The sequence below is a fragment of the Trichosurus vulpecula genome, chromosome 1 (genome assembly GCF_011100635.1).
Source record: "Trichosurus vulpecula isolate mTriVul1 chromosome 1, mTriVul1.pri, whole genome shotgun sequence".
NCBI lineage: Eukaryota > Metazoa > Chordata > Mammalia > Diprotodontia > Phalangeridae > Trichosurus > Trichosurus vulpecula.
Genome location: NC_050573.1, coordinates 274,574,499 through 274,646,587, shown reverse-complemented (window position 1 = coordinate 274,646,587; position 72,089 = coordinate 274,574,499).

The following is a 72,089-nucleotide window of genomic DNA, read 5'->3' as shown; positions in this document are numbered from 1 at the left end:
TGACCATAAACTTGACAACCTTAGGAAATGGATGAATATTTACAAAAAATATAAATTGCCCAGGTTAACAGAAGAGGAAGTAAAATACCTAAATAATCCCATCTCAGAAAAAGAAATTTGGCAAGCCATCAATGAACTCCCTAGGAAAAAATCTCCAGGGCCAGATGGTTTTACATGTGAATTCTATCAAAAATTTAAAGAACAATTAATTCCCATACTGTATAGACTATTTGGGAAAATAGGTGAAGTATGAGTCCTACCAAATTCTTTTATCGCACAAATATGGCACTAATACCTAAACCAGGAAGAGTCAAAACAGAGAAATAAAATTATAGATCAATTTCCCTAATGAATATCGATGCAAATATTTTATATAAAATATTAGCAGAAAGATTGCAGCAACTTTTCATGAGAATAATACACTTTGATCGGGAAGGATTTATTCCAGGAATGCAAGGCTGGTTCAATGTTAGGAAAACTATCAGCTTAATTGACCACATCAACAACAAAACTAGCAGAAAAAATATGGTTATCCCAATAGATGCAGAGAAAGCTTTTGACAAAATACAATTCCCATTCCTATCAAAAACACTAGGAAGCACAGGAATAAATGGAACCTTCCTTAAAATTATAAATAGTATCTACCTAAAACCATGGGGATAAGCGAGATGCATTTCCAATAAGATTGGAGGGTGAAACAAGGATGTCCATTATCACTCCTATTATTCATTTGGTACTAGAAATGTTAGCTTTAGCAATAAGAGAAGAAAAATAAATTGGAGGAATTAGGGTAGACAAAGAAGAAACTAAGTTATCACTCTTTGCAGATGATATGATGATTTACTTAGTCCTAAAGAATCAAGTAAAAAACTGCTTGAAATAATTAGCAACTTTAGCAGAGTTGCAGGATATAAAATAAACCCACAAAATCATCAGCATTCTCATATATTACTAACAAAACCCAACAGCAAGAGATAGAAAGAGAAATTCCATTTGAAGTCATTATAGACACTATAAAATATTTGGGAGTCTACCTGCCAAGACAAACCCAGGGCCTTTATGAACACAATTACAAAACACTTTTCATACAAATAAAGTCAGATTTAAATAAATGGAAAAACATCAGTTGCTCATGGTTAGGCTGAGCTAATATAATACAAATGACAATTTTACTTAAATCAATTTACTTTTTCAATGCCAAAGCAGTAAAACTATAAAATATGATTTTACAGAGTTGGATAAAATAATAACAAAATTCATCTGGGAGAACAAAAGGTCTAGAATATCAAGGGAATTAATGAAAAAAAAAATGGAAGGGAAGGTGACCTAGCCATAAGTCATCAAAACTACTTGGTACTGGCTAAGAAACAGAATGGTGGATCAGTGGAATAGGTTAGGTACAAAGGACACAATAGTCAACAACTATAGCAATCTACTCTGACAAACCCAAAGAATCCAGCTTCTGGGTTAAGAATTCAATATTTCACAAAAATTCTGGGAAACCTGCAAAATAGTATGGCAGAAACTGGGCATAGACCAATATCTTATACCATATACCAAAATAAAGTCAAAATGGGTACATGATTTAGGAATAAAGCCTGATGCTATAGGTAATTTGGGAGAACAAGGAATAGTTTACCTGTCAGATTCATGGGAAAGGGAAGAATTCATGTCCAAACAAGAGATAGAGTATTACAAAATGCAAAATGAATAATTTTGATTATGTTAAATTGAAAAATTTTTGTACAAACAAAGCCAATGCAACAAAGATTAGGAAATCATCAGAAAATTGGGAAAAAAATCTTTACAACTGGTGTCTTTGATAAAGGCTTCATATCTAAAATATACAAGGAACAGAAACCAATTTATAGGAATCCAAGTCATTCCCCATTTGAGGAATGGTCAAAGGATATTAACAGGCAGTTTTCAGAGGAATAAATTAAAGATATCTACAGTCATATGAAAAAATGTTCTAAATCACTACTGATTAGAGAAATGCAAATGAAAACAACTCTTAGGTACCACATCTCTCCTGTCAGATTGGCTAACATGACAAAAGAGGAAAATCATAGGTGCTGGAGAGGATGTGGGAAAATTGGAACATTGCTACATTGTTGGCAGAGTTGTGAACTGATCCAGCCATTCTGGACAGCAATTTGGAACTATGCCCAAAGGGCTATAAAAATGTGCATATCCTTTAACTCAACAATACCATTTCTAGGGCTATATCCCAAAGAGATCATACAAGAGGGACATGGACCAGTGTGTACAAAAATATTTATAGCAGCTCTTTTTGTGGTATCAAAGAATTGGAAATCAAGGGGATGCCCATCAACTGGGTAATGGTTAAACAAATTGTGATATATGAATGTAATGGAATACTATTGTGCAATAAGAAATGAGGAACATATGGACTTCATTACAACCTGGAAAGACTCATATGAACTGATGCTCAGTGAGGGGAGCAGAAGCAGGAGAACATTATACAAAATTACATATATATGGTATCTGCAAGGACTAACTTTGATAGACTTGACTTCTCTCTTCAATACAATGTTCAAAGACAGCTCCAAAAATTCATGATGGAAAATGCTATGCACACCCAGAGTAAAAATCATGGAGTCTGAATGCAGATTGAGGCAAACTATTTGCTCCCTTTTTTTCCTTCTTTTTTAGTTTCATTTCTCCCTTCTCATGATTCATTACTTTGGTTATAACCCTTCTTTACAACTGGAATATTATGTAAATAAGTTCAATGTGAAGGTAAATGTAGAACCTACATTGGATTACATGCCATCTTGCAGGGGGAGGGGAGAGGACAGGGAAGGAGAGAAAATTTAGAACCCAAAAACTTGTAGAACTGAGTGTGGTAAACCAAAAAAAAAATTTTATTTAAAAAAGAAAAAAAAGAAAAAGAAATTGCATAGATGCCAATGGGAAATACAAGCTGTACATGACTTGCCATTTGATTATGTAACATGAATGGATCACCTATTATTTAAATCTCTGTTGATATCTTTTAGGTCACTTTTCTTATAGAATTCTTTGTTCATAAGATAGTGTAGTCTCATACTTACCATAAGGCTCCCTATTTCCCAGGGGGTCTACAACTTTAATTATTTGAAGACAGTGCTATCCCTTGACCCACAGTCAAATGACATCATTAGAAGAATATTGATGTTTAAAAAAAAAGATGGCTTTTTGTTTCAAAGAAAAGCCCAAGGCCATTAAAATCATTGTATCATTTCCCAAATGCAATCTAGCCAGATCTCTTCCTCCTTTTCAATTACAAGCCAAGTTCATTGTTTATCTGTTTTGTCTATGCAAGATAAATTAGATATGTAATGCACTGATGGTCCAGCTCTTTGGGTTGTCTATCATAGTCAATAGTCATCCTTCATAGAAGTGTGTGTGTGTGTGTGTGTGTGTGTGTGTGTGTGTGTGTGTGTGTGTGTGTATGGATCAGGATTTCTGGAATTGTTATGGATCCCATTTAGGAAATTCTGAAGTTGAGTGGCATTTGCTACTCTTATCAGTAAAATGCATTTCTACAATGAAATCTTCAATTTCTGCTCTGCATTAAACTTAATGTTAATGTTATTAATCAGAAGGTCATTGAACATGGTGGTTTCTGTTGTTAAATTTTTAAAAGAATTCTGTAGAATCGTATGCATGTGAGGCAAGTTGTAGGAAAAGCTCCTTTGAGGCAGAATTCTGCTCTACTTTTTCAAATGGACTTTCCTCCTTTTTGTCCATTACTCTCCTTGTATGTTTATGCCCAGGAGCATAATCACTTCAATTCAATTCAATTTGCATTTACTGAGTTCCTACTATGCGTCAAGTACTTTATTAGATTCTGATGATATAAAGACAACAATAAAAGCCAAGTTTTACATTTGAGGGGGGATGGCATAAGGAGAATGGGGTGAACATTTACACAAACAGTTTTCAGTACCAGATAGTTCTCATAACTACTCACTGTGGAGTCATATGCTCATCTTGGTGGTTGCAGATGCCCCACTAAAGTGGAAGTGCTTAGAGTGCATCAGGGATGGTGCCATTGGATTTGAAAATTAAAGGGTTCACTCTCATTTATGAAGAAAAGAGTTGGTTATCTGAAATCTTGATAGTTTTTTAAATTTATTTTTCTGTTTGGTATCTTTTGATTCCTTCCTTAAGTTCTATTGGAATACTTGGCTTAAGTTTCTAAACTTATTCAGACTTGTTTTTTATGCTGCTTCTACTTCTTCTTTTATGAAGTGGTTTTAACCTTCCATGATTCTTCTCCATATGCTTTTGCAAATGAGTTTATATTCTAAATCAGCTTTTCCCTTGACTGTCATATCTTTCCAAATGACAGGAAGAGTATCTGCTGGCTAGAACAATTTCTCCTCATTGTGGCAATTTAGTTTAATTAGGTAATCTTCTTTAGGAATTGCATACTGTCCATTATTTTATCCACTGCCTGGTTTTCATGGTCAACAAGTTATTCAAAAAGGTTAGATAAAAGTGGCCACAATTGTCCACAATATCTTCTCATTTTTACTTCTACTAAATTGGTATTGATTTTGATCTTTGTTCTAACAAATCTAGATATGTTTGTATAGTTTGATAATTAGTAATGACTACTTTAATTAATTATTTTTTTTCCTCTTAGAAGACACTCAATTTCTTTCTTTGTCATTCTTGGTACTCAACATGTCCAGTGTCCCTCAACAAAATTCTTAAAGAAAGCATTCATTATACAAGGTGAATCTTTCATATTGAGGTATTTTACTTTTTATTCATTTATTTTTAGTTTTCAACATTCACTTCCATGAGATTATAAGTTCCGAATTTTCCTAACCCATGTTGTCCAATGTAATTTTTTTTGCCACATCCTTTACCTCCACCTTTGCATTGAAAATATTAAAGTATTAATTTTATCTGGGGGAAGTGTCTTATTCAGTTCTTTGAATAATTTCTCTATTTTCTCACTCTCTGCAATGGATTTTAGTGCATAAAGTTTCAATTATTTTTATTGTGCTTTATTTTCAAGTGTTTATGCTGAGCACTGAAATACAAGATGGCCAACTATCCCCATGAAATGATGTTTCATGTTGCCTTTGGACACATGAGAAAACAAATTTAACAACTACTTTATTTGCCTCTCCAAAGGGAGGCAACAACTTTATTTTGACTTCTGGTTTCATTTATAATCAGAATGTCAACTGATGTAATTCATTCTCTCCAGTATATGTCCACCCATTGGTTACTGGACAAGAATCTTACTTTAAAAGTTTGTTATTGTTTTTCAGTCGTTTTCAGTCATGTATGACTTTGTGACCCCACTTGGGGTTTTCTTGGCAATGACAGTAGAATGGTTTATCATTTCCTGCCCCAGGTCATTTTACAGATGAGGAAACTGAGGCAAAGAGAGTTAAGTGACTTGCACAGGGTCGCACAGTAAGTAATTGTCTAAGGCCAAATTTGAGCTCAGAAAGATGAATCTTCCTGACTCCAGTCCCAGCATTTTTTTTCATAGGCACCTAGCTGCCCCCCCCTTTAAAAGTAGCAAGAGTTAAATTAATGTTTCTACTTAATCTACAAACTATGACTCCCTTCACCTTCTGCCCCCTTTTCTAGCACTCTATTACATCCCTGTAGTAGCATAAGAGTATGCATAGGACTGAAAGCCATCTAACATTTTTTTGTTATTGGTTTATGAGCTGCTATAGCCAAAGAATTCACCACAAAGTGGCCAGCCTACTGAGGATAAGCCTCTTTATACTTAACTAAGGTAGGCTTTGAAAAGAAGAAACGGTGTTTTGACAGGATGGTACTCATAACCTTTTCAGCATGGCAGAACTCACTAGAGCTTTTGTTACACTGACATAACCTTCAAGAACCCAGAGTTAACACAATACCATGATGAGTAAATGCAGTGAAATTTGTAGAGCATTCTAAGTCTTTAAGATATCAAGGGAAAAAGAAAATACCCAACTTTTATTCAATATTTTATTTGTCTTTAATCATTTTTTTATATAATAAAAGAGAGAAAAAATGGTAAAGTGGAGGGTGTGTGGTTATACTCTTCAGATGTGGTGAGGCCAGGAAGGTCAGTGTAATTGATGGTTGTCTGACAGAGAGTTGGTTAAAGATAAGACCCTTGGCGGGTAACCATGATATACATGTTCCTAAGTTCATTTCAAGATTAAAATGGGGACAAGGATACAGAGAGAATCATTGAGAGACAGAGAGACAACAACAAAAATAGAAGGACAGAGACAAGGAAGAGCAGGGAAAGAGAAGCTAGGAAAGAGTAGTACAAATATAGGAAGGGGGAAAAATGGGCAGAATTATCAGTTTGGCAAGACAACATGATCATGGTGGTCTTGAGCTGTAGGCACATTTTTCTTCATGTGCATATTTTTGTTACACTGTGAGACATCTCCTTTTGGTAAGGAAGACCAAGAAGCTGTTCCCCTTTGTACAAATTTAATCACATTGGTGAGTTTTCCTAGAGCAGAAAATACCAATAGAAATCTTATCTTTGATGTTCAGCTTCTTCCATGCCTGATATTTCTGAGACTCTTGCTGCCCTTCAGGGAACATGTGCTACTGCTCAGGAAATCATGAGGGAACAGCCTCCCACTCTGGTCAGAACCAAGCTAGTTCCTCAGTTTCTTTGTGAAATTTCTTTTAGAGTCTTACTCTTACATCCTATTACCATTCCCCCTAGAAGGTCAATTAGATTTCTCACTTTTGGTACAAATATCATTAATAATAATAACTTTAATTTCTGAATATTACCATTGTTGTCATTATAAATCTCTTAAAATGAAAGTGTAATAAAAAGTTTGAATTTTACTTATAAAATGACATTAACATGAAATCACTCACCAAATCAATCACCAATTTTTTAATACTTTGGTAGATGTACTATCTGTCATATGAGCTGGACTAATTTTTCCCTAAGGGGTACTAAAACCATCTTCAACATTTAATTGGCTGTAGATTCCTGGAGGGCTAACTTTAAAACTCAACCTATGAGGAAGTAGGATTTGGTTTCCTGACCAAATGTTTCTGACAAGACTACTAATATGGCCATTTCAGAGGGAAGGAAGTTGAATTAATGCTGTATTCTTACTGATCATCCTTTTACCTGCTCTGTCCAAGTAAACCTTATTTTTCTGTTAGATCTCTCCAAGTGTCTCATTTCATTCCAATTCAAAACCACAATGGGTGTATTAAGCCATCCCATAATTACCTACTATGTATTGGCAGTGGGGATACATAAGGGCATACATAGAAGTAAAAAGTACACAGAGTAGAGGTGGAAAGGGGATACACAGGAGTAAAAAAAGACTACTAATTTCTAGGAGTTTATACTATAATTGGAGAGACAAGATATTTCTTTATTTTTTTTTAAAATGTAGCTAGTGAAACAAGACAGACTGTGATGAATGATGGATGAATGGTACAGAAAATAAATACATTTAAGCTTAGAGGTGAGAGAGATCACTAAGGCCTGGGGTTGGAAGAGAAAACTAAAGGAAGAAAAAAATACAAAAAAATTTATTCCAAATATATTGCATTATCACCTCAGTCATGACAATAAGACATTCAGCATAAGTTATTCCACAGGTGAAGGAAGCCCCTACCCAATAAAATCTAAAACACCTTCTTGCTCTTTGCTTCTTTTCCCATTATATTCTCTTTTCTACCATTCTTGTATTTACTGGCACATTCTAGAATGTTTCTGAGATGTGTCTAATAATATGATAGGGAGAAAAAGCCTCTAAGAACAACTGTGCTTACTTTTTTATTTTAAAGATGAATCTGGAAAGCTTCCCAGATGAAACATTTATTACAATAAATGTATTCTGCTGAGGAGGAAATTGACCAGAGAAGCATTGGGCAACTACATTTATTTACAGTACGTTGACCTCTCTACTCTCCATTTCTGTGAAACATCTGTGAGTGATCTTGCCAAAATTTTTGGCCTATGACTGTTTAGTTGAGATTATATATTTGCATTTCAGATATGTGCATTTGTATTTATATAGCTGATAGGTTTTCCTTAGAAGAAATGTTGATGCTTTAAAATATTAGTTACCTTGTTTGGGGTAGAATGTAGGAAAGGTTCATATTATAGGGGTTTTTTGTCTATGTATTTTGAATGTTTTTTTTTCTTTTATATACTAAGCCTCAAAAGCCATAACCAGCTGCACGTAATGTAATAATAACTGACATTTTTGTAGCTTTCAAGTTTGTGAAGTGTTTTATATACTTCTCTCATTTGAGCCTCTCAACTACCCCATGAGGGAGACATCACAAACATTATTACCCTGGTTTTACAGATGAAGAAATGGAGGTTAGGAAAAGTAAGGGGAATTGTTCATTGTCATACTATTAAGTGTCAGAATCAGGGTCTTCCAGGGTAGTACATAAGTTTCTTGAGGAAGGATAATATCTCATTCGTGTCTTTGAATCCCCAAAACCTAGAAGAATGATTTGAACATAGTTGGGAGTTGTTAAATGTTGAATTAAATTGAATTGAATAATGTCTCCAGGTCTAACATTTTAGCCATTATCCAATACCCTCTCCACTTTGACAACTTTTGACAAATGAAGAAAACTCCTTTGCCTGTTCTCCTGCCTTTGTCCTGAGTCCCAACATCTAGTGATACTTGTTTTGGGATTGTCAGCTGAGGGAGTTGGAGGGATCAAGAAAGGGGATCTATTTTCTGTCAGAGTCAGCACTATACACTGAAAATTCCAAAGGGCAAATAATAAAAGAGGGATCAGTATTCAGGAGGATGACAATAAGGGGATAAAAATGATAAAAGATAATAAACTGTGGGAGAGTCAGGGTTGTTCACATAGTCGAGAAAATAAAAGAGCAGTAGTAATGGTGACTCAAATCTAGACCTTAACAGTAAAGGGAAAACTAAACAGATGTACATCTGAATTTTCAGCAAACATTTCCAAAAACTGTTCACATTTTCTTAATCTGGATTCATATTCACTACTGTCAGGTGCTCATCTTGGTTTCAATTCCACAAACATCATGCTTCCTCCAGAACAAGTTCATTATGATAAATCACATCATCATGGAGATTATTTCAGCTTTATTTCTTCCATAGTACCCTCAGTCACCTATGCCTGCTGAGTAGAGAGCTAAAAGGCAGAACACAAAACAAAAACAAATAAACAAAAACTCCTCCAAGAGCTCCCCTTTATAAAAGGCTCAGAATTTCTAGCCAGCTCTTCATTTCCAATCAGCTGCTTAATTTCAAACTCAAATCATGCCCTTAAGCAGGCCCTCTGGTGAGTCCCACCCTCCCCTCGCACTTCAGCTTTGTGTGTGTGTGTGTGTGTTGTCTTTCTCTATTACATTGTAAACTCCTTGAGGATAACAACTACGCTTTTATTTTTCATCTGTGTCCCTGACCCTTAGTGCCTGGCCCATAGTAGGTACTTGTCTTTATCCATGATTGTTAACTCTGGACAAGGAATCAATGATGGAGGCCTGAAGGACACCTAGATTCAGCTAGCCTAAAACCCTTATTTTATAGTTGAAGAAAAATGAAGTCGAAGCTGAGTGACTCATCTAAAGTCATATACGTAATGGAACAGGGATTCAAATTCAGGTCCTCTGGCTCCAAATCTTACATGGTTTCCATGGAACTATGCTTCCACCATACCATTAGTCTGATTTTTCCTCTTTGAGCAAAGAATGCACTAATAATGTGCCCTCTTATATTTTCCCTTTGATAGATTTGTTATTGACTGAAGGGAGGGGGAGAAGTATTCCCACAGGGAGTAGCCAAATATACTATATTTATCATATTTATCATGCAGTAATATTGATAATAATGCCAGTCCCTGTTTTTTCACATTATCTTTTGTTTGAAGCCCATCTTTCTATGCATTTAATTGGGCAATATAGTCATTTGTGGTTAAGAGCTCATTGCTCTACAGTCATTTGGAGCAGCAACCCATTTAGGCGACTCCTACCAGAATGAGCTCTAATAAAAGGGGGTTCTGTGATCCATATGTCTGGATCAAAAGCACAGCTATCTATCAATGGCAGTATAGACTCCTTTTGTTCAGAATGATTAACAAGCAATACATCTTCCCATATTAAACCCTAAAGCATAGACTTTCTCAATGCCACAGGTTTGAATACAGTACCTCTTGAAATAACTTTACAACTCTACTATTCTATAACTATGTTTTTCAGTTTTTGTGTTAAGGATATTCATATTATATGACTGATGTGATTGTTTTGAAGGAAAAGTCTTTTAAACCTTAACTTACTCCATAGTTTAATATTACACGTTAAGCTTGTTAGTATTTGGATCTTAACATGCCTAATATGTTTTAACCTTAACATATAAAACATGAATCATTGTTATTATGCATACAGATTATAGGAGTATATGTTATTGTACTATCAAAGGGGTCCAAGATAGGAGGTGAAGAAGAAAAAGTCTTATTTGATTGTTTCTTTTATGATGTCCATTTCATGGTTTGTTGCATACAGTTTCGTAAAAATATCAAAACAGCAGTTTACTTATGATACACGTGCTACTCAAAGATTAAATGGGAAGATCTAATTACATTTCAAGTCAATTTCAATGTGCCTTCAAATACATGATTGCCATATGAAGAAGAGATTGGGATTGTTCTGCTTGGCTCCATGGGATATTAATAGAAACAGCAGCCAAAAGATATAAGGAGGCAGAGTTGGTGATTATTTATGGAAGAACTTGATAACAATATAAGCTATTCCAAAATGGAATGTGCTACCTCACTACATAGTCAATTAACTGTCAATGTAGTTCTTCAAGCAAAGATTGCTGAATGGTCTTATCTGGGATGTTGTAGGCATCTGAAATGCTTCTGAATAGTGAGCAGATTTAGCATATGGAAATCACTTCTTTAAAAATTTGTTGGGGGTGAGGTGGAGCCAAGATGATGAAGTGAAAGCAGAGACTTACTTTAGCTCTTCCCCAAATTCCTCCAAACACCTGTAAAAAATTACTCTAAACAAAATCTAGAGGTACAGAACCCATAGAATGACAGGCTGGGAACAGAGCAGAGCCCAGCTTGGGCCATACCAGCACAGACCAGGCCTGAGCAGATCAGCAGAGCAGGCCTCAGGGCACTGAATCACTGAGCTGTGGCAGTTTCCAGACTTCTCAACCCACAAATGCCAAAGAAAACTTAGCAGGTCAGTGGGAAAACTCTGTTGGCCCTAGCAGAAGAGAAGGTTACAGAATGACTTGGCTCTTTGCTCTAATACTGTATTTTAATCTCCTTGCTGTTACACTGAGGTGCACTTACTGATTTTGGGATACAATCACTGCTATGTCAGATTGGGGTTATTGGTTTTGGGATTTGATCCTCTGATGTCTGAATAAATGTTTTACTTCTTCTGCCTTCTATAAAGAGTCTCTTATACTTTGCAATTCTGAACTATACAGGCATATTCATGGTCACCATCGATAACATGAATCTTGCCTTACTGATACAAGGCTCCAGCCCTGGGGTGGCGGAGATGGCTGCAGCAGCAGCAGCCAGCTGCTTCCAGAGCTCCAGGCCCACAGACGATGGAGGGAATCAAATGGCTAATCAGAGCAGGAGTACAGGGATCTCTTTGCTGGTGCTGAGGCAGGATTCTCTTGCTCTGCCCTGCTTGGGCAGTCCTGGTTGGTGGTCCTGGGGTGAGGAGGAACACTGGTGTGGCAGAGCTTGTGGCTGGGCTTGAGGTCACTCACAGACCAGAGCACAGGCCAGGAGAGGAGTAAACACCTCTCACTGGATCATACCACCTCAAAAAGAATTGAAAATTTACCAGTGCCTAGAAGTAGATCTGAAAATAGCAGTGCAAACCCCCTAAAGTTTGGGATAGAGCACTCTACACTCTGGAAGCGGTCAGACTTTGACAAAGAGCTCAAAAGTCAAATGATTGGCTGAGAAAATGAACAGACAGTGTAAAAAAAATCTCAGACTATAGAATCTTGCTTTGGTGACAAAGAAAATCCAAACATAAAGCGAGAAGAAAACAACAAAGTCAAAGAGCCTACATCCAAAGCCTCCAAGAAAAATATGAATTGATCTCAGGCCAAGGAAGAGCTCAAAAATGATTTCAACAAGTAAGAGAGGTAGAGGAAAAAATGGGAATAGAAATGAGAGTGATGCAAAAAAATCATGAAAAATGAGTCAACAGCTTGCTAAAGAAGACCCCCCCCCAAAATACTGAAAAAATAACATTTAAAAAATAGATTAACCCAAATGGCAAATGAGGTCCAAAAAGCCAATGAGGAGAAGAATGCCTTAAAAAGCAGAACTGGCCAAATGGAAAAGGTGATCCAAAAGCTCACTGAAGAAAATAATTCCTTATAAATTAGAATGGAACAAATGGAAGCTAATGACTTTATGAGAAATCAAGAAATTAGAAAACAAAACCAAAAGAGTGAACAAATACAAGATAATGTGAAATATCTCATTGGAAAAACCACTGACCTGGAAAATAGATCCATGAGAGATCATTTAAAAATTATTGGACTACCTGAAAGCCATGATCAAAAAAAGAGCCTAGACATCATCTTTCAAGAAATTATCATGGAAAACTGCCCTGATATTCTAGAATCAGAAAGTAAAATATAAATTGAAGGAATACACCAATTGCCTCTTGGAAAAGATCCCAAAAAGAAAACTCCTAGGAATATTACAGTCAAATTTCAGAGTTCCCAGGTCAAGGGGAAAATATTGCAAGCAGCCAGAAAGAAACAATTTGAGTATTGTGGAAACACAATCAGGTGAACACAACATCTAGCAGCTTCTACATTAAGTGATTGACAGGCTTGTAATATGATATTCCAGAGGTCAAAGGAGCTAGGATTAAAACCAAGAATCAGCTACCCAGCAAAACTGAGTATAATACTTCAAGGCAAAATATGAATTTTCAATAAAATAGAGGACTTTCAAGCTTTCTTGATGAAAAGACCAGAACTTTCAAGCATTCTTGATGAAAAGACCAGAGCTAAATAGAGAATTTGACTTTCAAATACAAGACTCAAGAGAACCATGAAAAGGTAAACAGGAAAGAGAAATCATAAGGGATTCATTAAAGTTGAACTGTGTACATTCCTACATATAAAGATGATATTTGTAACTCATGAGACCTTTCTTAGTATTAGGGTAGTTGAAGGGAATATACATACATACATACATTCATTAGATAGATAGATAGATAGATAGATAGATAGATAGATAGATGGCACAGATTGAGTTGAATATGAAGGGATGATATCTAAAAAATAAAATTAATGGGCAGGAGAGGAATATATTGAGTGAAGGGGAGAGATAGAATAGGGTAAATTATCCCACATGAAAGGGGCAAGAAAAAACTGATATAATGGAAGGGAAGAGGGAGGAGGTGAAAGGGAATGACTGAACCTTACTCTTATCATATATCGCTTAAGGAGGGAATAACATACACACTCAATTGGGTATCTTACCCTACAGGAAAGTAGGGGGGAAGGGGAGAAGAGAAGGGGATGATAGAAGAAAGGGCAGACTTGAGGAGGCAGTAGTTAAAAGCAAACACTTTTTAAAAGGGACGGGGTCAAAGGAGAAAATTGATTAAATGAGTGATGGGATAGCATGGAGTGAAATACACAATATGACTATTATGGAAGTGTTTTGCATAACCGTACATGTATAACCTATACTGAATTCCTTGCCTTCTCAAGGAAGGTGGGTGGGGAGGGAAGAAGGGAGAGAATTTAGAACTCAAAGTTCTAAAAACAAATGTTAAAAACTGGTTTTACATGCAACTGGGAAATAAGATATACAGGTAATGGGGTATAGAAATCGATCTGGCCCTACAAGAAAGTAAGGGGGAAGTGGATAAGGGGTTGGGGAGTGGGGTGATAGAAGGTTGGGCAGACTGGGGAAAGGGGCAATCAGAATACATGCCATATTGGGGCGGGGGTGGGTAGAAATATGGAGAAAATTTGTAACTCAAAATCTTGTAGAAATGAATGTCGAAAACTAAAAATAAATACATTAATCTTTTAAAAAAAAAGAAAAAAATTGTTGAGTTGCATTAAGGTGGATTGGACAATCTCTGATGTCTCTTCCCACTATAGGATTCAGTTTAAGAATTCATGTTTAACAAAAGCCCTCTATATTCTGGAAACACATGACTGACAGAAGTAGCCTGAAATAATGTTTCTTTACAGACTTGTCAGGGTTAAAAAGGAAATGCAAGCCATCCAAGTGGCACAGTAGATAGAATATAAAGCCTGAAGTAAAAAAAGACTCATCTTCCTGACTTCAAATCTGGACTCAGATCCTCACTAACTATATGGTCCTGAGCAAGTCACTTAATCCTTTTTGTCCCAGTTGTTCCTCTGTAAAATGAACTGGAGAAGGAAATCATAAACCATCCCAGTGTCTTTGCCAAGAAATCCCCAATCAGGGTCATGAAGACTTGGACATGACTGAAATAACTACCACAACAACAAAAAAGGAAATAGACAAAAATCCTGATCTTTAATTTTGGTAGTGCTGCTTATTAGCTCTCTCCACTTCTGTATGAGATTTTTTTCTGGCAATGCTCTGCTGGGGTAGTTGTAACTGCATAAGTTGTCTTCCATAAACTCCCACATCTCTCTGCAGTGATTGAAGTAAAACAACGCATTTAAGTACTACAGTGTATCTCACATGAAATGTAATGAGCTGAACTTACAGTATGGTAAAAATCCTTTGTCACTGCTGAAAATGAACAGTAGGCAAGGTATGCTATAGGATACAGGACATTAAAATTATCATTCAACCAAAAGAACATCATAAAATGACTCTTCCATAAATCTTATGCACCCCTGGTGACAATTAAAAATCCACCCCAATTCCCAGTCTAACAATGTGATTCCAATCAACCCAATTTATCAACCTTATGGGCTGATTAAACTGTACTATACCGTTAAGATTAACTCCTTGCTGCTGGGAATTAGAATTTTGTGACATGTGATGACAGATGAAGAATTTGAGATATGCTCACAGTAGATGATTATGACTTAAATCAGATGGTTCACCGAGAAGTTTGTTATTGTATGTATTTATTTGAAATATTAGGGCACATTCTTTCCACAGTTCAAAAAAATGCATCTTTCCTAGAAACTTAAGATATTTTACATCATCCATTTTCAGAAAGTTGTAGTTAGAAACATCCCATCTATTTCTTGCCTTCTCCATCCCCCCCACCTTCTTTAGACTTTTGCCTCCCTTAGGTCTATAACAGAGAGGTGTCTACTTACATGTAGGGGAAAAGAGGTACATTAATCACAGAAAAACATTCTTTCTGTAGAAAAAAAGCATGCTCCACACTTTTTCCACATAAAGACGTGATATTCAAGTGGAAATGGACTGAATTAGTTTTTATGAATAGGGCCCTTGGTGACTAATTCTTTTCTGGGGAGGGTAACAGGCAAATGTTATCCAGATGCATTCCTCTGGAAATATTCCCAGTTCAGAGAAGGGAAAACTCCTGTACCTGAAGTACAATACAGGGCAGTCAGTGAAATATGATATCTACATAAATAGTGTAACACTGTTCCCCTCTGCTTCTCTCTGGTACTATAAATTCAGAACTAGTGCAAAGATCTTCTGAATAATGCCAATAATGCTACATCTTTGGAACATAACTTACCCCTCTTTTAACTCATCTTCCCACAACAATAACATGGGATCAGTACTTTAAAATCTAGTCGAGGACTAAAAGCCAAAACAACAGGTAATTTGCCAATTTCTAATTTTGCATTTGCCCAATTAAGTTGTTTCCAGAGGAGACTAGAGAGGAAATAAGCTTTATGATAATTTGAGATATCATTCTTCAGGTATATATATATATATATATATGTGGATGTATATGTGTGTGTATGAGTGTGTGTGTGTAGCCAACCTAATTGTACAGAACTTCTATTCCAATACTGACGACTTCTTAAAGGAGAGACTAATTGTATTAGGAGGAAACTGCTCAAGTGGCATGATTTTAGGGAGCAATAGGAATTCATGGCTGTCCCACACAAGCCTCTCCCTCCGAGGGGCTGAAATTTTAATTCCATACTTAGAGTTTCATAATTTCAACTTAAAAACTCCATTGCCATTAAAATGCAAACACTCATCTTCTTAGTAGTATAAAACATGAATTACCAGTCAATGTATTACATTGTGTTACATGATAAGTATTTTATAGTTATGAAGCAATGTGCTAGAGAGCTGATGGGTATTTCATGGTGATCCAGGGTATCAGGGAAGGCTTCATGGAAAAGAAAGTATTTTGTTTAAAGGATGGATAAAAATTCAACAATAAAGAATGGCTTGGAAAGTATTATAAGAGATAAGTATGAAAAAAGCAAGCAAATATGTGTTCAGGGGATATAAATTAGTCCAGTTAGACTGCAATATAGCAGTCATGGCAAGGAGTAATATGGGATGTCTGGAAAGATAGAGTAGCATATTTTGGAGGTACTTGAATGTTGCCAAAGGTGTTTGAATTTTAATCACTAAGCAGTCGGGAACCAATGAAGATTTGTAAACAGAAAGATAATAGGATTAGATTTATCAAATGAGAAAGGCATATGCAGGATGGATTGGAAAATGGAGAGAAGAGAGATTCTATGACCTGTAAAAAAAAAGTTTTTGTAACAATCCAGATGGGTGGTAATTAAGGCCTGCAAAAAAGCAATATTCTTATGGGAGATCCAAGTTTCTTTTTAATTCAGGAGGTGCTTCATATTAATGACAAGGTGTTGGGATAGACATATTCTTCAGTCTCTACTAGTTTTCTTCTCCTTTCCTTTCCTTTTTTCATTTTCAACATTCACTTTTATAAAATTTTGAGTTCCAAATTTTTCTCCCTTCTTCTCTCCCTCCTAACATTTCTCACCAAGACAGTAAATCATATGACACAGGTTATACATGTACAATCATATTAAATATATTTCCATGTTAGTCATGTTGTGAAAGAAGAATCAGAAGAAAAAGGAAAAAAATATTAGAAATAAAAAACAAAATAAGGTAAAAATAATATGCTTGGATTTGCATTCAGATTCATAGGTCTTTCTCTGGATGTGAGTAGCATTTTTCATTATGAGTCTTTTGGATTTGTCTTGTATTGTTGTATTGCTGAGAAGAGCTAAGTCTATCATAGTTGATCATTGCACAATGTTGCCGTTACTATGTACAACACTCTCCTGGTTCTTCTCACTTTGCTCAACATCAGTTCATGTAAGTTTTTCCAAGTTTTTCTGAAGTCTGCTTGCTCATCATTTCTTATAGCACAACAAGTATTCCATTACATTCAAAAACCAAAGCTTCTTCAGCCATTCCCCAACTGATTGGCATACCCTCAATTTCTAATTCTTGGATACCACAAAAAAGAGCTGTTATCAATATTTTATATATGTGGGCACATTTCCCTTTTTTATGATCTCTTTGGGAAACATAACTAGTTGTGTTATTTCTGGATCTATGGGTATGGGCAGTTTGATAGCCCTTTGGACATAGTTCCAAATTTCTCTCCTGAATGGTTGGATTAGTTCACAACTACTCCAACAATGCATTAATGTTCAAATTTTTCCACATTTCCAACATTTGTCATTTTCCTTTTCTCTCATACTAGCCAATCTGATAGTTGTGAGGTAGTACCTAAGAGTTGTTTTAATTTGCATTTCTCTAATCAACAGTGACTTAGAGCATTTTTTCATATGACTACAGATAGCTTTAATTTCTTCTCTGATAATGGCCTGTTCATATCCTTTGACTATCAATTGGAGAATGATTTGAATACTTATAAATTTGATTCAGTTCGCTCTATATATATTTGAGAAATGAGGCCTTTATCAGAAACACTGTCTACAAAAATTCTCTCCCAGCTTTTTGCTTTCCTTCTAATCTTGGTTGTATTGGCTTTGTTCGAGCAAAACATTTTAAATTTAATTTAATCAAAATTATCCATTTTGCATTTCATAATGTTCTCTATTTCTTGTTTTGTCATACATTCTTCCCTTCTCCACAGATCTGACAGGTAAACTGTTCCTTGCTCTTGTAATTTGCTTATGGTATAACCCTTTATGCCTAAATCATGTATCAATATTGACTTTATCTTGGTATAGAGTATGAGGTTTGGCATATGCGTAGCTTCTGACATATATTTACCCATTTTCCCAGCAGTTTTTGTCAAATAGTGAGTTCTTATTCCAGAAGCTGGAAACTTTGGTTTTATCAGACAGCAGATTACTATAGCCATTTACTATTGTGTCTTATGTACATAACCTATTCCACTGATCCACCCCTCTATTTCTTACCAGTATGAAGCAGTTTTGAAGACTGTCACTTTATAATATAGTTTTAGATCTCGTATAACTAGGACACCTTCCTTTGCATGTTTTTATTAATTCCTTTGATAGTCTTGATATTTTGTTCTTCTAGATGAATTTTACTATTATTTTTTTCTAGCTCTATAAAATAATTTTTGGTAGTTTGATTGGTAAGGCACTGAATAAGTAAATTGATTTAGGTAGAATTGTCATTTTATTACTTTAGCTTGGCCTATTCATGGGTAATTGAGATTTTTCCAATTGTTCAAATCTAACTTTATTTGTGTGAACACTATTTTTTATTGTGTTCTTATAGTTCCTGGGTTTGTCTTGGCAGGTAGACTCCCAAATATTTTTAATTCTCTACAGTTATTTTAAGTGGAATTTCTCTTTCTACCTCTTGCTGTTGGGGTTTGTTGGTAACGTATACAAATGTTGATGATTTGTGTGGGTTTATTTTATATCCTGCAACTCTGCTAAAGTTGCTAATCATTTCAAGCAGTTTTTTTATATGATTCTCTAGGATTCTCTAGTGTACCATTAGAAGATCTGCAAAGCATCATAGTTTTGTCTCCTCATTGTCTATCCTAAGTCGTTCAATTTCTTTTTCTTCTCTTATTGCTAAAAGTAACATTTCTAGTATAATATTAAGTAATAGTGATGAAAATGGACATCTTTGTTTCACTCCTGATCTTATGGAGAAAGTGTCTAGCTTGTCCCCATTACATATAATGTTTGCTGATGGTTTTAGATAGATGCTACTTATGCTTTTAAGGAAGACTCCATTTATTTCTATGTTTTCTAGTGTTTTTAATAGGAATGAGTGCAGTATTTTGTCAAAAGCTTTTTCTCCATCTATTGAAATGATCATATGATTTCTGTTAGTTTTTTATTGATATGGTTAATTATACTGACAGTTTTCCTAATACTGAACAAGACCTGTATTCCTAGTATAAATGCCACCTAGTCATAGTGTATTATCTTCATGATAAATTGCTATAATCTCTTTGCGAATATTTTATTTAAAATTATTGTATCAATATTCATTAGGGAAATTGGTCTATAAATTTCTTTCTCTGTTTTGGCGCTTCCTGCTTTAGGTATCAGCACCGTATCTTTGTGACAAAAAGCATTTGGTAGGACACCTTCTTTGCCTATTTTTTCCAAATAGTTTATACAGTATTAGAATTAATTTTTCTTTAAATATTTGGAAGAATTCACTTGTAAATCCATCTGGCCCTGGGGATTTTTTGTTAGGGAGTTCATTGATGGCTTGTTCAATTTCTTTTTCTGAAACAGGGTTATTTAAGTATTTTATTTCTTGTTCTGTTTATCTGGGCAATTTATAATTTGGTAAATATTCACCCATTTTACTTAGATTGTGAGCTTTATTGGCATACAGTTGGACAAAATATTTCCTAATTATTGCTTTGATTTCCTCTTCATTGGTGATAAATCACCCCTTTCATTTTTGATACTAGTAATTTGGTTTTCTTCTTTCATTTTTAAAATCAAATTCACCAACGTGTAATCAATTTTATTGTTTTTCCCCTAAAACTAGTTCTCAATTTTCTTGACTCATTGATTTTTATTTTATTTAGTTCAACCATCTTCTTACTTTCAATTTTATTAATCTCTCCTTTAATTTTCAGAATATCTAATTTGGTATTTAATAGGGGGGGGTCCCAATTTCTTTTTTTTTATTCTAGGTTTTTTTTTAGTTTCATGCCCATTTAATTGATCTGTTACTTCTCTATTTTATTCATGTAAGCATTTAGAAATGTAAAATTTCCCTGAAGTACTGCTTTGGCTATATCCTTTAAATTTTGTTACATTTTCTCATGGTTGTCATTCTCTTTGAAGAAATTATAGTTTCCAATTAATTTTTAGTCTATCTTTCCATGACCTTTTATTCATGTAATTTTTATTGCATCATGTTCTGAAAAGGATGCATTTAATATTTCTGCCTTTCTGCAATTGTGAGGTTCTTATGACCTGATTTATATTCCATTTTTGTGTAGATCCCATGTTCCAGTAAGAAAAAGGTATATTTCTTTCTATCCCCATTGAATTTTCTCCAGAGGTCTAGCAGATCTGTCTTTCCTAAAATTCTATTCACGTCATTAACTTCTTTCTTGTTTATTTTATAGTTTGATTTATCTAGTTCTGAGAAGGAGAGGTTGAGCTCCCCCACTAGTATAGTTTAGCTGTATATTTCTTCCTATAACTCACTATATCAGCAAGGCAATAATAACAAGATAGATTATAATTTTCAAAATGCCTATTTGCTTCTGTATCACAAAATATATGAGACTCTCTACATAGAAGGTATAAGAAGTAAGCCATTTATTCAGACACCAGACAACCATATCCCATAAGCTGTCCATCCAATCCATCACAGCAGCAAAGAATTTGATACACAATATCACAGTATGGAGCCTTGACATCCCAAAGCCTCTCCATGCCCCCTGCTGTGGCTTTCCCAAAAACTCACAGTACAGCTATCACAGATCAACTCTCTTTCCCTCAGCTCTAACTGTCTTAACTGCTGAAACTGCTCTCTCAGCATTTCCTGTGATACAATTTCCTTTTCCTCTCAGCAAGCTCCTTCCACCACACGTGACTTAGGTTTCCTGTGATGTAAGCAGGCCACATGGCCTACTAATGGGTGGGAAAGATCTTCAAACTAAATTGCTATTTCACTCACTTAACTTCACCTCTAAGATTTTAGATGTTATATCACTTGGTGCATATATGTTTAGTATTGATGTTACTTCATTGTCTATGGTACCTTTCAGCAAGACATAGCTTCCTTCCTCATCTCTTTTAATTAGATCTATTTTTGCTTTTGCTTTGTCTGAGATCAGGATTGCTCCCCCTACTTTGGTTTTTACTTCAACTGAAGCATAATATATTCTGATCTAGTCTTTTATCTTTACTCTGTGTGTATCTATCTACTTCAAATGTGTTTCTTATAAACAACATATTGTAGGATTCTGGTTTTTAATCCACTCTGCTATCTGCTTCATTTTATGGGATAGTTCATCTCATTCTCATTCATAGTTAAGACTATTAACTGTGTGCTTCCCTCTATCCTATTTTCTCCACTTATACTTCTCTCTCTTTTCACTCTGTTCCTCCTCACGAGTGTTTTGCTTCTGACCACCACTACCCTCAATCTGCCCTTCCTTTTTTCCGCACCCCATTCCTTTCCTTTCCCCTTTCCCTTCCTACTTCTGTCCTCTCCTCTTCCTTCCCTTCCCTCAGCATCCCCTCCCTTTTCTTCAGTGTATATGTTATTCCTTCTTTGAGCCAAATCTGTTGAGAGTAAGGTTCAAACAATGCTCACTCCACTCTCTTCTTTCCCTCTACTGTAATTTCTTCTACAACTCTTCATGTGATGTAACTTACCCTAATCTTCCTCCCTCTTTCCTCTTCTTTTAGGACAATCCCTTTTTCCACCTCTTAATTTTTTTACATCATCACATCAAAATCAACTTACAGTTCTCAAGAAAGTTATAAGTATCATCTTCCCACGTAGCAATGTAAACAATTTAACTTTATTGAATGTTTTTTTTCTTTCCTGTTTATCTTTTTGTGCTTCTCTTGAGTCTTTTATTTGAAGATCTTTTCATGTAGAAGCTGCTAAGTCCCGTGTAATCCTGACTGTGGCTCCTTGATATTTATATTATTTCTTTCCAGCTACATGCAGTATTTTTTACTTGACCTGATAATTCTGGCCATTTGGCCAAATTCTGTAATTTAACTACAATGTTCCCTGGAGTTTTCATTTTGGGTTTTTTGTTTTTTAGGTGGTGGTGAGTAGATTCCTTCAATGACTATTTTACCCTCTGATTCTAGGTTATTAGGGCAATTTTCCTTGATAATTTCTTGAAAAATGCTTTCCAAGCTCTTTTTTTTGATCATGGCTTTCAGGTAGTCCAGTAATTCTTAAATTATCTCTGCTGAACTTATTTTCCAGATCAGTTGTTTTTCCAATGAGATATTTTACATTTCTTTTCTATTTTTTCATTCTTTTGATTTTGTTGGACTGATTCTTGATCTCTCAATCATTAACTTCCACTTGCCCAATTCTAATTTTTAAGGAATTATTTTTTAGTTAACTTTTGTGCTTACTTTTGCATTTGACAAATTCTACTTTTAAAAAAAATTGTTTTCTTCAGTCAATTTTCATCCTTCCTTTTGCAAGTTGTTGACTCTCTATTGCATACCTCTCATTTCTTTTCCCACATTTCTTCTAAATCTCTTATTTGATTTTTAAGGTCCTTTTTGAGTTCTTCTAAGAAGGTTTTTTGTCTTGAAATCGATTCATTTTACCCTTTGAGATTTTACATTTTGACCTTGTTGTCCTCTTCTGAGTTTGGGTTTTGATCTTCCATGTAGCCATAGTAAATTTCTATGATCAGGGCTCTTTTCTGCTTCTTGCTCATTTTAAGCCTATTTTGTGGCTTTCAAAGTTGAGCTCTGCTCCTTGGTACAGGGGGCACTGTCCTAAGCTTCTTGCATTGTGGTCCACCAGCCTGGTTACTGGCCTTCTTTGGTGGGGCCTCAGGTGCTGGCAGCTTGCCCACTGCACTTAGGTGGCCTGGCCTAGTCATGCATGCTGTGTCCTGGGTTCTGGGGCTGGCAATTTGCCCTCTGTGCTCAGGCTAGAGGCCTCATAGCTGGTCCACTGTGCCACTGGCCTGCTTAACCAGAACCATAGTACCCAGTTTGCTGCTCTGTGCTTCAGTTAAGAGAGTCCCAATAGCTTGGTGGGACACCATCTGTGATGGGCTGCATTGGGATGCACTGAGCTGCACTCCCCTTCTGTCCAAGTGAGACAGACCTTTCTTGAAATCACTCCAAGTTTTCTTAATCTGGAAAGTTGTTTCACTTCTTCTTTTGTAGGTTCTATTGCTCCAGAATCTATTTAGAAGCTTGATTAACATTGTTTCTGAGGAAAACTGGGGAGAGCTCAGGCAGCTTACAGGCTTTCTCCACCATCTTGGCTTTGTTCCCTCTACCAGTTTTCACAGCAAAAAAAAAAACAATTTTAAACAAGGAGGAAATATGCAGCAGAGGTCAAAATATTACAGCTTAATCTAAAGAAGACAAGAATCCCAAGAAGGTAAACAGCTCTGTGAATTAACAGTAGATAATGTTATCCTTGTGAATTAACAGTGGATACTGCTTTTCCAAAAATACCTTCACTCAGAACCACTTTCCCACTTGCCTGCACCTTCCAGGAAAGAACAAAAACCAACCATGGACTGGTGCTTTGGTATCTCCATAGAGATTTAATTGCTGTTGAAGAGAGTCCAGTACACACAACCTCTAAATTGTCCCCAGGATTCTCTTGTGGTGCTTATCACATATCACAGTCAACAGAGAAGGAGGGGCTATTAGGTATGGTTGGTACAGCAGCATGATAAAGTCTAAAGCTTGGGACAGTTCCCACCCACCACAAGTGAGAAATCCCAACTTTAACATAAAATTCAAAGTCAAGACATTGGGTGGAAAAATGAGCAAAGGACAAAAAAGAACTTTCATGTTAAAAGCTATTATGGTAGCAGTGAAGACCAAGACAGAAATTTAGAATAAAACAACAGCATGAAAACAGCTAAAAGCAGAGCCTCAAAGAAAAATGCTAATTGGACCCAAGCCCAGAAAGGTTAAAGAAAAAGATGAGTGGTAGAGGCAAAATTGGGAGGGAAATTAGAGTAATACAAGAAAATCGTGAAAGGAAAATTAACAGCTTGTTAAAAAAGGCACAAAATACTAAAGAAAATAACACTTTGAAAAGCAAAACTGACCTAATGGTAAAAGAGGCACAAAATATCACTAAAGAATTGAACTCCTTAAAAGTAGATTAGTAGCCAAATGGAAAAGGAGGTACAAAATTTCAGCAAGGAAAATAACTCCTTACAAAGAACAAATGGAAAAGAACTCCTTGAAATTGAACAAATGGAAAAAGAGATTCCTAATTCTTTGAAGAAAACAATTCCTTAAAAATTAGTATTTGGCAAGTAAAAGCTAATAATTCCATGATACATCAAGAAATAATAAAACTAAAGTCTAAAGAATGCAAAAATAGAAGAAAATGTGAAATATCTCACTGGAAAATAGATTGAGAAAAGATAATTTAAGAATTATTATATTACCTGAAATCCATGATCAAAAATGAACCAAAACATCATATTTCAAAAAATTATAAAGCAAAACTGCCTCAATATCTTAGATCCAGAGGGTAAAATAGAAATCGAAAGAATTCACTAACCAAAATTCCAAAGGACCTATGATGAAAAAAATGTTATCCACCTCCAGAGAGTGGACTAATGAACCCTGAGTACAAATTGGAATATAATTTTCTTATTTTTCTATCTTTTTTTTTGCTTTTTTCCATAATTTATTCAATATGGAAATGTTTTGCATGATTTCACATGTATGCATTTTTTTTTTTTGCTTACCTTAAGTTTGCTTACCTTCTCAGTAGGTGGGGGCTGGAAGGGAAAGAATTTGCAACTCAATTTAAAAAGAAAATAATTTTCAAGATAAATAAATAATTTTTAAAATCCCTAAAGTACAAGCAGAGCAGCAGAGGAAGTACAGAATTAGAAGAGATGATGAACACAACAATTCCAAAAGATTATAAACCTCTCTAAACAAATATTGCAAAAAAGTAAATTAAATCAACACTTTATGAAACTCAGAAAGCTATGATTCCAAAGAGAACATGCAACTGCAGTAGGATGTTGCTAAAAGGTTCAAGAGAGAAATCAGAATTTTGGGAGCAATTAAAAGAAAGAAATAGAAATTATGGGATGCAGAACAGAAATAATTAGAATAGAAAAACTTGAATCTATGGTGGCAAGTCTCTCCAAAGAAGCATAAAGAAGAACACTATAATGGGAATACAAATATACTGATATGAGGGCATTCTAGAAGAGAAGCAAAAGTAGTAATGCTGAAAGAACACATACACCTAGCAGAGGGCCTGGCACATAGCAGACACTTAATAAATACTTATCAACTACTTATTATGTTGTATCAATAAGAAAAATAAAACCACTGATCATGAAGACAAAATTTGTAGGGACAACTTAGAGATGATAGACATCTCCACAAACATGACAGGTAGATTTTTTGGGGGGGAGCTAATTTTTTTAATTATATTTTTTATTTTTAGTTTACAACCCTTAGTTCTACATGTTCTTGAGTTTCAGATTTTCTTCCTTTCCCTCCCCTTCCCTTTTCCCTTCCCCACCGCAAGATGGCATGCAGATTTTACATAAACATTCACATTAAACTTGTTTACACAATAGTCAAGTTGCAAAGAATTATGACCAATGGAATGGATTATGAGAGAGAATAAACCAAACCAAAAAAGAAGAGAAAAAAAGAGTGCAAATAGTTTGCCTCAATCTACATTCAGACCCCACAGTTCTTTCTCTGAATGTAGCTAGCTTTTTCCATCATGAGTCCTTTGGAGCTGTCTTTGAGCTTTGTATCACTAAGGAGAGCCAAGTCTATCAAAGTTAGTCATCACAGAATCAATAGGTCTGTGGTTGTCTACAATGTTCTCCTAGTTCTGCTCCTTTCAGTCAGCATCATATTATGTAGGTTGTTCCAGGTTATTATGAAGTCTGTATCTTCACCATTTCTTATAGTACCATAGTATTCCATTACATTCATATACCACAACTTGTTCAGCCATTCCCCAATTGATGGGCATCCCTTTGATTTCCAATTCTTTGCCACCACAAAAAGAGCTGCTATAAATATTTTTGTACATACAGGTCCCTTTCCCACTTGCGTGATCTCTTTGGGATATATCACTAGGAGTGGTATTACTGGGTCAAAGGGTATGCACATTTTTATAGCCCTTTGGGTATAGTTCCAAATTGCTCTCCAGAATGGCTGGATCTGTTCAAAACTCCACCAACAATGTATTAATGTTCCAATTTTCCCACAGGTAGATTTTTAAAAACTCCTCGAACACTATAATGATAGAAATGATAAAATAAAATTGATTAAAACTTATAGAACACAAGACATCAATTTAAAGAATCCACAGAATCCACTGAGAGGAAAAACAAATCAAACAAAATCAAACAAATGAAAATTATGCTTCCAGCTCTGAGACATATAATTATTATACTTAATATTTCCAGTGACAAAAACATTTTTACTAACAGTCAAGAGAAAGACTTTAAAATATAAAGGAAAGGTAATTCACATAACAGAAGACTATAATATAGCTTTCAAATGGAATGTTGCATTCCTAAAAATTCCTTAAAAAATAAGTTCAGAAAAGCAAACTAAAATGGCATACCTGGCAGACCTAAGCCTAATCTTTGAAAAAATATAGGCATTCAATGAGACATTTGAATTATTCTTACAAAATTTAAAATAGACATGAGCAGACTGCAAACACCTCAGAAACAAAACTGCAATTATCAAGGAAATAATATGTATTAGATAAATAATTGCATCTCTAAAGATTATTTTAAAAAAATGAATAAAATATAAAGAGGAAGACACTTGTTGGATTAAAACAACAAAAACAACAACAGAAGGACCATTAAAATATTTATTTTTAGAGATGTACAAGGGTATAAAAATGAGAGGATTTTTAAAAATGGAATTGATGTTGTTGAAGTAGACACAACATATGATGGACAGCAACCTTGCCTATGGGTGAATTAATGTGTTTTGCTTACAGAATGTAAAAATACATAAAAGCAGATAGGGTAATATATGATGCACCCTGATTAAATACATGGTTAAATAAAAGAAAGATAATTCTCATAGTCTCTCAGCAACTAGAGGGACCATAGGAGAATGAGTATGAATGTAATAGAAGAAATAGAAACAGAGAGAAGGAAATGAAACAGTATCAACCTAAATTGGAGGGGGGAGGGTATCCCAGTGAAAAGCACTCCCAGGAGTGTAGAAGTAGATGGCAATTTTACAATGAGTCTAATTTGTAGGAAGCTCTTGCACGGGAAGAATACCTCTTCTGAAAGTGTTTTGTTCTTTCCTGAACTATTTTCTACCTCAGAATAAGGGAGATAAGAACTTGGCAGTGGTAGGTGTGTGTGTGTGTGTGTGTGTGTGTGTGTGTGTGTGTGTGTATGTGTGTGTCTGTGTGAACAAGAATCCACAAAGGTGGAAGAGAATTTATCTGGTTGAATTCAATTGCACATATTGGGACACAGGGAACTTTTTTAAAAAATCATAAAAAAATGCTTCCATCCTTATTATTTACCTTGTAAATAGATACTTCTATAAGTGAGACACAAAAGGAAAAAAAGGATAAATGTACAAAGTCAATAACAGATGGTTTTAAAGGCAGAACTCATACTCGATACTTTAGAAGCTTCAAACATATGAGGAAAATACAGAAACTAAAAAAGGACAAATAAATCAATAGGCTATATAAAAATCCAAAACAAGGAAAAGAAATAATAAATAGAAGAGGTGAGGTGAGGGGGAACCTGTGGGTATAGGACTGTGTTAAAGAAGAATAAGCTAAATAAATTGTAAAGATGATGTGCTGACTTAAAATTGGAAAGGGAAATGAATGCATTTTAATTCAGATAAATAATGTTAGAGACACAAATGGAGGAAAACATAATCTTAACTCGTAATTTAATATATATATATTAATAGATTAAACCAAGACTCCTTAATCTTGGTTCCATGAACTTGTTTTATATAAAATGTATTAACTATGTTTTAATATAATTGGTTTCCTTTTTTGAGAATGGGTCCACAGGCTTCACCAGACTTGTAGAGATATCCATGACAAAAAAAGGTTAAGATTCCCTGGATAATACAATAAAATAAAAGAAGCTGACAGTGAGAAACAAACAAACAAAAAAGATCTTCAATCTAATTGCTTACAAAAAAAAATATCTAAAATTTAAAGATAAACATAGATTAAAAATGAAAGGCCAGGACAAAATTTACCTTGCACATTCCTTCAAAGAAAAAAATTTTCCAACGTGAACAGAGATAAATAGGAAATTGCATTATGCTGAAGTGTAGCAATACAATAAGCCAATATCAATATCCAATGTATATATTCCAAGTGCCATAGAATCTAAATTCATAAAAGACAGGTTAACTGAATTGCAAGAAGACATAGATAATACCACAATAATATTAAGAGTTATTAGTGTTCTCCTCTCAAAATTAGACAAATCTAAGAGAAAGACAAATAGGGAACATATTGACTTGGAAATATTTCTAGGGAAATTAAAGCTAAAAGATATGTCATCTCGTGCATGGGATTGCTTTAAAAATGTGCACATTTGTACAGAACGCTATGGTACATTTACAAAAAAAATGTTCTGTGTACTATGGCATGTATTTATTACAAATAAATGTAAAAAGGAAGAAAAAGTAGACGCATCCTTTTCAGACCATAATCCAATAAAAAGAGCAATCAGTTAAAGTAGCATAAACAAAAGACACACACCTAAATGAACACTTAATGGTGAAACCATGAATAAATAGTGGGTGAAAGAACAAATTATAGAAATAATTAATAATGATATGAAGGATAATGTCAATGATTAAAATAACAAAACTGAATTTGTGGGATACAATTAAACCAATCATCGGGGAAAATATGTATCTAAAATATCTAACAAAATAGAAAAAGCAGGAATGAGGAAAACTAATATACATTGAAAAATGTAAAACTCAACAATTAAATGAAGCCATAATAAGCACAATAGCAAAAATCTTTAAAATTAGAGGAGAAATGTGTACATTGTAAACAATACAAATAGAAATGATAAATAAAAACAAAAGCTACTGCTTTAAAAGTACTAACAATATTGATAAACTCTTGTTGTTCTAATTCCAAAGAAAATGATAGAAAAACAAGTGAACATAATTTGAAAATGAATGAGATGAAATGACAACAAATAGAAATAAAAAGAATTAGCAGAATCTACTGGATAGTTATGCACCAATAAAACTGAGAATGTAACAAAAATGATGAAAGTAACAATACAAAATGGAAAAATTTCAAATCCCATCTCAGAGATGGTAACAGAACTAGTTGCAACCACAAAAAAGCGTGGGGAAACCCTGATCCTTAAAGGGAATTCTATCAAGCTTTGAAAGAATAGCTAATATAAATACTACACAAATTATTCTCAAAAATTGAGGGGGGTAAAAGCAGTCTATCAAATTCTTTTCTAGCTACTTGCAATATTTTTTCCTTGACCTGGGAAATTTGCAATTTGGCTATAATATTCCTGGCAGGTTTCATTCTGGGATCTCTTTCAGGAGATGATTGGTGGATTGTTTCAATTTCTATTTTACTCTCTGGTTCTAGAATGTCAGGGCAATTTTCCCTAAAAATTTCTTGAAAGATGATGTCTAGGCTTGTTTCTCGATCATGATTTTCAGTAATTTTAAAATTACCTGTCCTGCATCTATTTTCCATGTCAGTGGTTTTTCCAATGAGATATTTCACATTGTCTTCTATTTTTTCTAATTCTCTTGGTTTTCTTTTATAATTTCTTGATTTCTCATAGAGTCATTAGCTTACATTTGCTACATTCTAATTTTTAAGGAATTATTTTCTTCAGTAAGTTTTTGGACCTCCTTTTCCATTTGGCCAATTCTGCTTTTTAAGGCATTTTTCTCCTCATTAGCTACTTGGACCTCTTTTACCATTTGGCCTGGCCTGTTTTTTAAGGTGTTATTTTTTTTAGTATTTTTTTGTGTGTTACATTTTCCAAGCTGTTGACTCATTTTTCTTTTTTCATTTTTTAAATTTATTTAATATATTTAGTTTTCAGCATTGATTTTCACAAAAGTTTGAATTACAAATTTTTTCCCCATTTCTACCCTCCCCCCACTCCAAGATGGCATATATTCTGGTTGCCCCATTCCCCAGACAGCCCTCCCATCTGTCACCCCACTCCCCTCCCATCCCTCTTTCCCTTCTTCTCTTGTAGGGCAAGTTGAATTTCCATGCCCCATTGCCTGTGTATCTTATTTCCTAGTTGCATGAAAAAACTTTTTTTTGTTGTTGTTTTTGAACGTCTGTTTTTAAAACTTTGAGTTCCAAATTCTCTCCCCTCTTCCCTCCCCACCCACCCTCCCTAAGAAGGCAATGAATTCAACATAGGCCACATGTATATCCTTATGTAAAACCCTTGCACAATACTCATGTTGTGAAAGATTAACTATGTTTTGCTCCTTCCTAACCTATCCCCCTTTATTGAATTTTCTCCCTTGACCCTGTCCCTTTTTGAAAGTGTTTGTTTTTGATTACCTCCTCCCCCTCTCTTCCCTCCCTTCTATCATCACCCCTTTTTTATCTTCTTCCTCCTCCTTTCCTGTGGGGTAAGATACCCAATTGAATGTGTATGCTATTCCCTCCTCAGGTTAAATCCAATGAGAGCAAGATTTACTCATTCCCCCTCACCTGCCCCCTCTTCCCTTCCTACAGAACCACTTTTTCTTGCCACTTTTATGCGAGATAATTTACCCCATTCCATCTCTCCCTTTCTCCCTCTATCAATATATTCCTCTCTTATCCCTTAAATTGATTTTATTTTTTTAGATATCATCCCTTCATATTCAACTCACCCTGTGCCCTTTGTGTGTGTGTGTGTATACATATGTGTGTGTCTATGTATGTAGACACACACATATGTATACACACACATACACACACACACACACACACACATATATATATATATATATACATATATATATATATGCATATTCCTTTCAACTACTATGATATTGAGGTCTCATGAATCATACACATCATCTTTCTATGTAGGAATGTAAACAAAACAGTTCAACTTCAGTAAGTCCCTTATGATTTCTCTTTCTTGTTTACCTTTTCATGCTTCTCTTTATTGTTGTGTTTGAAAGTCAAATTTTCTATTCAGCTCTGGTCTTTTCACTGAGAAAGCTTGAAAGTCCTCTATTTTATCGAAAATCTGTATTTTGTCTTGGAGCATGATACTCGGTTTTGCTGGATATATGATTCTTGGTTTTAATCCTAGCTCCACTGACCTCTGGAATATCGTATTCCAAGCCCTTTGGTCCCTTAATGTGGAAGCTGCCAGATCCTGTATTATCCTGATTATTTTTCCTCAATATTCAAATTGTATCTTTCTGGCTGCTTACACTATTTTCTCCTTGACCTGGGAGCTCTGGAATTTGGCGACAATGTTCCTAGGAGTTTTCTTTTTGGGATCTATTTGAGGAGGCGATCTGTGGATTCTTTCAATTTCTATTTTACCCTCTGGCTCTAGAATATCAGGGCAATTCTCCTTGATAATTTCTTTAAAGATGATATCTAGGCTCTTTTTTTGATCATGGCTTTCAGGTAGTCCAATAATTTTTAAATTATCTCTCCTAGATTTATTTTCTAGGTCAGTGGTTTTTCCAATGAGATATTTCACATTGTCTTCCCCTTTTTCATCCTTTGGTTCTGTTTTATAATATCTTGATTTCTCATCAAGTCACTAGCTTCCACTTGCTGCAATCTCATTTTTAAGGTAGTATTTTCTTCAGTGGTCTTTTGGACCTCCTTTTCCATTTGGCTAATTCTGCCTTTCAAGGCATTCTTCTCCTCATTGGCTTTTTGGAGCTCTTTTGCCATTTGAGTTAGTCTATTTTTTAAAGTGTTGTTTTCTTCAATTTTTTTCAGTATTTTTTTGGGTTTCCTTTGGAAAGTCATTGACTTGTTTTTCATGGTTTTCTTGCATCATTCTCATTTCTCATTCCAATTTTTCCTCTACTTCTCTAACTTGCTTTTCCAACTCCTTTTTTAGCTCTTCCATGGCCTGAGACCAGTTCATGTTTTTGGTGTAGGCTCTTTGACTTTGTTGACTTATTCAGGCCATATGTTTTTGTCTTCTTTGTTACCAGAGAAAGACTCCAAAGTTTGAGACTGAATCTGGGTGTGTTTTTGCTGCCTGACCATGTTCCCAGTGAATTTACTTGACCCTTGAGTTTTTCGTCAGGGTATGACTGCTTGTAGAGCAAAGAGTACTTTGTTCCAAGCTTGAGGAGATGCGTCATTGATTTGAGAGATATTTCCATACAGCCAGCTCTGCCACCCTAGCACTCCTCCTTCCTCAAGAACCACCAACCCGGACCTAACGCAAATCTTCAGCAGGCTCTTCACTTCTGCTCTGATCTGCCACTTAATTCCTCCCACTACATGTGACCGGGGCCGGAAGTAACTGCAGCTGTAGTTCTGTAACTGCACGTCCCCATTGCCCCTGGGATGGCGGCCGAACTGCGAACTCTGTCCCCCGCAGCTTTTCCCACTAACCTTCTCTGTTGTCTTTTGTTTTTGTGGGTTGAGAAGTCTGGTAACTGCCACAGCTCACTGATTCAGTGTGCTAGGGCCTGTTCTACCCGGCTCCTGGTCTGGCTGGTCCTGCTGCATCCCACACTGAGCTCCACTCCCCTCCACTCCATGCAGGACAGACTTCATCCAGCGACCATCCAGGCTGTCCTGGGCTGAATCCCTGCTTCCCTATGCTATTTTGTGGGTTCTGCCTGTTGACTCATTTTTCTTTCATCACTCCCATTTCTTTTCCCAATTTTTCCTGTACCTCTTCCTTGCTTTTCCAAATCCTTTTTGAGCTCTTCCATGGCCTGAGACTAACTCATATTTTTTTTTCCTGGAGGCTTTGGATGAAGGAGCTTTGACTTTGTTGCCTTCTTCTGCAACAGATCTTCCTTGTCATCATAGTAACTTTCAATAGTCAGAGATTTTCCATTGTTCACTCATTTTACCAGGCTATTAGTTGTCTTTTAACTTTTGTTAAAATAGGGATCTCCTTTTAGGATGGAGGACACATTTGTTCTAAGCTTCAGAGGTTATGTGCACCTGTTTTCAGAGATACTTCTAGGGACCTGTAAATTTTCAGTTCTTCCAAGGAGAGGTGCTTACTACTCTCCTGTCCTGTCATCTTGTCTGTGAGTGACCACAAGCATTCTTTTCTGCCCTCTGAGGAGGGTCCACCCTCTATTGCAGCCACAAGCTCTGGTTTGCTAGTTCTCCTTCTCGCCCTGGGCTGCCACCCAGGACTGTGACCTGGATCTGAGTATGTGCAAAGCAACAGAGTCCTGCCTCAGTGCTACCAAAAAGACCCCTGTAATCTGACTAGTTGTTCACTTCTTTTACCATCTGTAGACTGAGAGCTCTAGAAGCAGTCACTTCTGTGACCAGGGCTGTGCTAGACTGCTGTTACTCTCATTCAGGTGTGACAGACCTTTCTTGCTGATCTTTTAAGTTGTCTTTGGTGTCTGTGGGCTAAGAGGTCTGGAAACTGCAACTGCTGCCAGTGATTCAGTTGCCTTGAGGCTTGCTCTAGGTTTGCTGAGACCCAGTCTGCAGTGGTGAGGCCTGCACTAGATTGTACTCCTTTCTCACCCTGGTGCAACAGACACTTCTTGTTGACCTTCAAAGTTGTCTTGGGCTGGAAATTTGTTTCACTTCATTTGTTTGCGGATTCTGCTGCTCTAGAATTTGTTTAGAGTTATTTTTAAAGGTATTTGAAAGTGTTAGGGGGAAGAGTCAAAGCAGGGAAGTATAAAGCAAAAAAAGAGAACTACAGACCAATATCATTACTAAATACTCATCCAAAAATTTAAATAAAATTCTGTGAAATATTCTAATGCAATTTATCCAAGAATTTATTGATTTTTAAGTGGAATTAATACCAGGGATGCAATCAACATAAGAAATCTTGTTAAAAACAAAAACATACAATGTCAATGCTTATTTCAACAGATGCAGAAAACACCCTTAACAAAGTTTAACATTGATTTATACTAAAAATCCCTACAATGCCTAGGCATAGAGAATTTTTTAATGTCATAACAATATGCATTCAAAACCAAAACAAGTATCATATGTATTGTATATCTACTAATTTTTCCCAATAAATATAAGGAAAAATAAGAATTCCTTCTCTTCCTGATATTAGTTGATATATTTCTAGAAATGCTAGCAATAAAAGAAGAAAAACATATTAACAGCATAAAAGATAAGTGAAGAAAAGAAAAAACATTATCCCTATTTGCTTATACCAAACTGGTTTACTCACAAAATTCCAAGAAATAAACAAAGAAACACGAGACAATACCTTCAGCAAAGTTTGAGACTACAATACAAATTCACAAAAAAATCAAAAGTATTTCAAAATCATATGAAAAAAAATCCAAGAAGCAATAATAGACGTGGAAATCCCATTCAAAATATGTACAAATTGAACAAACTTTGGGGGATAACTCTAACAAAGCACAAATAATACATGGATTTATTTAATTACAAAGTGCTCCATAAAGGAATAAAAAGAAATTTAAATCACTGTAAGAATATTCAATGTTCATGTGTGGGCCATGTCAATGTAATAAATATAGTGATGATGCAAAAGGTAATTTCCTTTTTTAATGTTATGCCAATAAAATTACCAAAGAGAAACTTTATAGAACTGGATAAAATAACAACAAAATTCATTTGGAGGAACAAACTTTCCTGATCAAAGGACATAATGAGGAAAAAAAGGAATAAGAGTATCATTTCCAGACCTCAAGCTACATTGTAAAGCAACAATTATTAAAAAAAAATTTTTGGTACTGACTGAAAAATAGAAAAATATATTGATGTAATTGCCTAGACAAAAGAGAGTCAGAAATAATGTAAACAAATAAATACTTAGTTAAACCTGAAAACATAAAGAATTTTGGAATTTCTCAAAAGAATTGAAAGTATTTACAACTACATGAAAGAATGTTTTATATCATTAATTAATTAGAAACATGCAAATAAAAAACCATAAGTCTTTATGTCACATCTAACATATTGGCAAAGATGACAAAAGACTTGCATAGACATTGTTGGATGAGTTATAGTAAAGACAAGCACAGTAATGCTCCATTGATAAAGCTGTGAATTCATATAACCATTCTTGAAAACAATTTTGGCATTATGAAAATAAAGTGGCTAAAATGTCCATACCCTTCAATTTTAAGAGTTCGTTGTTAAACATAACCCCCAAGGAGATAATGGATGAAAAGGAATGCTCTATGTACACCAATATACTTTTAGCAGCATTTTTATAGAAGCAGAGAACTGAAAACAAAGCAGTTCATGATTGGAAGATAAATTGTGGTAAATAAACACAATGAAATATTACTGTGTTGTAAGGAACCATAAATATTATAAATAACAGGGAAGCATGAAATGATTTACATAAACTGATACAAAGCAAAGTAAGCAGAGTCAGGGAAATAGGAATGCAACTATGTCTAAAATGCAAAAGTAAAGAACAAAAACCACAAAACAATTGAAAAGTACTTTTATAAAATTTTAAGGAATCAGTTTGATCAGCCCCAAAGAGAAGGTATGAGACCACTCCTCTCCCCTTTCCTTTGCAGATGTAACGTTTCCATGAATGAAGAACATCGAGCATAATGTAAGAATCTTTTTAAAAAATTATTTATAAGTTTGGGTGAATTTTTTCTCTTCTTTCTCTTTTTCATTTACATTTTTTTTATTATAAGGGAAGGCCATAAAAGGGGGCACAGAAGAAAAAGATGAATTATGTGGAATAAACCTAAGTAACATAAAGACACAAGGTATCAAGAGTATCTATTTAAAATAAAGTGAGAAGGTAGAAAAAATATTAAGCAAAAACTCAATTATGTAGAGGTAGTTTTTTTAATAAGGCAAAGTTGCCAACAGGACACAGAAAGTAATTAAAATATAGATTAGAATGAAGAGAGACTTAATTAAGGGGATTTTAGTTAGAAGGCTATTACAATATTCCAGGGGACAGGTGATGAGGGTCTGACCTAGAGTGGAAACCTTATGAGTGGAGAGAAGATGATATAAATGAGATGTTGTAAATGTAGAAATAATGAGATTTTACAACAAGAATCAGAAGTTGAGAGTGACACAGGTTATAAGCTGGGACCTGGCAGAATGTGGGTACCCTTATGAGTAAATGGTGACTTCTAAAAAGGAAAGGTTTTTGGTACAATATAATAAGTTCTGTTTTGCACATGTTGATTTTTAAATGGTGAAATCCATATCTAGAAGATATCTACAAGGCAGCTGGTGATATGTGACTGTGCTCAGGAAAGAGACAAGTGCTGGGTATATGTTTCTGAGAATAATTTGAATAAAGATGATAATCTAATTGATGTGAGCTCATAAGATCAACAAATGAGATAGTACAGAATAGATTGAAAAGAGAGAGGGTCCGAGACAGAGCCTTAGACCTGGGTGTAACAGGAGCAAAGATTCAGCAAAGGGGACAAAGAAGGAGCAGTAGGATAATGAGGAGGAGAACCAGGATAGAGCAATGTTATGAAAAAAAATGGAGAAGAGAAAGTTTCTAGAAGGTAATAAAAAATGTCAAATTCTTCAGAGATCAATATCAAGAAATAGACTTTAAGCTTGACAGTTTAGAGTTTATTGGTAACTGTGGAGAATGCAGTTTTAGTTGAATGATAAGGTTAGATGATAAGATTAGAAGCCAAATAGGTGAGGGCTTAGAATCAGGTAAGAGGAGATGAAGTGGAGGCATTAAGCCTAGTCAAATTTCTCAGAGAGTTTTTCTATAAAGGGGAAGAAAGATATAGAAGAATAATTAGCTGAGATACTAGGATCAAGTGAAGATTTTCAAGCATGAGGGAGACATGGATATATACACACATACATGTGTGTGTTTGTGTATGTGTGGCAAGGGAGGAGTCAGTACATAGTGGTAGAAGATTAAAGAAAGAATAGAGAGGAGAGTGAGGGGGCACAATTTTGGTGGAGAAGCTGGGATTTTATGGGATTAAGGGTATGTGTAGAGGGCTTGGCTTTAGCAAGAAGAAGGACCACATCTGAGACCAGAGTGAAAAAGGAGATAGTGGAGGAATTTATTTGAGTGACATGAGATGAAGGAAAGAGGAGAAGAGAGAGCTTTCTGTAAATCATTTTGAATTTTTTTGTGTGTATCGTGTGATAAGATCCTCACTGTTGAGAGGAAGCAAGTGAGGTAAGATGGGAAACTGGCATGAAAAGTTTAGAAATGATGAGGTTTGGAATGGCCAGTGTGGTGAATAGAATGAATACACAAAGTAAAAGAGAATATTTGTCTCGCTAAGGGCCCAGTTGACATACATTTGTAGTGGACCCAGCCAAAACTGTTTCCTTATTTCTTCTTCTTCAATTTAGCAACATAAGAATATAAGAAAAACAATCAGATTTTGGGAATAATAGAAGATTAGGGTTTGGTAAAGCATAAATCAGTGATAGGACAAGGGAGCAAGGGATTCAAGAGAAGAGAGTAGTATAGAGTTGAATTGATACACCATGGGATTAAGTTAGGAAAGAGAGGAGAGTCGTAGCCCATGCAGGGATGATGTCCTGGGTGACAAATGAGGAATGAAAAAAAATGGAAGTTACAATAAGGAAAAAAAAATTAGAGTTAGAGGTGATAATGCATAGAGAAAGAAGGAATCCTAAAAGAGTGATCAGATGAAGTAACATCAGACTTTGAGAAAAAGTCATATAAAATTTGTGTGTGCTAGTGAAATCAAGAGTATGATTATTTCTGTTCATAGTTAAGGCAGGATTAGGTTTTGGGAATCAAAAAGGAAAGGAACTAGGAAATTCTGTTATTTGTGGGAGTATCATTACGTATGTTGAGGTCTCCTGGTATGACAGGGGGAGATGAGGAAGAGAAAAAGACTATGAGCCATATCCTCCAGGTAGACTGGTAGAGGTCTTATATGTCTCTTAAGGTGAACTCTCTCTGTCTCTCTGTCTCTCTCTTTCAATTTTTTTTGTGATATTTTGCTTTGTCCATTCCTTTGTATTTATCACAAGCTCCCACAATGCTTTTTTGGGCTCCTTTCCTCCCAACTAGTTAAATTCTGTACAAAGGAGTTTGAGCTGCAATACAAAATTACATATTCTGCAAAGCTGAACCTATTCACCAAAAAAAAAAGTCAATGTCTAACAAAAGGGAATTTTTTTATATTCCTTCAAAAACCAAAACCTGAAAATCTTAGTTTAACAGGTAATTTGACTTGCAAACAACTGAAACAACAGAAAAAGAGGAAAAGCAAATACATACATTTATATAGAAAATGTTAAATAATGAAATCAATTTTCTATTTATAGGTTTGCAGCTTGAGTTCTTTCACTTTTCAGAAGGTATTATTCTATTCCATTTTGCGATTTCTTGGGACTGTGGAATAATCTTGTCACTCAAATTCCCTTCATATTTGAAGATCTTTTTCTTAGCCATTTAAATATTTTAAATATTTTCATTGAAATTGATAAAGATAACTGATATATATATATAATACACATGTGTATAGTCTATATCAATATAGATATAATAATTATCTTGGGTTTTGAAGCCTGGTTTAATTTTTTTTTTGATAGTAGCCATTTACACATATTCAATATTTTTTTTCTGTATTCAGAACTTGTGGATAGTTTTTCTTTCAAAGTATGTCCTATATTATGACATTCAGACTTTTGGACTTATATTCTTGGAATCCAATGATCTTTCAATTATCTATATGAATCCTCTGTCCTCAAGGTCAGTTGTTTTGTCTTCTCTAGAATTCGTTTGTTCTTTGAATACTATCGCCTTTTACTTCTCTCCTACAAACTTTCCTCCATTTCAGCATATTTGTTTTTCAGATCCCTTCATTTCACACTTTTCTAGAGATATTTTACATCATGGATTAAATTTTTTCATGTATTTAAATTCTGCATTAAACACTCTATTTTCCGACCTCTTTTTTGTTCCTTTCTTGTATTGAGAATTTTACTCTGCTTCTAATTTCATTCTGGAGTTTCCTGTTCTTACGTAATCACTAGGAAGTTCACAAGATTCTGTCTTTCAGCAGGCATTACAGGTTCACTTCTTTTCATATCATAACATTTTAAAGAGAACCTTGAGTTCTCTTTGAGGTTTTATATATGCTTCCTTTTGCTCTTAGGATACTCTCTGTTGATTTGTCATACTGCACAGTGATGTTTTATCATGGACTTTTCTTTGGCATGTGTGTGTGTGTGTGTGTGTGTGTGCGTATACATATTGTATTTCCTCATCACTCCCTCCTTGCTCTTTTCCACTTTGTCAGTGATCCTGAACTGCACGGCAAAACTACATCTCCCTCCTCACATTGGGACACACAGAGTTTGCCAGCTGAAGCCTCCACTTTGAGTAAATTCTGAGCTAGAGGAGTGACCTCAGCTGGGTTTCAATCTCCCTTCCTTCAGGCCGAACTTAACCATCCATACTGGTATCCGTCACAAAGAAACCTTTCTTGAACCCTCTTAATTCTAGTATCTCTCCTTTACTGATTACCTCTAATTTATCCTGCATCTATCTTATTTATACATAGAAGTTTGCATGTTGTCTCCCCACACTAAACTTTAAGTTCCTTCAGAGCTAGGACTGTGTTTTATTTCTTTGTAAACCCATCACTTTGCCTAACATAGGGTCTTGGTAAAATGTTAGTTACTGGCTGACTTTCCTAATTCCTCCCATTGCTTTCTTCCTTCCCTTCATTTGTGTAGAAGTTTGCTTAACTATTTCCTCTTGTTAAAAACTGTCCACCATTATGCTTGAAACAAGAGGATATACTCCAGTTTCTCTCTTTCCTCTGTAATCATAAATTGCTTCATTTTTTTGTAGTAATTACACATGGTTGCTCTTTTCTGTGCCCCAGGAGGTGTTATTCTACTGAAAAAGTGACCTTAACCTGTGCGACCTATAAAGGCTTTCTTTTGCCTTAGAAAATATCTATTTTATTGCTGTTGTTTTCTCTTTGATAACTGCATAACTTCCCATTTTTGTATTCAAGATGCCTGATTTTAAGACATCATGATGCCCTCCCTTCCTATTTCTGACTGATTTGGAAGGAATCTATAGTAGTGTTGTACTTTGAGCAATTTTGTTGAAACTGGCCAACTGACCAGTGGCTTAATAATAAATTTCTAGCAATCTGACATATCAACCAACCAGAGAATGGTCTTTATTCCATGACACATGGATGAGTAGAGATACCATCTGTCATGTGTATGGAGTAGCTATTTGGAGAGAGCTATTGCAACTGCAGAAGGTCACCCACCCTAGGACTGGGCCTCAGTCAAGGCAGCATGTTTTCAGCCTTCCTGATTCCCCTTTCTTCCCTTCTTTTCTCCCTCACATGGCCTGGAAAAATAAGCTTTTACCATTTCTTTCTGTGTTGCATGGATTGAGGAGATAATGCATTGGGTCAGAGTCATAGTAACAGCATGGATTGTTACCCTTGTTTTGAGTCTTCAAAAAGTCTATGAGTTTGCTTGTGCTCCTTAGTAGATAAAAAGGCTGGTGGTGAAGGAGCACTGAGTGCCCTAAATATACTTTTTGCTAATGTCAATTCACAAAGAAACTTATCTTGTTCAAAATCCTATATATTATAGATCTAGTTACAACTATATCTGGTACATAATTATTTTTTGGCATATTGGAGGATTATGAAGAGATTTATGTAAACTGACTAATTTGATATCTTCTGGGTTCCATGACTCTGGAGCTTCTCCCAATACATTTGAAAAATTGTAATATTTATATGACAGTCAGTCAATGAACATTTATGTAATGCTTCCTATGTGCTAATCATCATGCTAAGTATTGAGGGTGCAAAGAAAAGTAAAAACAGTTTCAATTACCTAGGAGTTCACTTTCTAATGGAGAGAACATTTTCTTTTGTTTGGTTTACATAAAGTTAATTTGTTTATTATATTGAATTTGGTAAGTGAAACTACAGAAAGATTAAAATGAAAATTATTGGTGTGTGTATGAATTAATATGCCCCTTAAAACAAATTTGTGGTTTCCTATACATCGTCTCTAAAGGTCAGAAAACTTTGGCTAGATTATTGGTAGATATGGAAATGGTTTAATAATTGGACCCAAAGAGTACTCATTTATGAGCCAATTTAACTTAGATGAGGTTCTCTAGTGAAATATTCCAGGGGACAAACTCTTTGTTTTATTTTATGTAACATTTTTATCAATAGCTTAATGTAGCTACAATTAATTCCATAATAAAATTATGGTTACTAAGATTCTTCCTAATCAGTGTGCTTGAGTGGAGAGAGTGCTTGATTTTTCTGTCAGACAACCCAAGTTAAAATCCTGACTCTGCCACTTACTTTGTGACATACAGCAAATTACCTAAACTATATTGCCTCATTTCCCTAGTTTGCAAAACAAAAGACTTGGACTGGATGACATCAAAGATTCCTACTAATGTGACATCTATAGGGGAGCAGAGCCAAGATGGCAGCTGGAAAGCAGGTACTTGGTTAAGCTCTCCCCCAGGTCCTTCCAAACACCTGTAAAAAATGGCTCTGAACAAATCCTAGAGCTGTAGTACCCATGAAATAGCAGAGGGAAGCAGGGCTCCAACCCAGGAAAGCCTGGATGGTCACTGGGAAGGGCATATCACACAGAGCTGGGAGTGGAGTGGAGCGCAGCCCAGTGTGGGCTGCACCAGGACCAACCCAGGGCTGGACGGAACACATGATAGGGCACTGAATCATTGAGCTGTGGCAGTTACCAGACTTCTCAACCCACAAATGCCAAAGACAACAGAGCAGGTTAGTGGAAAAATTGCTGGATCTGAGTGAGAGGACTGCATGATTGGCCTCAGCAGGCAGTGGAAGTAGTGGAGCTCTGGGGTAATGAGTGAATCTTGTTCTCATCAGATTTGACCTGAGGAGGGAATAACATACACACTCAATTGGGTATCTTACCCCACAGGAAAGTAGCAGGAAGGGGATAAAAAAAATGGGGGGGATGCTAGAAGGGAGGGCAGATAGGGGGAAGAAGTAATCAAAAGGAAACACTTTTGAAAATGGACAGGGTAGGGGCAGCTAGGTGGCGCAGTGAGTAGAGCACTGGCCCTGGAGTCAGGAGGACCTGAGTTCAAATCCAGTCTCAGACACATGTACTAGCTGAGTGACCTTGGGCAAGTCACTTAACCCCAATTGCCTTGCCAAAAAAAAAAAAAAACCAGAAAATGGACAGGGTCAAGGGTGAAAACTGAATAAAGGGGGACAGGATAGGATGGAGGGAAATATAGTTAGTCTTTCACAACATGACTATTTATGGGAGTGTTTTGCATAATGATGCATGTGTGGCCTAGGTTGAATTGCTTGCCTTCTTAAGGAGGGTGGGAGGGGAGAGAAGAGGAGAGAGAATTTGGAACTCAAAGTTTTAAAAGCAGATGCTCGAAAAAAGGTTGTTTTTGCACATAACTGGGAAATAAGATATACAGGCAATGGGGTGTATAAATCTATCTTGCCCTACAAGAAAGAAAGGGGAAAAGGGGATGGGGGGAGTGGGGTGACAGAAGGGAGGGTTCACTGGGGAACAGGGCAATCAGAATATATGCCATCTTGGAGTGGGGGGGGAGGGTAGAAATGGGGAGAAAATTTGTAACTCAAAATCTTGTGGAAATCAATACTGAAAACTAAATAATAACAAATAATAAAGTATGGAATTAAAAAAATTAAAAATATAGACAGAGTTGAAGCTTGGGGAGGCTGGGGAAGGAACTACCTTAGGCTCATTGCATTATCTCAAAGTACTAAACTTTACATGTCCACCAACAGTCAATGTTCTTTTTTCATTTTTGATTTTGACAATTTTCCTCTCTCCTTAAAAAAACGAAATAATGAACAGATTACCTGTTTTATGTTTTTTCAAATAGCTCTTATTTTTATTTACTAATTCGATGTATTTTTTGCTTTCAGTTTTGTTAATTTTTTTCTTTGATTTTAAGAATTTCTATTTTTGTATTTAATCAGTTTAAATTTTTTTCTTGCTTTTCTATTTTAATTTCATGTTCAATTTGTTGATCTGTTCTTTATCTCTTTTGTTGATAAAAGTATTTAGACCTATACATTTTCCTCTAAGGACTGCTTTGACTATATTCCAGAAGTTTTGGTATGTTGTCCCATTGTTGTCATATTCTTTGATAAAATTATCTAATGTTTCTGTGATTTTTTTTCTTTAACTCCCCCCCATTCTTTGATTAAATTACTTAGTCTCCATTAAATTTGAAAAAAAGTGACATCTATGATTCAATGTACATTTACAAGTTTTATAAATACAAATGACATCCTTCCTTCATGAACATAGATACATTCACATTGTTTGCTTTAAAATACACACATATATGCAAAGATATATGTATATAATGGGCTATGCTATAGTTAAGATAGGGTGTATTAAGATAACAATGCCCAGAATGATGGAGATGGCACTACTGCTTTCTTATACTAAAGCCTGGTCAAAGCAACACATTTTAAAGGAGCATTAACAAAGTAGATGGCATTGAAAGGTATATAAGAAAGGAAGCCAATGAGACTCAAGACCATATCATATGGAGATCCATTTTTTTTCCAATTTTTTAAAATTTAATATATTTAGTTTTCAGCATTGATTTTCACAAAAGTTTGAATTACAAACTTTTCCCCACTTCTACCCTCCCCCCACTCCAAGATGGCATATATTCTGGTTGCCCCATTCCCCAGACAGCCCTCCCATCTGTCACCACACCACCCTCCCATCTCCCTTTCCCTTCTTCTCTAGTAGGGCAAGATAAATTTCTATGCCCCATTGCCTCTGTATCTTATTTCCTAGTTGCATGAAAAAACTTTTTTTGTTGTTGTTGTTTTTGAACATCTGTTTTAAAAACTTTGAGTTCCAAATTCTCTCCCCTCTTCCCTCCCCACCCACCCTCCCTAAGAAGACAAGCAATTCAACATAGGCCACATGTGAATCATTATGTAAAAACCTTGCACAATACTCATGTTGTGAAAGATTAACTATGTTTTGCTCCTTCCTAACTTATCCCCCTTTATTGAATTTTCTCCCTTGACCCTGTCCCTTTTTGAAAGTGTTTGTTTTTGATTATCTCCTCCCCCCATCTGCCCTCCCTTCTATCATCCCCTCTTTTTTATCTTCTTCCTCCTTCTTTCCTGTGGGGTAAGACACCAACTTGAGTGTGTATGGTATTCCCTCATATGGAGATCTATTGAAGGAATGGTATAAATATAGTTGGTCTGAAAGTACATATTTAGAGGTCATAACAGCTACATTCAACTTTTTGAAAGACTCCACCTTACTTCCTGGCTGTGTATAAATTGTTTGGCCTCTACTATAAACATTATCACCATCTGCTCTTCCCTAGAAACTTGGAATGAGCCCCTGGTACTTCCTTAGGCCCTGATCCATGAGCTTTTGCCTTCTCTTAGCCTGATTCAGGGCTCCACTTCACCATTTAGCCATTCCAACTTGTAACACCCCCACTCCTCATTTAGAACTTACCTTTCTGTATCATCGTCCTCCATTAGAATGTAAGCTCTTTGAGGGCAGGGTCTGTCTTCCCCAATGCTTAGTCTGGTATGTGGCACATAAGTACTTAATAATTGCTTTACCAATCTATCCAGCTATCTAAAAGTAGAATTAAATCCATTGTCTTAGGCTTCAAAAGTCATAACTAAAAGTAATATAAAAAATCACAAAAAAGATTTAGATTTAGGTTCAAAAAACTGCTAGCATTTAGACCTGTGCAAATGATCAATGAGGTGCAATGGATATCAGGATATCCTCATGGAGGTCTTTAACAGAGCCTAAATGAATGCTTATTGTGGATATCATATCCATTTTGGACAGCTCAGAAGTAGAAAGTAGTAAATAAAGGTTGAAATAATACTTATGAAAAAATCTTGAGAAGCTGGGACATGTTCAGACTAGGGGATTTTTATTTTTAATGGAAGGAAAACATAACTCACTAAAAATGTGAAAACATTGTCCCAAAATAACTTGAATAATTTTTTGGATGCATTTTTGAGTACAGAAGGCATAAGCCACACATTTGAAAAAAAATTTTCTTTTGTTTTTCCTGAAAATGTGTTATTGCTCTAATTAGCAATTCTATATGTATATTTGTTTATAGGACTATGAGCAAATTATCAGATGATTTTAATTAAATATAGACCTAAACCAAATAAATGTATTATACCAAATGAATGTATTTAAACAATAATTTCAAAACATGTTAAATTTAACTTCCCATATGTTGTAAGTCATTAGCATCACTAATATATATATGTATGCGTATATATATGCATATATATATATATATTTATATATTTGTGTGTGTGTCTGTGTATGTGTGTTGAAAAGCAGTAAACAATTCTACTTTGTAGAATGTAGCAGAAAGAATAAAAAATTCCAGGAATTGAATCACATGCTCAAGGCAAAAGAGGACCAGATTTGAGAGAGTTTGGAGATGAGTTCAAATCCTTGGCTCTCATGTTTAATCATTATGTGATAGTGGAGAAATCACTTAACTTCTCTAACTTTATTTCTCTTCTATGAAAATGAGGCTAATAATATTGATACTACCAACCTTAGAGTTTTGTTGTAAAGAAAGCAATTTGGAGATTATAAAGTCCCATATAAATTTGATTTATTTATTTGCATGCTAACTACTATGGATATGCATATTTTATAATATTTATGCCCAAAAGCATGTAAGAATCTTCTTATAGTCTCTTTCATTTATATATACCTATATGTAACTAGACACATATGGGCGAAAAGGTATATCTTGCATACATATACATAAAGAGACCCAGATGTTTTTATACACACATATGTGTGTTTTCTACTCTGGCAAAATCACAGGTATTCACTGTATATGTTTATATGGGTGTGTGTATATATCTATCTATATATATGCACATATTCATTTGCATACAGGCATGCAAATCTGTGGGTATACACACACACACATAGAGAGATTCATAGGATTGACATATATATATATATATGTATATATACACACCCATATACTTATCTACACTTGTAATAACATGTATATGCACTTACATTTACGTGGGTATTATGCATCTGAGTATATATATGTATATATATATGTATATATATATATATGAGTATATGTGTATTTATGCATGCATCTATCTTTTCCTCCAATTTTTTCTCAATGATTCCATTAATTTCTCACAAGATCAGACTCATGGAATATTCTGGTATATGTAAGGCATCTCTATACCTTCTATTATTCTCTCTTTCTGATCCTTCTTTATGGTTTCTCCTTTTTGATGCAAATATCTATTCATCCCTTGCTCCCTCAGCTTTCCAATCTAAAGTAACTTACTGTTAAAAATGTATCTGATATTAGTCACTTTTATCTTAGCATGAATTTGTCAGTTTATTATCTGTCCCAAGATGTTTTGAATTTTTTGCCTTATCTATAAGGATTGAATGAAATGTTTGTGTCCTGTCAAATTATATTAGGAATCAAGATTCTTCTTGATGGAAGCATTTTTTCCTTGGAAACTGGAAGATCTTCTTATACCACAGATATACTTCACCTATTCCTGAGATACCTTGATTTTTCATACGAAGCTTTAATGCTTGAAAGACTGATAGAATATACAGATTTAGAGAGGGCATAGAATAATAGCAAGAGCACTGGATTTGTGGTCAAAAGAATGGGGTCAAATTCTTTCTGACACTGACTAGGTATATGACCTTGAGCGGACAGTAAAAGAATTGTAGTGTTGAAAAGGACCTCTAAAGTCATTTAGCCCAATAAGCACATGAAGAGGAATTTCCACTACAACATATACCACAAATGGTAATAGAGCCTATGTTTATAAACATTCTCAGTGAGGAAGAACCCAATTTTTGTCAGCTATGTGGCACAGCAGATAGAGTACTGGGGTTGGAACCAGGAAAAACTGAGGTGACATCCAACCTCAGATGCTTACTAGCTGTATGACCCTAAGAAAGTCAATGAAACTCTGTTTGCCTCAGTTTTCTTAAATGTAAAATAAGGACAATACTAACACCTACCTCCCAAGGTTGCTGTGAGGATAAAAATGAGATAAAATTTTTAAAAAGCTTAGCGCAGTGACTGGCACACAGTAGGCACTACATAAATGGTAGTTTATCATCATCATCACCATCACCATCACCATCACCATCACCATCACCATCACCATCACCATCACCATCATCATCATCATCACAATCATTTCCCAAGACCAATCACTGTAAATTTAGATAACTGTATGTTTGAGGAAGTTTTGCCTGACTTCCTGCCCTAACTTATCTCTTCTCAATGTCTGTCCTTTGCCCTGCTGTGCTCTTTGCCCACTGATTACAAGTCTAATCCATCTCTTATATGACAGCACTTAAAGTACTTGAAAACATCCATGTCTATAAAATGCTTAAAACATACATGTGTCTCATAAATTTTCTTTTCTTTAGACAAAACACTTCATCATTCAGTTGATTCTAATATGCCATCATACTGTGCCCCTAATCATATTGGTTATCCTCTTTTGAATGTTCTCCAGCTTATCAATACTCCATTTAAAATGTGGTTCCAGGAGCAGAACACATTACACTAGATACTATTTGACCAGTGTAGAACCATTACGTCTCTAGTGCTTGATATTTGGTCAAATTTAATATAGTCTGAGTTTGAATACCATTTGAGGAAACTGTATAACACTTTTGATTCTTCTTGAGCTTGAAGTCCAGGAAAAACCCAAGTATTTTTGTTTTGTTTTCTTTTATTTTTCCAGAAGAACTTCTTTTTATGTACAGTTCCTACACATTGTAATTTTGAAGCTAATTTGGGAACCCAAGTGAAAGGTTATGTATTTATACTTATTAGATTTCATCTTTCTTGATTTGGCCCATTGTTCTACCATGTTAATATATATTTTTTTGATACTGACTCTGTCATCCAGTGTGTTAGCACTGCAAATATTATAAGCATGCCATCTATCCTTTTGTGAAATCACTTATAAAAATGGTAAATAGCATAAAGCTAGGCATAGACCTTTGGGGCACTCCACTAAAAATCTCTCTCCAATTTGACATCAATCTATTAATGATAACATTTTGGGTTCAGTCATTCTGCCAGTTCTGAATCCTCCTATAGCATATTCATTCTATCTTCTCTCTTGTATCCCTTCATATTTTCAACAAGAATAATGAGAAATTTTAGCAAATGAATTGTTAAATTCTAGGTAAAGTAAACCCATAACATTTCTCTTGATTTAAGTTAATAATCTTGTCAAAAAAGAAAACATGTTATGATATAAGGATGTTATGATATAATCTGTTCTTGGTAAACCCACGTGAGTTTGTTGTGATCACTTGCCTCCTCATCTAGGTATTTACTATCTCTTTAATAACTGATTCTAGTGTAATAAGGGACTGACCCAATGTCCCAAATACTTATGAATTTACACAAAGTGCTCAGCTGATAGAAACCTCATGTGGACCTTGGAGCAAATGCACATATTCTGTTGCCATTTCTCATTTGCTAACCTCATCATGTAGGGAATTATCTTTGATTGGCTGTGTTTCTCTAATCTAGGATTCATTCAGAAGGCAGTTTGCATCCAGAACCAGTCTCTTCCCTTTGCCTGACTTATTCCTGCTTCACAGCATTCTGGTGATAGAAGAGAGACAATGGCCATACCAATCAAACTACCAAAAACTATTTTACAGAGCTAAAAAATAGTAACAAAATTCATCTGAAACAACAAAAGATCCAGAATATCAAGGGAATTAATGAAAAGAAATGGAAAGGGAGGTGGCCTAGCCATACCAGATCTTATATTATAAAGCAGCAATCATCAAAACTACTTGGTACTGCCTAAGAAATAGAGTGGTGGATCAATGAAATAGGTTAGGCACATAAGACACAACAGTAAATGGCTATAGTAATCTGCAGTTTGATAAACTCTAAGACTCCAGCTTCTGGGATAAGAACTCACTATTTGAAAAAACTTCTAGGAAAACTGGAAAATTGTATGGCAGAAACTAGGCATAGACCAACATCTTATACCACATACCAAAATAAAGTCAAAATGGGTACACAATTTAGATATAAAAGCTGATACTATAAGCAAACATGGAAAGCAAAGAATTGCTTACCTGTCAGATTTATGGAGAATGAAAGAATTTATGGCTAAACAAGAGATAGAGAACATAATGAAATGAAAAATGAATTATTTTGATTACATTAAATTGAAAAGTTTTTGTACAAACAAAGCCAATGAAACCAAGATTAGGAGGGAAGCAGAAAACTGGGAAAGGATTTTTACAACCAATGTCTCTAATCAAGGTCTCATTTCTAAAATATATACAGAGCTGAGTCAAATTTATAAGAATATGAGTCATTCCCCAATTTATAAATGGTCACAGGATATGAACATGTTGTTTTCAGATGAAGATATTAAAGCTGTCTATAGTCATATGAAAAAAATATTCTAAATCACTATTGATTAGAGAAATGCAAATCAAAACAACTCTTAGGTACCACATCATACCTATCAAATTGGTTAACATGATAAAAATGGAAAATGATAAATGTTGGAGAAGATGTAGGAAAATTGAAACATTGATGCATTGTTGGTGGAAATGTGAACTCATCCATCCATTCTGGAGAGCAATTTGGAACTACACTCAAATGGCTATAAAACTATGCATACCTTTTGATCCAGCAATACTATTTCTAGGTCTGTATCCTGAAGTCATCATATAACTGGGAAAAGGACCCACAGGTACAAAAATATTTATGGCAGCTCTTTTTGTGGTAGCAAAAAAAATGCAAATTGAGGGGATGCCCTCAGTTGGGGAATGGCTGAACAAGTTGTGGTATATTACTATAATGGGATATTATTGTGCTATAGAAATGATGAGCAGGCAGATTTCAGAAAAAACTAGAAAGACATATTACCTGATACTGAGTGAAGTGAGTAGAACCAGGGGAACATTGTACATGGTAACAGCCACATTGTTCAATGATATCTTTCGTAGACTTGGCTTTTCTCAGCAATGTAAGGATCTAAGACAACTCCAAAAGATTCATGATAGAAAATGATGTCCACATACAAAAAAAGAACTATGGAGTCTGAAGGCAGATCAAAGCATATTATTTGCTCTCTTTGTTTCTTCTTTCTCATGGATTCTCCCATTAGTTGTAATTCTTTACAACATGACTAACGTGAAAATAGGTTTAATATGAATGTATATGTAGAGCCTATATCAAATTACATGCCATCTTGGGTTGACGCAGGGGAGAGAAGGAGAGAAAATTTGGAACTCAAAATCTTATGAAAGTGAAGGTGGAATACTAAAAATAGATAAATAAACATCTTGAATACAAAATATAAAAAAAGAAGAGACAATGTTATAAAGAGAGAAGCACTGGGCCTTTCCCAAAGAGTGTGCTGGGGCCAACTCATTATTAAATTGTTAAATTTTTAGTGTGAGCATTTACACTTCAACCACAATTTTCCATTGGACCCTGTTGGAAAGATCTCAGGACCAAAAGTCCAAGTGTGCTGGGGACAGCAGTATTGCCCAAACCACTAGTTCTATTTCAACTTAGCCCCCATAACCATCATTGAAAGGAGCAATCCATATTGGAGGTAATAATGTTCCAAACATCTGGAGGTATTGAAGCTTGCTATTTCTCAGGAGCCACAGCTACAAAAGATCCTGAAAAGAAATTCCACACCAATAAAGTTTTTTTTTTAATTTTGCATTGTCAAATGGTTCAAAATTAGGAACACAGAAAGAACTGTTGATGGAAATGGCACTAAAAAGGTGCATTAATATCTGCATTGCCATTGAATTCTAATATTTTGAATCTTTCCAAGTGACTTGCATCATATGTGCTGGTGTGGCAGAGCTGGCGAATCCTCCCCAAACATGGAACATTGAACTCTTTAGTCTACAAGCAGTCATACCCGACTGAAAAACTCAAGGGTCAAGTTAATTGGTTGGGAATATGGCCAGGTAGCGAAAACACACCCAGATTCAGTCTCAGACTTTGGATTCTTTCTTTGGTGACAAAGAAGACCAAAACATACAGCCTAAAGAAGTCAACAAAGTGCAAGAGCCTACACCAAAAGCCTCCAAGAAAAACATGAACTGGTCCCAGGCCATGGAAGAGCTCAAAAAGGATTTGGAAAAGTAAGTTAGAGAAGTAGAGGAAAAATTGGGAAGAGAAATGAGAAGGATGTGAGAAAACCATGAAAAACAAGTCAATGACTTGCTAAAGGAGACCCAAAAATACTGAAAAATACACTGAAGAAAACAACACCTTAAAAAACAGACTAACTCAAATGGCAAAAGAGCTCCAAAAAGCCAATGAGGAAAGAATGCCTTGAAAGGCATAATTAGTCAAATGGAAAAGGAGGTCCAACAGACCACTGAAGAAAATACTGCTTTAAAAATTAGATTGGAGCAAGTGGAAGCTAGTGACTTGATGAGAAATCAAGATACTATAAAACAGAATCAAAGGAATGAAAAAATGGGAGACAATGTAAAATACCTCATTGGAAAAACCACTGACCTGGAAAATAGATCCAGGAGAGATAATTTAAAAACTATTGGACTACCTGAAGGCTATGATCAAAAAAAGAGCCTAGATATATCATCTTTCAAGAAATTATCAAGGAGAACTTCCCTGATATTCTAGAGCCAGAGGGCAAAATAGAAATTGAAAGAATCCATCGATCGCCTCCTCAAATAGATCCCAAAAAGAAATCTCCTAGGAATATTGTTGCCAAATTCCAGAGCTCCCAGATCAAAGAGAAAATACTTCAAGCAGCCAGAAAGAAACAATTTGAGTATTGTGGAAACACAATCAGAATAATCCAAGATCTGGCAGCTTCTACATTAAGAAATCGAAGGGCTTGGAATACGATATTCCGGAGTTCAATGGAGCTAGGATTAAAACCAAGAATCACCTACCCAGCAAAACTGAGTATCGTGCTCCAAGGCAAAATATGGATTTTCAATAAAATAGAGTACTTTCAAGCTTTCTAAGTGAAAAGACCAGAGCTGAATAGAAAATTTGACTTTCAAACATTAGAATCAAGAGAAGCATGAAAAGGTAACCAAGAAAAGAACAATAAAAAGAAATTGCAAGGGACTTACTAAAGTTGAACTGTTTTGTTTACATTCCTACATGGAAAGATGATGTGTATGATTCATGAGACCTCAGTATTAGGGTAGCTGAAGGGAATGTGCATATATATATATATATATATATATATATATATATATATATATATGTGTGTGTGTGTGTGTGTGTGTGTGTGTGTGTGTGTGTGTGTGTGTGTGTTTATGTGTGTATATATATGTGAAAGTGTATGTATGTATATATGTATGTGTATATATATATATATATATATATATAGAGAGAGAGAGAGAGAGAGAGAGAGAGAGAGAGAGAGAGAGAGAGGAGAGTGGACACAGGGTGAGTTGAAGATGAAGGGAAGATATCTAAAAGAAATAAAATCAAATTAAGGGATGAGAGAGGGAGATAGGGAGGGATAGAATGGGGTGGATTATCTTGCATAAAGGTGGCAAGAGGCAGCAGTTCTGTGGGAGGAGGGCAGAGGGCAGGCGAGTGGGGAATGAGTGAATCTTGCTCTCATCAAATTTGGCCTGAGGAGGGAATACCATACATACTCAATTGGGTATCTTACCCCACAGGAAAGAAGAGGGAAGAAGATAAAAAAGGGGGGGATGATGGAGGGGAGGACAGATGGGGGTGGAGGTAATAAAAAACAAACACTTTGGAAAGGGGACAGGGTCAAGGGAGAAAATTCAATAAAGGGGGATGGGTTGGGAAGGAGAAAAATATAGTTAGTCTTTCACAACATGAGTATTGTGGAAGGGTTATACATAGTGATACACACGTGGCCTATGTTGAATTGCTTGACTTCTTAGGGAGGGTGGGTGGGAAGGGAATAGGGGGAGAGAATTTGGAACTAAAAGTTTTAAAAACAGATGTTCAAAAACAAAAATAAAAGTTTTTGCATGCAACTAGAAAATAAAATACACAGGCAATGGGGCATAGAAATTTATCTTGCTCTACAAGAGAGGAACGGGAAAGGTGATGGGAGGGGAGCGGGGTGACAGAAGGGAAGGCTGACTGGGGAACAGGGAAACCAGAATATATGCCATCTTGTAGTGGGGGGGGGAGAGTAGAAATGGGCAGAAAATTTGTAATTCAAACTCTCGTGAAATCAATGCTGAAAACTAAATATGTTAAATAAATAAATTTAAAAAAATAAAAAAATAAAAATAAAAAAAAGTTAAAAAAAATAAAAGGAACTCTTTGAGAGCAGGGTCTTGCTTTTGTATTTGTTCCCTCAGTGTTCACCGCAATGCTTCTTACATAATGAACACTTAATAAATGATCTTTTATTTATACCTGCTTTCATGTATGATTCAGTTTCTCAGCATAATTTTTATTATTTGGTTACTGGACAAGTTTCTTGCATTTAGAGTACCAATGCTGTAGCTAATATTAATAGGTAATCTAAGAATTGTGTGCATATGTGTATGTTTTTAGCAACTTCTATCTCCCTTTTCCACCATTCTATCATTATCCCTACTGAAAGTAGAAGAGAGCATAATGTTCTGAAGACAATTGGTATTCTTTATTTCATGGGTTTTCATGGCAAGATAATATATTACCAAGTGACTGATGATGAACCAATCCATCCTTAGATAGGCTTGTCCTTGGAAAACACATATGGTCTCTTTCAAAGCCTTTCTTACATGGCAGCATATTCCACAGTTGTTTTCTGCAGGCATAGCATTTGAGAATATAAGGTCACGTCTATGACACTATGAGGCATCAAAGTAGGAATTTATGGAGACTGTAATGAAAAACAGCAGAAAAAAGAAGAGTTGAACAGCTCTGCATTTTCTCTAACATCCATTACTATTATCCTACCAACACCAAAAATGGTTATCCCTTTTTAAATATTTTTCCTATTTTCCATAATATAGCTATACACCAACAAACAAACTTTTTGATATTGTCAGCATTCTTGTCTGTCCTCAGCTTATTCTGCGTTCTACTACTCCTGACATTGCAATTACAGCACACTGCCCTGATTTTGTATTTATCCTCTACTACTTGTCCTTGCTTTCATGTCTGTTTAAAATGAGCTGGTCAATGAGTTGTTTATCCATATTGGTTGGCACAGACTTCTTTTCAGAATTTTATTTCTTCTGTTTTCAGGATTTCATTTTTGAGAACTTCTCTTAAGTTCTAAGCTAAACCCCCTTGCAACATATCAAGAAAGGCTTTGTGAAATGCTTTGCTGAAATCTTGATAAAGTATATTTGCAATATTTCTCTGATGATAAGTCTAGTTACCATGCCCTAAAAAAATAGTAGATTGATCTTGTATGACATGTTAAAGATGAAGTTACATTTTGTATGATAATTGTTTCCCTTCCTACTGGTTCATCAACTATCCTTTTAATATTCTATCTATTCTACTTTTAGTTTCCTTGAGTCTTTGGAAATCTCTGCTCCCCAAATCTAGAATTCATTTCTAATTTTACTCAGCAAATTTACTCCTTCCTTCCCATTCTCTGTAATAAATTATGAATGCAATGAGTCACTTCCTGGTACCACCAAACTGTGCTTTTTTTACCCAAGACTTACCATATCCCACCTTCATGTTTTTTCATTGATGGTCACTCAGGCCTGGAATGTGTTTCCTCTTCATCTCTACCTCCTGGAATCTTTACTTTCCTTCAAGCATCAATTTCTAAATGAAAAGTTTCATGATCCTTAGTTTCTATTGTTGATCTATTCCATAAAATATGATCTCTTTTTTATGTATGTCCATATACACGTATACATATAAACATGGATATATTATACACAGATATAAATATATGTATATGTACATGCATGTTGATACAGCTATATAAAATAAGAAGATGGCCAAGATGGTGGATGGAAAGCAGGGACTTGCGTGAGCTCCCCACCATGTACCTCCAAAAACCTATAAAAATGGTTCTGAACAAATTCTAGAACTGCAGAACCCACAAAATAGCAGAGGGAAGCAGGGATCCAGGCCAGGACAGCCTGGATGGTCGCTGGATGAGGTCTATCACGCATGGTGTGGAGGGGAGCGGAGCTCAGCGTGGGAGGCAGCAGGACCAGCCAGAACAGGAGCCTGGCAGAACAGGCCCTAGCACCCTGTATCAGTGAGTTGCAGCAGTTACCAGACTTCTCAACCCACAAAAACCAAAGACAACAGAAAAGGTTAGTGGCAAAAGCTGCAGGGGACAGAGTTGGTGGTTCAGCCACTGCCCCAGGGGCAGCGGGGGAGGTGCAGCTACAGAACTACAGCTGCAGTTACTTCCAGCCCCAGGCCCAGGTGGTAAGAGGAATTAAGTGGCGGATCAGAGCAGGAGTGACGAACCTGCTGAAGATTTGTGTGAGGTCCGGGTTGGTGGTTCTTGAGGAAGGAGGAGTGCTGGGGTGGCAGACCTGACTATATAGAAATAGCTCTGAAATCAATGGTGCATCCCCTCAAGCTTCGAACAAAGTACTCTTTGCTCCACAAGCAGTCATACCCTGATGAAAAACTCAAGGGTCAAGTAAGTTGGCTGGGAACATAGCCAGGCAGGGAAAATACACCCAGATTCAGTCTCAGAATTTGGAATCTTTCTTTGGTGACAAAGAAGACCAAAACATACAGCCAGAAGAAGTCAACAAAGTCAAAGAACCTACAACAAAAGCCTCCAAGAAAAACATGAACTGGTCTCAGGCCATGGAAGAGCTCAAAAAGGATTTGGAAAAGCAAGTTAGAGAAGTAGAGGAAAAATTGGGAAGAGAAATACGAAGGATGCAAGAAAACCATGAAAAACTAGTCAATGACTTGCTACAGGAAACCCAAAAAAATACTGAAAAAAGTACTGAAGAAAACAACACTTTAAAAAATAGACTAACTCAAATGGCAAAAGAGCTCCAAAAAGCCAATGAGGAGAAGAATGCCTTGAAAGGCATAATTAGCCAAATGGAAAAGGAGGTCCAAAAGACCAGTGAAGAAAATACCACCTTAAAAATTAGATTGGAGCAAGTGAAAGCTAGTGACTTGATGAGAAATCAAGATATAAAACAAAATCAAAGGAATGAAAAAGGGGAAGACAATGTGAAATATCTCATTGGAAAAACCACGGGCCTGGAAAATAGATCCAGGAGAGACAATGTAAAAATTATTGGACTACCTGAAAGCCATGATCACCAAAAGAGTCTAGATATCATCTTTCAAGAAATTATCAAGGAGAACTGCCCTGATATTCTAGAGCCAGAGGGTAAGATAGAAATTGAAAGAATCCACAGATCGCCTCCTCAAAAGGATCCCAAAAAGAAAACTCCTAGGAATATTTTCACCAAATTCCAGAGGTCCCAGGTCAAGGAGAAAATACTGCAAGCAGCCAGAAAGAAACAATTTGAGTATTGTGGAAAAACAATCAGGATAACATAAGATATAGCAGCTTCTACATTAAGGGATCGAAGGGCTTGGAATACGATATTCTGGAGGTCAATGGAGCTAGGATTAAAGCCAAGAATCACCTACCCAGCAAAACTGAGTATCATGCTCCAAGGCAAAATATGGATTTTCAATAAAATAGAGGACTTTCAAGCTTCCTCAGTGAAAAGACCAGAGCTGAATAGAAAATTTGCCTTTTAAACACACAATAAAGAGAAGCATGAAAAGGTAAACAAGAAAGAGAAATCATAAGGGACTTACTAAAGTTGAACTGTTTTGTTTACATTCCTACATAAAAAGATGGCGTGTATGATTCATGAGACCTCAATATCATAGTAGCTGAAAGGAATATGCATATATATATGTGTGTGTGTGTGTGTATACATATATATACATACGTGTGTGTCTATGTATGTATGTAAGTATATATATATGTGTGTGTGTGTGTATGTGTGTGTGTATACACACACACACAAAGGGTACAGGGTGAGTTGAATATGAAGGGATGATATCTAAAAAAATAAAATCAATTTAAGGGATAAGAGAGGAATATATTGAGAGAGGGAGAAAGGGAGAGATAGAATGGGGTAAATTATCTTGCATAAAAGTGGCAAGAAAAAGTGGTTCTGTAGGAAGGGAAGAGGGGGCAGGTGAGGAGGAATGAGTAAATCTTGCTCTCGTTGGATTTGACCTGAGGAGGGAATAGCATACACACTCAGTTGGGTATCTTACCCCACAGGAAATAAGGAGGAAGAAGATAAAAAAGGGGAGATGATAGAAGGGAGGGCAGATGGGGGAGGAGGTAATCAAAAACACTTTTGAAAAGGGACAGGGTCAAGGGAGAAAATTGGATAAAGGGGGATAGGTTAGGAAGGAGCAAAACATAGTTAATCTTTCACAACATGAGTATTGTGCAAGGGTTTTACATAATGATACACATGTGGCCTATGTTGAATTGCTTGCCTTCTTAGGGAGGGTGGGTGGGGAGGGAAGAGGGGAGAGAATTTGGAACTCAAAGTTTTAAAAACAGACGTTCAAAAACAACAACAACAACAAAAAAGTTTTGCATGCAACTAGGAAATAAGACACACAGGCAATGGGGCATAGAAATTTATCTTGCCCTACAAGAGAAGAAGGGAAAGGGGGATGGGAGGGGAATGGGGTGACAGATGGGAGGGCTGACTGGGGAACGGGGCAGCTGGAATATATGCCATCTTGGAGTGGGGGGAGGGTAGAAATGGGGAAAAATTTGTAATTCAGACTTTTGTGAAAATCAATGCTGAAAACTAAATATATTAAATAAATTTAAAAAAAATAAAACAAGAAGATGTCATTCAAAATGTATACATTTCTATGTACTCATATTGCCTCTACCTATAAAATATGTTTCTTAAGAGCAGGTACTATTTCATTTCTCTCTTTATATCATCATGGCCTAGGACAATGTCTGAAACATTATGTGTTCAATATATGCTTATTAGTTGATTGAAGTCTTCTATCGTTTCAACTTAATCAACCAGTTTTCAGCAATGAGAGACACCATGGCATGGTGAAGAGTGAGTTGGCTCTAATGGCAGGAAGAATTGGCTTCAAGTCCTACCTCTGCTCATACTACCTGTGGGATCCTGGGAGAGGTTATTTCTCTCTCCATACACCAGGCAATTGTTAGAAGTTACAAAACAGTTAAGTGTTTCCTCAATCAAGTTCTCATAAGTCTCATTGAAAATTAAAAAAATACACTTAAATGATTTTTATCCATATAAATAAAAGGCAGGCATTATGGCCTGTCAGACTTCATACTATGTTTCTAATATGTTTTAAAGCCATATAAATGTAATTGCATCAAGCCCCTATGTGCCCCAAATCATTAATGAGTAGCTGCTTTAGTATTTAGGAAGTTATTAATAGATTTATTTTATTAAAAATGCATTTTGTAATTGTTAGGAAAGTTCTCCATGTTGTATGGAGCAGTCAAAAGGGCTGCTTTTACAATTAGGTTTTTGTTTTGTTTTGTTTTTGGTTCCTGGAATTTAAACTTCTTTCATTAAAGCTTTTCAGAACATTTTAACTTTTTATAGAAATGTTATATAATAATTTTAAAGCTGATTGTCATACCTTTTAATCATACCAACATCATGCTGAATTTTAGAAAGGCATTAATCATAGCTGGATGGCTGAAGCATTCTCTTTATCAGGGAGAAAGTGGTGATGGGCATAGGAACTGGAAAGGGAAGAAATTTTCTCCTAGATTTCAAAAGTAAAGAAAAAAGTCTAATTACCTGGAATATGTTTAAGAGCACTAAAGCATGTACATCAGAACCAGGGCTACAGATACCAGTGTTTCTAGGACTCCAGATCCAAGTCCTGGTAAACTTAGTATTTGTTTCATAGCAGAGAGATAATTGTGGATTATGCTTTGAATGAATATCCTGTGCTGAGTTTGGGTTATGCTGATATGATACAATGTAAACCAGACTTGGAATCAAGGACTTGAGTTCAAACCTTGGTTCTGCCACTTGCTTTGTGTACGACCTTGTGTAAGTCACTGAACCTCTCTTAGCTTCAGTTTCCCGAGATATAAAATAAGGGAGCTGGGTTAGATGAGCTCTAAGATCCCTTTTGGTTCCAAATCAATGATCCTGTGACTGTTGCTTCTCAGAACTCTCCCTATTGATATTCTTATTGTCTCATTGTGTGAATGCCAACCAGTAGCATTGTGAACACAAATCTTAGTAAGAAGTAGATACGCACAGCAGCCTAGCTGTCTTAAGGTATTTTAAGGATTGTCACTAGAGAGCTTAAAGGAGATGATCTATTACCAAATATGTTGAAGAGGGCATTATTGTTTTGGTTATATCACTGACATCTTTTCCTGTCTGAGATTTCATGATTATATGATTTCAGGAAGAATTTAATAACTAAAATTTAGAAAGTCCAGGGAGAGAATGAAAGAAGGAAGCAAGAAAGGAAACAAAGAAGGAAGAAAGGAAAGGGGGAGGAGGGAGGGAAGGAATAAAGAAAGGGGATAAAGAAAGAGAGGGAAGGAAAGAAGGAAGAAAAAAGAATCACGGATATAAAAAGAAGAGAGTAAAGAAAAAGAAAAAAATAAAAGGAAAAAGAAAACAAAAGGAACCGACAAAAATGACCCCATGTCTGATTTTTTGATAAATTGTTCATATCCACTAATAGGTCATTTTTAAATTCATCAGGTAACTAGGTTCTTCCACTTTGATTGCCAAGACTATGCAAATACACATAGTCAATGAGTTTGGGATAGAACCAGAATTGGAAATCTCTGCCTGTGAGTATCCAGGACATTGTTCAGTTCAATGAACCATACTTCCTCTCTGGGACTTCCAAGTGGTAGTTTATTTTCTATGCTCATTAAATCCTTGGCCTCTCAACTGAAACTGTTAATTCTATAGACATATTCCCCATGCACCTATCACTGCAACATTTAACTGGTTAAGAGGATTGGTGTAATGATTGCAAAGTGGATATCTGGCTACTAGGCAGTGGTAGAGACCATTAATTTACCTCATGTGAATCATAGAACTTCCATCAGATGGTACCATGGCCACTGTTGAATTCAAATGAACATGTTAGATGTGGATGGCTCTGTAATCCATCACCAATCTCCTGAGCCATCCAATCCCCCTACTGTTTAGTTGTTTTTGAGCTAGTGAAATAAATCTTGCCATTGATTCTGCAGTACAGGGAGGGGAAATAGAATGAATATTCTTGAGTACTTCCAATTCAATGTGGATAAATAAGTGGCCTTTCAATGTACGGATTTTGTAACAAAAATTAATATGTTTTTATATTCTGGGTATATTATTACAACCGTTGTCACTTGGAGAGACTGTTTTCTTATATTGCTCGATACCTCCAAAGTAACCAGATTCCCATTGAAGACAATGGGAATTCTAAATTCTGATGAAGCTCAGGGGAAAAGGTAAAAAATAAGTCCCTATCACCAAGAGGATACTTTACCTAGTAATATTCAGTTGGAATTTTAAAAAAATTCTAAATTACATAGCCAAATAAATAGGGTGCTCCATGAGAAGTTAATTTTTATTGTATCTGATGACAATTATTACCTTTTTCTAGAGGATTGCAAAATCTATCTCTACTCCAAATCATGCTCAAAAGCCTCAATCCTTTATTTCCAACTGCTTGTTAATGAACTCTACTGCAATATCTCACTAGTATCTCAACATATCTGAAAGAGAAATTTTCATCTTCCCCCAGCTCATTCTATTAATAGCATTACCATCTTCCCACTCATCAGGTTCATAGGCATTAAATAGACTTTAGCTCTTTATTTTCCCTCCCACTGTATAACCTATCAATCACCATTGATTTCTTCCTCTCACTCCCACTACAACCAGTACAGTTTAGATGCTCATACCTCCTTACCTATACTATTATAAGAGACTTCTAATCAATCTCCCTTTTCCAATTTGTCCTTCTCACAGTTGTTTGTATAATCTTAATTCATGAATCTAAACATTTCTTTCCTCTACATGTAAGTACAGGGATGTATGAGATGTTCATGCAGGACTAGCACTTCTGGTGTGAGGGTTTGCTAAATCCTTTTCAGGGCTGTTCTTCCACTTTTGATGCTCAGCTGTCACCCAACTCTCATCTGTGTCTCCAAGAAACTGTAGTGTGTGCAGTGACTACACCCTGGTAAAACCCTGTCATCAGATGGGCTAAACCAGATTGATGGTAATCAATAGGCCTCAAGCCCATTGGTAAGTTAGGGGGATATCTATCCCAAGCAGACAAAGACTTCCCCTGGCAGAACATGAAGATGAAAACAATTTGTTATAACAGCCATGAAGGCAGGTGAAGCAGGCACTGTGGAATTCTTAGAGCTTGGTCAGACATTGAAGACACTAAGGCCGTCCATTGCATCCTAGGTCATCACCAGTTGTTTTGGCTTTTGTCTTGCTACTGGATTTTGATAACTCTGGAAAAGAGAGTAGGATTGATGACATTGAGCAACTCTGCCTCATTTAAATCCAGTACATGCACAAGTAAAGACATTGTTCATACCCCAACATCATGATATCACTGGTCTTCTTCAAAAAGAATAATGAATGATAAGTACAGTAAAAAAAATAGCCTTGGCTAAAGACTTAAATACCTGCTTCCAGTACTGCCTCTGATTCTTACTCATTTTGTAATGTTGTACAAGCTATTTAAACTCCCTAGGCCTCAATTTTCCCATCTTTTTCAAAGGAGGGTAGACCAGATGGCCTTTCTGATCCTTTACATGTCTAGATCTATGATGCTACAATGTTATGACCTACTAAAAATTCTTCAGTGTGTCTCCAGTGTTGAAGGAATAAAAGTGTAAACTGCTGACTGATACTAGCATTCAAAGTTCTCCACAATCTGCCTACCTTTCCAGTTTTGTTTCATGCTACTCCACTTCAAAAATTCTATGTTCCAATCAAACTTGAATATTTCCCATCTTGTGTCCCATTTTTCATATATGGAAGACTTTAAAGCCAAAAAGAGGTTATATTTAGTGCTAATGAACATATTTATTTCTCTCTGGACTCCAATCCTGACTCTCTGGACTATCTCTAGCATGCCAAAGAAGACTTCTCACTCTGAAAATTCACTCTCACCTTGCAACCTTCTCACTCTTGAAGGTCACTCTCTACCTGGTCTTCTCACACTAGTATATTCTTCCCCTGAGGACTCTTCCTCTGATAGATTGATTCCTTCTAGAACCTCCATTTTAAGGAAAGGCTGCAGGCCATCCATGTCTTCATTTGTGTTCAGGTTCTGCTTCTGAATCTCAGCACTTGCTTCACCATGCCCTCGGATACTTTCTCCCCCATCCCACCCTTCTCAGTTTATTTCTATGTATTATTTTCCCCAATAGAATGGAAGCTTCATGAGGACAGGCATTGACTTACTTTGTGCTTGCATTTTTATTTGCAGCATTTAGCACAGGTCCTAGGAAGTTTCCTATTGTAGCACTAAGTCATTAAATCTATTATAATTCAGTATTTCATGAGTGGACCATTTTCTCTTCCATTTATGGATATCAGTGATGATACATTTTATGCCATTTTTGTAAGCTAGTTTTTATTGGTAGTATCTTCCAGTGTGTTTCCACCCACTATCAAATCCAATCTAATTCAGTCCAGTTAGAATCAACAGTCAACAAGATTTATTCAATGCCTACTATGTGTCTGATATACCACCTAGCACTGGGGAGACAAAGATAAAAATGAACTAGCCTTTGCCCTCAAGGAGACTATTGGGGAAGATATATGAACATAAGTATAGACCAAACAAATACAGAGTATTAGGAGGGAGACTATCCATTCAGGGCATGAGGAAAGGCTTTATGTAGAAGGTGCTATATGATCAGAGTTGTGAAGGAATTTAGAGAGTCTAAATACTAAAGGTGAAGTGAGAACACATTCAAGAAATGACAAACAGCTTTGAAATGGGAAATAAAGTGTCCTGTGAGAAACAGCAAAAAGGCCAGTTTGCCTGGACCGTAAAGTAAGGGAGGTAATATTTGAAAATGGTGGAAAGATAGGTTGAGGCCAAGCTTGAAAGGACTTTAAAAGCTCAACAGTGTCCATGACACTTATATCTATGTTTAGTATATGCAAAATATTGTGCTGGGTCCTGCAAATATAAAGATAAGATGAAAAATAGCAATTTTCCTTGAGCAGTTTGCATGCTGCTGTGGGAATGTGTGCATCTTTTGCCTGTCCTATGGGCTACCTACAGTATAGATTTTCTGAGATCATCATATTCCATTGTTCACAACTTTATATCAACACTGAGAGAATATGGCATTATAGAAGATGAATTTATCTCAATAGGTTAAATCTTAGTGTCTGCAAGCATTGAGCACTTCAAAAACAATATGAATTTAGTATCTAAGGGCATAACATAATATAGTCAATAAATATAGGGACAGTAATTTCATTAGTGTGAGGAACTCCTATGTGAGGAATCTCCTTCTACCTCTGCAGTTTGTCATCTCATCTTCTCATTTTCTCTACAACTTATAGTCTTAAGGAGTTTCTTAGGGCACTGAAAGGTTATTTGACTTATCCAGGGTCACATAGTAAGTATGTGTCAAATGTGAGATTTGAATCTAAGTCTTCCTGGCTTTGAGGCCAGCTATCATACTGCCCCTCAATTTGGTCAATATATTCTTTTAATTTTCTTTATTTTTCAAGTGTGTAGGTAAAACCAATCCTTTATAAATAGTATAGTATGGCAGAAACTAAGCATAGACAAAGATCTCACACTATACCAAGATAAGCTCAAAATGAGTACATGATTTAGACAAAAGGGTGATATCCTAAGCAACTTAGGAGAGAAAGGAATAGTTTACTGGTCAGATATATGGGGAATGGAAGAATTTAAGAGCAAATGCGAGATAGAGAATATGAAATGCAAAAAGGGTAATTTTGATTACATTACATTTAAAAGTTTTTGCACAAATAAAGCCAATGCCACCAAGATTAGAAAGGAAGGAGAAAGCTGAGAAACATTTTTTTTTAGGCAGTGTTTCTGAAAAAGGCCTCATTTATAAAATATATACAAAACTAAGTCAGATTTACAAGACTACTAGTCATTCCCCAATTGATAAATAATCAAAGGATATAAAGTTTTCAAATGAATGAATTAAAGTAATCTATAGTCATATGAAAAATACTCTAAATCACTATTACAAAAATGCAAATTAAAACAAGTCTGACATAACATCTCACAACTGTCAGAACAACTGATATGACAAAAAAGGAAAATGATAAGTGTTGGAGAAGGTGTGAGAAAATTGGAACACTAATGCATTGTTAGTGGAGTTGTGAACTGATCCAACCATTCTGGAGAACAATTTGGAACTATACCCAAAGGGTAACCAAACCATGTGGACCTTTTTAAACATAATTAAGATTTTAATTTTTAGTTAACAATGATCAGTTCCACATAATTTTGAGTTCCAGATTTTCTTCCCCCTCCTCCTCAAGATGGCATGGAATCCAATATATCTTCTACAAATAACTTCACATTGAATTTATTTACACAATAGTCAAGTTGCAGAGAAGAATTATTACCAATGGAATGAATCTGGAGAAAGAAGAAAGAAGACCGAAAAAACCAAAAACAGATGAAAGAGAAAAAAGGAGAGCAAACAGTGTGCCTCAATCTGCATTTATACTTCATAGTTCTTTTTCTGGAAGTAGCTAGCTCTCTCCACCATGAGTCCTTTGGAGTTGTCTTTGATCCTTGTATTGCTGAGAAGAGTGAAGTCTATCAGGGTTAGTCATCACAGAATCCATATATCTGTGGTTGTGTATAATGTTCTCCTGGTTCCATGCAGACCCTTTGATCTAGTAATAATACTACTAGGTCTGTATTCAAAAGAGACTATAAAAAGGGAAAAGGACCCACATGATAAAGTATTTATAGCAGCTCTTTTTGTGGTAGCAAAGAATTGGAAATTGAAGAGATGCCCTATTGGGGGATGGTTGAACAAGTTGTGGTATGTGAATGTAATGGAGTAGTATGAGAAATGCTATCAGTGCTAAAAAAAAAATTGTGAGCAGGCAGATTACAGAAAAACCTGGAAAAACTTGTATGAACTGATGTAGAGTGAAGTGAGCAGAACCAGGAGAACATAGTACATATTCACGGCAAGATTGTGTGATGATCAAGTATGATTGACTTAGCTCTTCTCAACAATACAATGAGCTAATTCCAAAAGACTCATAATGGAAGACGCTATCCACATTCAGAGAAAGAACTATAGAGTCTGAATGAAGATCAAAGCATACTATTTTCACTTTTTTTGTTTTTTCTTTCTTGTGGTTTTTCTCTTTTGTTCTGATTCTTCATTCATAACATGACTAATGTGGAAATATGTTTAACATGATCGTACATGTATAAACTATATTAGATTGCTTGCTGTCTTGGTGAAGGTGTGAGGGAGAAGGAGGGAGAAAAATTTGGAACTCACAATCTTATAAAAATAAATGTTGAAAACTATCTTGACATGTAATAGGAAAAACTAAAATACTATTAAGTGAAAAAAATTTAAAAAGAAATGATATAGAGAAAAAAACCTAGAACTGATGAACACTGGGAAAAAAGTATCAATTGAAATTATCTACAGATAACTACATTTGTCCTCCAAAAAGAGACCCACCATGATGCAAACTCCAAGACACATAGTGATAAAATTTCACAATTTATGTGACAAATAACAAATCCTGGAAGTGACCAGAAAGACCTTAAAATATAAAATAAAGGAAATTTGAATAATACAAGACTGTTCTGCACCTACTGGAAACCACAGAAAGAAATGGAATGATATGTTCCAAAGAGCAAAGGAACTCATAGAGCAATGGAAGTTGACATACCCTGAAAATATAAGCAAAACCATTCATTTAAAATCATGAACATTAAAGATTTTTCTTGGTCTAAATTGTGAAATGGAAGAGCACATAAAAGAGAGAAGAGAAAAAGTCTAAGAGATTATGCAATATAAACTGATCAAGTAAAAAGTTAAAAATGAAGGGAAAATAACTCCTGTACTCTCTCAGGAAAATGAGGAGCTAATAAGTGAATTAAAACTAGTATTAGGGAAAGGTGCAATAAATAGAAGGGAGACTTTTATGTGTGAGGGAAAGAGAGTCTGTGGGAGTATTGTTGCCTTAAAGTAGATTAAGTTAACATAATTGAAGTGACAAAGTCCTGTCTTTATAGAGGAAAAGGGAAAAGAATCCTAATGGGGGGAAAATAATATTAGAGACAAATACAGAGAAGTAGGAATCTAAGTCTCATAACTTTAAATGTGAAGGGATTAAACAGCCCAATAAAACAAACAAAAAATAAAAGTGACAGATTGGATAAGGAAACAAAGGCTCACAATATTTTGCTTACAAGAAACACACCTAAAAACAAAGACTGTACAGGTTAAAAATGAGGGACTGACACAAAATTCTCTATGTGTCAGATGAATACAAAAAAGACAAGAGTTGTAATGATGCTGTCAGACAAAGCAAAAACAAACCTTCACAACATAAAGAGATAAACAAGGAAACTGTTATGCTGACGAGCACCATAAACAATAAAACAATATCAATTTTGTATTCTCTGAACACTTTACTATCTTAATTTATAAAGAAAAAAATAACTGAATTACAAGAAGACATAGACACTAACACAATAGTTGCAGGAGATTTCAATGACCCTTTTAAAATTTTGGACAAATTTAACAGGAAGATAAACAAAAGGAAAAATATAAATTTGAATGAAGTATGAGAGAAACTAGAGTTAGAAGAGTTAAGATGTATTCTACCCACTACTGTTTAAAAAATAAAACCTTTTTTTTATTGTTGCTGTATAGTAATACAATACTGCTACAAAGTTTCATGGAATGTCATGAATCACATCCTAGCCCACTGTGATAGTTTCTCTTTGACCTAAGAATTCTAGATATTGATCATCACATTTTTAGATGTATTATAGTTGAGTTTTCACTGTGTTGGTAAACTATGGATTATAACAACAACTATTAGTATAATAACACACACACATATGTATATACATATGTATGTATATATATTGCCTACTTTGTTCCATGCACTGTGCTAAGTGCTTTACAAATATCTCACTTGATCCTCACAATAACCCTGGGAGTGGTATCGTTATCTAGATTTTAGAGATAAAGGAACTGAGGCAAGCAGAGATTCCATTTGGCCAGGATCACAGAGCTAGTAAGTGTTTGAGATCAGATTTGGACTCAGGTCTTCTTGGCATCAGGCCTGGTCCTCTATCCACTGAACCATTTAGCCACCTCAGATTTTATTCATGTGATATTTCTGGTATGTTTTCATTATTTCTCTCAGCTTTGTATGATCTTCAAATTCTACAAACATGTCACCTTTGCCTCTATCTAAGTCAATGATTAAAAAGTTGTTAAACAACACAAGTCTCAATATATATCCTTGTATCCTCTGCTGGGGCTCTCCTGGTACGTTAACATTGAATCATTAACAACTACTTTTCAATTTCAGCCATACAACCAGTTCTGAATCCTTTCAACTCTATTTTTATCTAATCAATTCTATCTTCTCCCTAAGAAGAGTGTAAGAGATTTGATCAAAAGCTTCAAAAAAATTTAGATAGATTATATTCATAGAATTTCTCTCATCTATTAGTCAGTCATCCTGTTAAGACAGAAAATGAGCTTATTCTGGTTTTCCCTGTTCTTGATAAAACCATAACAACTATTTCTTGCTCCAGATATTCACCAATTGTCTTTTTAAACTTTTAAAGATTTCTAGCATCCTTCCCAGACATCAAAGTCAAGTTCACTGATTTATAGTTTTCAGATTCTGACCTCTTGATAATTAAAAAAAGCAGGACATTTGCCCTTCTCCAATCTTATAATATCTCCCGTTTTCCAGTGTCTTTCAAAAGATTAGCAGTCACATTTGTCTGTTCTTTTAATACTTGAGTAAGTAGTCCATATGTGATTTGAATCTATCAGAGAAGCTTAATACTCTTTTACTATCTCTTTGTTTATCTTGGATGTCAACTCCCTTTTGGTAATTTTTGTTTTGTTATCTCTAACACAAAGGAAATTTGCCTTGTCAAAGAAATCACATGCAAAGTAAGAATTCTTCATCTCTGTCTTCTTTCTGTTGGCAGTTATCGTTGTTCCATCCAACTGAAACAAAGATCCTATATCTTCTTTAATCCCTTTCCGTCTTTCCTCAAATATACTAGCTCTGCCATTTATAAGCTCTGTGATAATGGGCACAGTCACTTTCCTCTCCTGATTTCAGTTTCATGACCTGTAAATTTAGGGATTTAGATAAGCAGGTTTTTAAATCTGGCAAAAGTACCAGAATAAAAGTAATTTCCAAGAGTTACTCACTGGAAGCATTACCACCTAGAAAGGCCATTGGAAGCACTGCCACTTTACTATAACGTCCTATTCAGAGGTAGATAGGGTCCCTCCTTTGCTAGTTCCCTTGACATTTACCATGTGCAGAGGTACTATGACAAAATGTGCCATTTTCTGTGATGGATACATTAGTGCTAAAGCAGTAGGTTTGGAATACTCCATCTTTCTGTTTCTGTCTCTTCCTTGCTATTTATCTCTCTGTGTGTCTCAATTTCTCTGAACCTAACTGTATTTTTTTGTCTCTGCTTTGCTCTCTGTCTCTGCTCACACACCCATTCTCTCTTTCTCTTATTGTCTTCTTTCTCTGTGTGTCTGTCTCTCTATGTCTCTGTCTCCTTCTTCCCTCTCTTTCCTCCCTGCTATACAGAACATACAAATTGAAATAAAAATTCAGTGCTTCAGGAATGATGACACAAGGTGCTACGCTTAAAATAAAATTGCTGTTGCTTTTGAAGAAGACTTATGGCAATCATTTCCAACTCATATAATTGATTTATATGAATGATCATGAATTTTTCACCTATTCTGCAGGTAACTTTTAATTCCCAAGTGTCCTTTATATGAAACAGTATTCATGTTTACATATAAAATCCATGTACTTACAGATGCACCTGTTTGAAATTATAAAATCATAGCACATTAGAGTAGGAAAGAACCCATCAGTGGCTATTTAGTCCACCATATAATTCATGTGAAACTTTCTCCAAAGCAGGCAATTAATTTCTCTTTTTCTGTAACTTAGCACCACAGTAAAAGCTAAGAAGTAACAATCAAGTTCCATTGGTAATTGGCTCTTCAACTATGGGCTGTTATTTTAAAAAAAGTTAATTTCAGCATTTTGTGGCATATTGATTGTTTTCTCAGAGCTAATTGTTCTGATGAGTTAAACCACATAGCTATTTATTACATGGGAGGTATGACAACCTTTTTTCTCTAATAGAGCAAAGAGACAGGATCAGACTTCCGTATGTTGTCCAAAGGCTAGATATTACTCTCCAGGAGATGGTTACAGAGATCAAATGCTCTTATCTAGTGGCCTGTTTTAGTGACATTTTCCTAAGTGTGTGCAGTTTTTATAATAGATTTTGACTTTGCACATTTCAGCTACATTAAATTATCAGGATAGAAATGGTCAAAGTCAAAAGAGCACACGGGACTGGAGAGCTTCAGGCTCCTCCTTTTCTTCTTCTGCAAAAATTCATGGTGACATTTCCCAGGCTTTCACTTTTGTGCTGATAGAATAGCCTAAATATTAAAGGATAAATGTACAGTGTCTTCAGAGCACCTGAATTTCTCACAGACGTTAAGCCATGAAATTCCTAGGTATTTCCTGGTGCACTTAAAGGGGAGACTGACAATCTTTATATCAAGGCATTACTATTACTTTCAAATGTAAACAATTTCTTTTTTGAATTCAATACAGATTGTGTTAAATGCCTATTATGCATAAAATCTTGTGAAACCAATTTTGAGGTATGCATTAGAAGAGGGTAGTAATTCACTGTGATTCATTTCAACAAAACTTTCTTTAAAGCAACAAATAAAAATAGCTAAAATTTATATAGTATTTTAAAGTTTGCAAAGTATTTTAGTCAGTCTGTTAATATGCATCTATTAAGTACCTACGATGATCTTCTAGGTACTATGCCATGTGGGGAGTGAAGATAAAATGCAAACAAAAATAAAGCCAGACCCTGTCATCAGGAAGCATACATTCTAATGGGAGAAGACAACACAAAAGGGACCTGAAAATGGGGTGAGGGTTAGGTACCCACATAGGGTACAGTAACAAATATTGACAGTGAAACATGACTGGACTTGGTCATCCTCAAAATGGGTATTTGTGAAGGAACTCACCAGTAAGAGAAGGGGTCCTCTGAGTTGGGGGGAAAGGGCAGTTTGAATGTGGTTGAAAATTCTGGAAAGCACATCAGCCTTCACGTATATTATATATTTTGATCCCCACAACAGACCTGTGATGTACGTACTATGTTTATCCTCATTTTACAGATAGAGAACTGAGGTTGAAAAAAGGTTAAGTGCTTGGGGTCATGCAGTTATAAAGTGCTTTAAGTAGCATTTAAGCCCCGGTCTTCATGACTAGAGGTCCAGAACTTTATAAAATTAGCCACCTAACAAGAAAACCAAAGTATCAAGGTTTCATTTGACCTGCACTGGTGAATAAGTATAAACACTATGGAAATTATTTGGAATTGCACACAGAAGTTACTAAACAGTGCATGCCCTTTGACCCAACTATATCACTGCTAGTTCTATATAGAAAAAAAAAGATCAAAAAATAGGAAAAGGTCTTGTAAATACCCAAATATGTATAGCAATTCTTGTGGCAAAAGAACTGGAAACTAAAGGGAATTGGAAACTGGACAGTTGAGGAATGGCTGAATAGGTTGTATTACATGAATGTGATGGAATACTATTGTGTTGTCAGAAATGAAAACATAGATGATTTTAAAATGTCATGGAAGGACTTACAGGAATAAATGAGAGTTAAGTGATCAGAACCAAAAGAACAATTGATACAATAACAACACTGTAAATAAAAATAACCGAAAGCTATAAGAAGAATGATTAATTCAATGGACACTCACGATTCCAGAGGAACCATAATGAAACATGCTATCCATTACAGAGAAGTGATGGATTTAGTGTGCAGAGTAAGATACAAACATGTGTGTATGTAAGCAGATATGTACTTATGTATATACATACATATAGGCATGCATATGTATACACATACAAATATACATATATTTGAACATACATATGTGTGTGCACACATATAAATTCCCTCAATGGCTGTATGTGCATATATATATACATGTATATGGAATAAATACAAATATATATGATGGCATAAATATATTGATTAATTAAATAAATTAATATAATAATGTAAAATACATATATTTGTATCTTACTGTATACAGCCATTGAGGGAATTTGTCATGATTGACTATGCATATGGCAAGACATTTATCTTTCTTTTATCTTCTTTGGATGGGTTGGTAAGTCACAAGGAGAGAAAAATATTTCCATTTTTTAAAATTGAGAGTTGTAGAGTATTACAGATATAGAATGTTTTATGCACTTTCAGAGGAGGCCACCACACTGTTAATTTTGGTTAGTTATTTTACTTTCTCACTAGGAGACTTCTCAAGGAATGGGGGCAATCTGGAAATGTTTGTTGTAAAAATTAAGCATGAATAAAATGTTTTTCATAATTAAAAAGAAAAGGACCCTGAAAAGATG